Here is a 58,623-nt window from a genome sequence, read left to right on the forward strand (position 1 = left end):
ATAACAAAAACCTGGAAGGTAACTGAAATCAAAGATGGCTCAAACATCGTCACTATGAAGAGTGTTCCAGTGTACAAAGCTCAGACACCCTTGGTGTCATTTTTCCGCCTGGGTTCTCTGTCAGTGTCTAAATCTCAGCTGATGAACACTTTGATCAACGACCGTCACAACACCTTCTTCCACAGGAACTGTCCAGGAAGCACCAAGTCTCAATATCTGATGGATGGTGTGGCAGAGATTGCCTGGTACTGTCCTGCTGGAAAACCCAATGATGCCTTCAATGACTGCATTGCTTTTTGTAATCTTCATGGTGATGCTCTGTCGATTGAAAAACAGCGTGACATACTGATTGAAAAATCTTCCATCAATATTTTTCTTGTTGCTTCTCTGCAAAGACATGAAGAATGCCAGTCATTTATATCAGGTCTTTTTAAATCTCAGAAGCTCCTGATTGTTCTCACTGTTGATGGCAGTTGTAAATTAGTTAAGACAACAACTGGAAAATACATTGTGGGAATGAAAGACAGAAGCCAGTCGGATGTATCTGAAGAACTGAAACAGATTATTAGAGAAGTTTTATCTTCTCTAGATGATTCCAGCTTGAAACCATGGCTGAGCTCTCTGGAATCAGAGTGGATGAAAGTGACCCAGCCTGTGAAAGAGGGAAATCTGCTGCTATGAAAATCATGGATCTGCTTACAGAGGATGACATGGATGTCTCAAAGATCAAAGATGAATTCCTTCCTTATCAAGGCCATCTGTGGCATCAGTGGAGCAAAATACACAAAGAACTGTATAATCTGAAAGGAAACGCTGAAAAGGAGAAAAGTAAAAAGCAACAAGAACTGATGAACATTCGTCAGAAACAATATACTGTTTCCTGCAGTAAACTGATGGAGTTGTTCATTGAAAGCCTCTCATCACTGCCACCAAAAGACAAACAGTATTTCCTGAAATGGACTCAGATCTTAATGGATGATCTCTCCACAGTTGAACTTTCTTTAATTCTCCACAGTTATGATGAAAAGTGGTCTGAGGTCATGGCTTTGAAAGATACGGCTAGCAAATTAGATCTGTTATCAATAAAACAAACTGAGCTTGAAGAAATAACCAAAAAACTGCAGTCTGCAACTTTTGGTTTGGAGCACATTTTCAGAGAAATGGGACAGATCTATGAAGCTCATAGAACAATAGAAGGAGAGAGCAGACACACTGACTGGTCTAAATACCCTGAGCTGGCTGCACAGCTGATGATATCAGGACACCCAATGGAGCTGATGGATGGTGATGCAGGTCACGTGCCTTTAACATGGATCTCCAGTCTTTTAGAGGAAGTCATCAAGAAACTGGGGGACCAGAGAGTTTTTGTGTTGTCAGTTTTGGGCATACAAAGCAGTGGAAAATCAACAATGCTGAACACCATGTTTGGATTGCAGTTTGCAGTGAGTGCAGGCAGGTGCACCAAAGGTGTCTTCATGCAGCTGGTCAAAGTATCAGAGGAGATGAAGAAAGACTTGAAGTTTGACTATCTTCTAGTGGTGGACACTGAAGGACTGCGTGCTCTTGAGGTGGAAGGTAACACCACTCATCACCATGACAACGAACTGGCAACATTTGTTGTTGGTCTGGGAAACCTGACACTGATCAACATCTTTGGCGAGAATCCATCTGAGATGCAGGACATCCTGCAGATTGTTGTTCAGGCTTTCATGAGGATGAAGAAAGTTAAACTTTCTCCCAGTTGTGTGTTTGTTCACCAGAATGTTACAGATGTTGCAGCAGCAGAGAAAAACATGGAAGGAAAGAGACGCCTGCAAGAAAAACTGGACCAGATGGCCAAACTAGCAGCTGAAGAGGAGGTTTGCAGTGCAGAGTGCTTCAGTGATGTCATTAAGTTTGATGTCCGAAAAGATGTGAAATACTGTGCCCAGCTGTGGGAGGGCAGTCCACCCATGGCTCCTCCTAATCCAGGTTACAGTGAGAGCATCCAAGAAGTGAAGAACATCATCCTCTCTAAAGCTTCACAGTCTGCTGGGATCACTCTGTCACAGTTCAAATACAAAATTCAGGACCTGTGGAGTGCCCTCCTCAGTGAAAACTTTGTTTTCAGTTTTAAAAACACACTTGAAATCGCAGCATACAGAAAACTGGAGGTCCAATATGGAAACTGGACCTGGGACCTCAGGAGCAACATGTTGGCCATTGAAAATCAGCTTTATAACAGAATTGAAAATGGAAATCTTGACAAGGTGAAAGTGAGTAACCTTACAAAAAAAACAAGCAAGACATATGAAGAAATAAAAACAGCTATGAAAAAGTATTTTGAGGAAAACAGAGAAAAAGAATTTTTGGCTCAGTGGAGAGGCCGATTTGAAACCAAAATCAAAGAGTTTCATGATGAACAGGTGAGCACAGTGAAAAGAAAACTGGATGAAGTTATTCAACAAAAGAACGCTCGTAAAAAGCTTGATGATAAGAAGAAAGAGTTTGAGGACAAGCTGCTACAGAAGAGCAAAGAGCTCGCTCAGCAGCTGAAGGATAAGGCCAAAGATGAAGAAGAGCTTAAAAATGAGTTCAGCTCTGTTTGGAGTGACTTGGTCACTGAAATAACAGCAGATATAAAACCTGTTGAAGACATCAACCTGAAAGAAGATCAGTTTAAAATCCTTCATGAACTTGGTTTTGAACATATTCTTATAAATGAATCCAAAACAAGTGGCAGTTACAAGAAAATATCCAGTGTTGGTGATTATTCAGATTATGTCATCCTTCAAAAAAAAAAGGACACAAGTGAAAGTGAACCAACTCAAGATATTGTGCCGGATGACAGTCACACAAGTAAACTCGGCACATATGTTACAAAACCTGTCTCAAACCTTTGGAAGTATACCAAAACATTTTTTAGATCCAATTCAAACACAAAACAAATACAAGATCAATCACAGAGTGCTTTACCATTTCATGAACAGCAGCAGATCAGACTGCTCATTGACAAAGCTGTAAAACTGTCCCTTTATTCAATCAGAAGCAAACCTGTGGCTACAAGAGGCTACACATCAGCTTACTTGCAGGAAGCGGCAAAAATAGTAAAAGAAAAAGTGGAAAAATTTCAGTCAGAGAGTAAATATACTTTGAAGAAGGACTTTACAGTCGATCTCTTACTGTATGTTTTCTGTAAAGCAGAGGTTTTGCTTCTAGACTCCCAGGAGAAATTCAAAATGAAGCATGATGCACTCACTTATTTACAAAGCAAGAAAACACAGTATTACAATGTTTTTAGAAGCTTTTGCAAAGGAAACTTATCTGCTGTTGTGCTCGCAGAACTGATCTGTGAAAAGCTGAAAGCTTCCACTGTTGAGGCTGTCTGTAACAAGACTGCCATTGGTCTGGCTGGAGTGATGAGGTGTAATTTCCCAGCATTCAATGGGAACAGGCTGAACTTGGAGAAACATGTGCTGAAGGCACTCGCTGAGAAAGAAGACTTTGATGATTTCATCACCTACATCAGAAATCCAAGGAAACAAACAAAAGCTTTTATAAAAGCAGAAGTAGAGAAATACATTTTCACAGATTGCACACATGAAACTGTGAATATACTAAAAAAAAATGTTCATGACATTAACATGATGGTGAGTCAAGCTTTATCTACTGCAACACAGAAAGTCCAAACTCAGAGAGGAGACATAAACATGTGGCTGAAAGAATTTTCTAGTTTGCTAAAAGATGAGTTAACTTTTGATACCATTTCTTCTCAAAACTTCAGTGACATCAATAATTTTGATTTCTTTATGGAAGCAATAAAGAAAGAATTTACATGTGTAAGTGATGAGATGAGAAGCTTCTCATTGAATAAACTGAAGGAATTCAGGCTGAAGCCTGATGAAATCCTCATTGATCAGCTGTGTAATTGTTGCTGGGTAAAATGTCCCTTCTGTGCAGCTGTTTGTACTAACACCATTGAAGGTCACAGTCCTGATGACCATAGTGTCCCTTTTCATCGACCTGAAGGAATCAAAGGATGGCACTATAGAGGCACAGTGGAATTCAGCATTGATTTCTGCACAACAAACGTTGCAAGTGATCAGAGTTTTTATCCTCGTCATGATTCAGAGGAAACTGTTTCCTATAAACTGTACAGAACTGCTGGTCCAAAGTATGCTGACTGGAGAATCATCCCTGATGAGTCTAAACTGGTGTACTGGAAATGGTTTGTGTGTCGTTTTCAAAAGAAACTGGAAGAGCACTACAATTATAAATTCCAGGGCAGAGGAGAGATTCCCAGTGAGTGGAAAACAATCTCTAAATACAAAGCCATTAGAAGTCTGGACGAAATGTGCGAATGAGTCAAAGAAACAACGTTCTTCGGTTTACATATCTTACATAATGACAGAAAGAAAGATTTAGAAATTCAAGTAAAATAGCAGAATGTTTTTAGAAATGACAGGATTATTACAACATAGTTACACATAATTCTAACAATTAAAGAGAATCACCGCATGTGAGATTAGACTCTTACTATGTAATAATGATTGAACATTTAAAAGTAACTCTTATTGAAATGTAGCTTTTGTAATAAAACCTTTTTGTGTGTATTTTGCGCTTACATTGAACAAATACATTCATTTTACTTTATCTTTCTTTTGCTGAAAGTTGTTGTAGATAAAGTTAAATTAAAATTATTTAATCAATTGTGTCCAGTAATATAATCTGAATCATCTGAATTTGTCTCATGTGTTAATATTCTGTATATTTTGTAATTTTATTTTATTGTCTTCTGTTGAACAACTTCCAGTTTATCACCTTTGTATATTAATCAAGTTTTCTAATTACAGTTTAAAGGAAATGAGAGAGATGACACATGAATATCCACTGACAGATTTAGGGCTCATGAGATTTGTTTACTTGGTTACAATAAATTTAGAAAAATTTAGAAATTTAGAATTTTTGTTTTGAACATTGTCTAACTTTTGTTTTCATGATGATATCTTTTTAGACCATTTATTTAGTATCAAAATAAAAAAAAATATTTGAGATGAAGATTGCTGTTATCAGTGTGCAAATGTATTTTTATAAAATAAATATATGGTGACTACTATAACCTCAGTTCTTTGAAAAGCATAACTATGGGAAGTCCCCTTTGGCGTAAAAGACAGATCAGTCACTCCAGTCTGCAGCTTTACTTCCTCAGCGCTCCTGCTCAGGCCAGGGCCAGGTACCAGTTACAGCTTTCCTTTCAAAAACCATTTCTAATAATAACTGTACCCAAGAGGACACCAACAATGAACACTTTGGGGTCTCTCCAGTGACAGAAAGCCAGCAGTTAAAGAATGTTGCAGCAGCAGAGAATGGAGAACACCATCTTTGTCCAAAAACCTTTTATGTTTTTATTTTTAGCAGTCTCTTTTTTTTCTGCAAAATGATAACCAAGTTAGCCTTTTCTGTTGTTACAACATACCTCCTTTGGTTGGAATCGGTGCTTAAACAATAGGAAACACAAACTTTGTACTAAAACCTCTCATGTTTATCTGGGGGTTTTTGTGAAAAGAGAACAATGTTAGCCTTTTCTGCAGCTATAGGCATATATGGTATCATTCTATCAAATAAGAACACAGCCACATGTGACTACAAGGGTGTTTGCTTGTTCACCTTATGTGCATTAATTTAATTACGTGGTTAGCCTACTCAACGTAAATTACACAGAAACAACATTAAGCTACTCGCCCAGAGAAGAACGGCTCCTGCTGCCATCATCATCCGTCATCACTTCTGCTACACTGGCAGGGCTAGGGGCCAGGACTCTACTCTTCGGGTTCTTGGGGGATGTTGCTAAATCCGGGTCTTGCAGCAAACTATCAAATACGGTGCATTTCTCGGCTTTTAAAAAGCAGAGAAGGCTTTTTTAAAAGCCTTCAGTGATACTGTGCAAAGGAAGTGTTACCTCCTTTGCACAGTATCACCTTAAAACACCTGTTGCAGGCTGCTGAGTTTTCATCTTTTGCTGTGAAGTACAGCCAGACTTTTGACTGCTTCGCCTTGGGAATTTTTATCCCTGGAAAGGTAAAATTGGCTAGAATCCAAAGTGTATGACATCTCAAGAAAACATGTACCGAAATAAAGCACCGAAATGTGCGCTGCATTTCAGTCTGGTTACTACCGTGTATATCGGCACCCATCCCTACCTATGATTGTCTGTGCTCTGATCTATCGGCCAACCGAATACAATAAGTCTTTTATTTCTGAATGATGGCCAAACTAGCAGCTGAAGAAGAGTTTTGCGATGCAGAGTGCTTCAGTGATGTCATCGAGTTTGATGTCCGAAAAGATGTGAAATACTGTGCCCAGCTATGGGAGGGCAGTCCACCCATGGCTCCTCCTAATCCAGGTTACAGTGAGAGCATCCAAGAAGTGAAGAACACCATCCTCTCTAAAGCTTCACAGTCTGCTGGGATCACTCTGTCACAGTTCAAATACAAAATTCAGGACCTGTGGCGTGCCCTCCTCAGTGAAAACTTTGTTTTCAGTTTTAAAAACACACTTGAAATCGCAGCATACAGAAAACTGGAGGTCCAATATGGAAACTGGACCTGGGACCTCAGGAGCAACATGTTGACCATTGAAAATCAACTTTATAACAGAATTGAAAATGGAAATCTTGACAAGGTGGAGCTGAGTTATCTTAATAAAGAATCAAACAAAACATATGAAACTATAGCAAAAGATATGACAACATACTTTGAAGATAAAAGAGAGAAAGAAATCTTGGCTCAGTGGAGAGGCCGATTTGAAACCAAAATCAAAGAGTTTCATGATGATCAGGTGAGCACGGTGAAAAGAAAACTGGATGAAGTTATTCAACAAAAGGAGGTCCGTAAAAAGCTGGATAATAATAAGAAGGAGTTTGAGGACAAGCTCCTACAGAAGAGCAAAGAGCTCGCTCAGCAGCTGAAGGATAAGGCCAAAGATGAAGAAGAGCTTCAAAAACGGTTCAACTGTGTTTGGAGTGAATTGACAACCTGTTGAAGACATCAACCTGAAAGAAGATCAGTTTATTATTCTTAAAGAAATTGGTTTTGAGGAGACTCTCATAATTGAACGCAAACAAAATGGCAGATACAACAACATGTCAATGCTTGGTGATTATTCAGATTATGCCATCCTTTAAAGAAGTGGAGACATTTCCGTCAGAGAGTAAATGTACTTTGAAGACGGACTTTACAGTTGATCTCTTACTGCATTGTTTACTACAAAGCAGAGGTTTTGCTTCTAGACTCCCAGAAGACATTCAAAATGAAGCATGATCCACTAATTTATTTAAAAAGCAAGAGAACACAGTATTACAGTGTTTTTAGAAGCTTTTGTAAAGTAAGCTTACCTGTTGTTGTGCTCGCAGAACTGATCTGTGAAAAGCTGAAAGCTTCCACTGTTGAGGCTGTCTGTAACAAGACTGCCATTGGTCTGGCTGGAGAGATGAAGTGTAATTTCCCAGCATTCAATGGTAACAGGCTGAACTTGGAGACACATGTGCTGAAGTCACTCGGTGAGAAAGAAGACTTTGATGATTTCATCACCTATATCAGAAATCCAAGGAGACAAAAGCTTTTATAAAAGCAGAAGTAGAGAAATACGTCTCCACAGATCACAAAGATGAAACTGTGAAGGAAGTCCAAAATCAGAGAGGAGACATAAACATGTGGCTGAAGGAATTTTCTAGTTTGCTAAAAGATGAGCTAACATTTGAGACTTTTTCTCGTCAAAATTTTAGTGACATAAATTATTTTGAGTTTCTGAAGGACGAGGTGATAAAAATCTATCATTGATCAGATGAGCAGCCTCTCATTGGAAAAACCTAAGGAATCCAGTCTGAAGCCTGATGAAATTCTCATTGATCATCTGTGTAATTGTTGCTTGCTCCACTGCAAGTTGCATCCAGCCATTAGCTATGGCCATTGAAAGTTTGCTGGTTGAGGAATTGTCCAGACATCTCCTTTGAAAGCTTCCCAGCATGGTCTGCCATTGGCGAGTGGGAGGAGGCCTCTCTGTATAAGCTGTGTGATTGGCTAGCAAGTGGTGTTTGAGACTGGACGTGCTAAAGTGGTAACTCAGTTCACTTCGACAGTAAATACAAATCATTTTGGTCTTGAGAGGGCATCTGGCAGAGATGTAAAATTCTTCTTCTACTTCTTCATTGTCCCATAATGCACGACGTTAGGTGCCACATAGAAATAATGATTCATTATTTTAGAATGTAGTTAATGGTTGAAATATTCCTTTCTTTACCGTTTTTGACATTGTCAATTAATAAACAGTTCCAGGTTTAACTTAATATTTGCTCATTTCTTAATTTTAGACTAGTCTGTTGGTCTATTTTATTTTTTAGTCAACTAAGAATTTCATTCCATTCACAGCCCAGTACCAAAAAGCACTGGGTTGCTGATAGTGTCTTGTTTCGGTCTTGTTTTTAAGGGTGGACTCCATTCATTTTCTTTTGGTACATCTATTAGCTACAGGATTAGGAACCCACAATCTATGTGGGTTATATGTGTGAGCAACAAGGTTTTTTCAACAAAACATTACACCGTAAAGAGATGATCAGTGTTTTTCACTTTGCTTTTAGGTAGCTTAAATGTTGCGGTTGATCACTGTATGTTTAAATATGGAAGTTTGCTGTCTTTGGGACAATCTTTTCCATGCTCTGTTTGTATATCTAATATTTAATTTCAAAATAAAAAGGATAAAGATAAATCTTTAGTCAGAAGATCCCAAATCAAGAGGGTCTAGAGAAGCCAACAGCTCATACCGTAGCTCCTCTCAGAAACCACTGACCCACTGCAACCAGTAGAGGGCAGCAATATCAAGGAAGTACAGAACAGTAATGGCAAAAGACTCACAGATGATGATGATGATGATGAAGAATCAAAGAATTCTTTCCTGTTTTGTGTATTTAAGTGATTTTCTTTTGTTTTTAAGCATTTTGTTGCCAAGCATCTCAAAGATCACTCTTGCCATGGTTTGATCATTTGGTTGGTTTCGGTGATGGTCGCAGGGATTTTCTGTAATGCTGTGTTCAGATCTTATAGTAGACTTTCAGATGGCACTTCACATAATCTTGGTAATCAGCCACAGAGGGTCCAGGTTTATTGATAAATCAATATAAATCAATAGAAGAATTTCATAATAATGTTTCTGAATATAAAATTATAAAGGTTTTAGAGAAATCTGGAGAAATCTTTGTATGCATGGGACAAAGACAAAAATAAAATTTGGATGCATGTGATTTTCAGGCCCTTCAGGATGCACTTTATTAGAAACAAGCATATTTCTGTCATGAAAATCACTACATGGCCTCAGGCTCAGACTGGATGTACCACATACTTTGTACACAGCTTCGTTTGACATCAGAGTTCATCATACGCAGACGTGCCACCCCCAGAATACTAGTGTGCTGCGAACACCTATGCCTGCTGTCAGCTGTATGTAACTTTACAGAAGTAAAGATTTAACCTCAGTGTTGACTCTGTACGATGAATCCTTTCAAATGTTCTTGGTGGTTGATTAAAAACAGAGAGAGAGAAAATGCAGTTTTACTGATACTCAACACAATTGCCAGGAAAAAAGGGGAAAACAAGGCTTTTTTTCTGATGGCAGCATTTTTTAAGACATATTGCTGCCATCATACTTAAAATGACCTTTTTTTCTTAAAATGTTACATTTCCCAGGTTAAAACATTTCATAGGTTTTCTATATTTTATTGTTAATAAGATATTTAGTTGAATTCTGTTTTTATTTACATCTTACACAGTGTGTCAACTTTTTTAAGAATTGGAGTTGATGATCTCCACTCTATAATGAATGAATAAAAACCCCTTCACCACTGTTTCATAGGGTTTTCAAACATGTTTTTAACCCCGTTAACCAGAGTATACAAACCTAAATATTAATACCTTTTTATATTCTGTCCAGAGTAAAGCCTCATATTCTATAAAATCACATGTTTGTAGTTGCTGTCTTGTGACACCAACACTAGATGAGCTCAGGAAAAAAGGACTACAACTAGCAAAGTAAGTTCGATAAGATAGTAGTAAAATAAAAAAAATAGTTTGAAACTTAAATATTCCTCTTTGTTTCTCGACAGCAACAAACTTTCTGGACCATTTGTCTTTATGCATTTACTCCACTGGGACTGACTTGCAACTGAGAAAGAAAGCAAATAATAAACAAGAGATGGCAGCAAACATACGCACAGACGTTTCATAAATAAAATGAGATGTGCATCTAACTACAAATGAGAAAAGTGGTTGAAAATAACTTTATTTATGTAAATAAGATTACTCAACACAAAGTTTAAAAAATAGTAGTGCAAAAATATAGTTTTTGATTCTCTTAGATCATTTTTTCAATTTTAGTTTTCTTTATTGACGACCTTGTTGTTTGACTATTTTGGATCAAAATGGTACTTAATCTATGTCTGATTGGACCTGATCTCAGAGCAGTGAAAGCAGAGCCAAGGCAGAGCTAATCTAGATCAGTGGTTGCCCATCTGTCTCTCATCAACAGAAACATATACTATATACACTTACCAGCCATTTTGTTAGGTACACCTTATTAGTACTGGGTTAAATTTTTCCTTCAGAATTGTTTTAGTTCTTCATGGCATAGATTCATTAAGGTGCTAGAAACAGTCCTCTGAGATTTTGGTCATACTGACATAACAGCATCACACAGTTGCTGAAGATTTGTCATCTGTGATGTGAATCTCTTGTTCCACCACATCCTTGAGATCTGAGATCTGTCGCTTCATACTGGAAAGGGCAAAATAATCCCAGGTGGGGGGTTTTTTCATCTTCCTCGGCAGCAGCAGTAAGCTTGCTGTCCTTGGGCCACATAGTATACATTAGGCTGGGTCTTTAGATTAAAAAACAAAGAAGATAGAAAAGAAAAACAAATTAAGCAAAAAGAAATTTTAAAAAGGCCAAACACTGATATTAACCTAGAATTTAACAGTCAGTGCATCCCCAGTTTTATCACTGAAGTGTCCAAGTTATTTACAAAGTTCATGCAGTTCATGCATTGTCTAAAGTAGAACATTATTCTCATGAACAGTGTGAGATCTTTAAAATGCTGTATACAGAATTACCATCAAAGTAACGTCCATATGTGTTACTTATGTATTATTTTTTAATCTGTGGAAAAAAAGAGATGGTCTCCTCTGTTACTTTTTACATTTCAGTTGATGTTAAACAGTTACCACCGAGCCGTCCCATCTCATGTTTCCTCAGCAGTCCGAATGCAGCTGCCTATAGTAGATTTTGTTATGTTTTGTTATATGCAGAGAACTGATTCAAGTGTTGCCCTATGTCAAGCTCACAAAGGCTATAGAGCAGGGTCTCAAATTCAAATGAGCTGGGGGCCACTGCTGGCACTGTCATCTCATTGGAGCGCCACTATAGTATTTGAGTAAAAACAAACAAACAAACAAAACACAAACAAAAATATTTCCAAAAATGTAGTGTTTCTAAAACCACTCTGACATAGTGTTTGCCGACAGAGCAACGTTGCTGAATAAGCTTTTATTTTTTCAGGACATTTTTCACAACATGCAATCCTTCAGAAACAGTGGACTAGTCACCGATTATTTTTGCGATTAGTCGACTAATCAGATTATGCATCCATTGGATGTAAAACATACAGCTTATTGCACCAGCATGCATCTGCTCTTATATAACTAGAACGAGATTCCCGAATTTCAGTGCCCCTCCCGAAAATCTCCTGGAGCCACCATTCTCCCGAATTTCTCCCGATTTCGACCCAGACAACAAAATTGCTAAACAATCCTTAACTGGGCTGCCGCCATTTCCAGCTGGACAATAGTAACGGTGACATTTAACTTATTTTGTCCGATAAATAAACACTGTAAAATTCAAGTTTTTTGTATGTATATGTTTATATTCCTGCGTTTTTCAGGAGCTTACAAAGCTTTAAACAACACGCCGACTATTAAATTAGTCGTTGACGATTTTGATAGTCAACATAATCGTGACTAGTCGACTAATCATGGCAGCCCTACTCTGGATAACTGTTTATGTCATGTAATTGGATTGCACTCTGTCAGGCCTCTACCCTAAGACCTGACCAACTTGGGTGTCCCACCTGAAGGCTAAGCTTCTGCTGGTCTAGCTTTTATGGTCACGAAGGCACAAACCCCCGACCACACTAAGGTGGCAATCCCTCAGAGGGAAAACAGAAAAGCAAAAAAACAAAAAATAAAATAAAATATTGCTCATCAGATTCTAACAACTAAAAAAAAGACATTTACCTTAATTGGATAGCCTATATCGAATATATTTAAAACCAACAATAGCACTTCACACTTTGCCAGTATTAACAAAAATAAAAAGGGTAGGCCCAGTTACAAAAAAGAGAAAGAATTCACAAAGTCTTGAAAAATAAAAGTGAAAAATAGAAATAAAGACTAAAATAAAATATCCATCCAGATCTTTACAACCAACAACATAAAATCTATCTTGGATTGGACTGGATGGCCTAATTCAAATAAATTTGCAAAACGAAGTAAGAATAAAATAAGACCTCTCAATATAGCCAATACTTACAAAACTAAAAAGGGTTGGCATAGTAATAAAAAAAACACAAGACAAAAACACCTTTATTTATTATAAATAAATAAATAAATACCTGTTTATCGCGGTTTCATGGAAACTCAAATTAACAGACAGACATTAAACGCACCTCAATGCCTGCCGTAGCCAAACCGGAGAAAGTACGTTCTTCGCGGCTGCACTTCATCTCAGAGGTAGGTTAATAAATTGGATTTAACTTAACCACAATACTTTGACATGGGTTCTTTATAGACTTGAGTCCAACTTGAAGGTGGTGGCAAGATGTGTAAGGCAGATGTTCAGCTGGGGGGAGGGGGAGTTCTCTGCCGAGTGCTGTGTGGGCATGCGCACAAACAGTGGTAAAGCACGAACGAGAAGTGAAACTTATCATCTCATTTGTGCCTTTTCGAGCGGATTTTTCAGCTACTGTAGTGAATCTTGTCCAACAAAAAGGTTTGCAAGCTGTAGTTCAGAACGGTGGTATTTGAAAGTACCCACAGGATGCAAGGCAGCTAAATTTTATTTTCCTGTTTATTGTCCTAAAATATTTGTAGTATGACATTTTAATGTATTTGATAAAGCTTGTTTGCTTTAGAAATTATAATATTACTGTAAAAATACTATAAAAAAAAAGTATAGCTTCACTGGGTTTTTACAGTTTTGCCCTGTAGAAAATACAGTATTCTTCTGTTAAACAAAAATGTAAAATAAATTACAGTATGGTGGCGGTAAATTGTCAGTGTTCAGTCCATACTAGGCAGTGTCTTCTCAGGAAAATGAAACTTTTTCTAAGTCACATGGTTTCTGAGAAATAATGTGGTGTAGCCGTTCAATTTTGGCTTGTCCTTTTGATATTACCCAACTGAAACTCATGTACACTCCTCTAATATGACATGCCATTTCTTGAGAGCAGCTGGGAGGAGTTTGTTAGGGCCAGACCTATCATTAAATAGTACTGATGTCTCTATATAAAGAACAGTATCTGGTAGGATTCATAAGAAGGCAGCAGCATCTACTCAAAGCAGACAGAAATATTGAAAAAAACACAACAAGCAAAGGTGAGTTGATTATTAATTTCTGAAGTGTGTGTGTGTGTCTGCAAATACCTGGTAAATTCTGTGCCTGTGTGAGTATGATGGGTAGCAAATTAAAGGAAAAACTTAACAGCTGATCCCTAAAGTGAAGGTCTGGGTCTGGGTTACCTTGTCAAGGGAAATTTAAAATTTACCATAAAGAGGATGAAAATGATGTTTCAGCACTAATGATAAATGTTGAATGAATATATTAGATGTTAATCTCCACCTTCAAGGACAAGGAGCACTGAAGTTGTTATACCAGCACATAGTGTTGCAGTACTTAGCTAGGACAGAAACCTGTTGGTTTTTTCTTGTCTGTAATTTTGCTGTACCGTTACACACCCATACTCGCTTCATTTGTTTTCAGCGAGGGTTCATCAGCACTTTCTCTGCAAGAAAGATATATTCCAGTTAATAATTATACTGTTGTTCACCCTGCAACAATATCACTTTCAGGTACTTGTTGCACCAGGTACAATATGCTATTTTATAACTTTATAAGTTGCAGATTTGTACTCTTAGGTTCCATTTCTGGAACAGAACCAAAACAGAGTCTTAGGAGTCCAATGTTTGTCAAGTTTGTTGAGCCCGTGTCACAAGCAGCCTCAGTTTCCTGTTCTTAGTTGAAAGGGGTGGCACCTGGGTGTCGTCTTCTGCTTCTGCTTCTGCTGCTAAAAGCCCATCTGTTTCACAGTTGGAAGTGTTGTGCATTCAGAGATGCACTTCAGCATATCTTCATTGCAACAATCGGTTGAGATAAATATTTTGAGTTGAGCCTTCCTATCAGCTTGAAGCAGTCTACCCATTTTCCTCTGACATCAGAAATTATCACCCAGAGAAATGTTGCTATGATATTTTTTATTTTTTAGACCATAAGCAGTTTCAGTCAACTGCTGTTGTGATTTTGCACTATGTAAATAAAATTGAACTGAATTGAATTCTCTGTAAATACTGGAGAAAATCATGGAAAATCCCAGTAGATCATACCACATTCGAAATGAAATAAATGACTTTTCTTATCAATTCTGAGGCTCAGTTTGAACTTCAGCCAGTCATTCTGACCATGTCTAAATGGCTAAATATTTTTAGTTGCTGTCATGTCATTAATGAGCAGGTCCATGTTTGTACCTGATAAAGTGTAGTGATTTTATGCTGCACACAGAGGGGAAATAAATAGCTCTGTCTTTTTGTACTTTCATCTCTGAATGCATATGTGAAATGAGAAGCTGATGAGATGGACGATCAAGATAACACAGCGGCAGAACAAAACAAGGACAGCACAGGAGGAGAATCTGAAAACACGTCTGAAACACCTCCCATCAATGAGAGAAGTAATGTGATCATATTTACTGTTATAATCAGACCTACTTAGAGTATGCATCTAATTTGAGTTTAAACATAGTGAAAAATTATTGGACTAGTTAAATGTAACTTTAATTTCTTTGTATATTTAGTTACTGTTCAGTAAAATCATACTCAGACTGTGATTTTAATGGTTTCTGTATTGTAACATGTTCATGTTGTTCTTTTTCTTCAGTGGCTCCTGATCTCACACTTGTACTGATTGGTGACCCAGCTTCCACTGACATCGGACCAAAGAACATTTTACTTGACCATGACGACCAAACAAATGTGGAACAGTTTTCACCCAATCTGTATAATCTGTGTGGTCGACACGTCTGTGTCATTAACATGCTGGGTCTACAAACAAAGGAAATCCCTTTAAATCAGGGAGTTCATGCCTTTGTCTTACTATTACCCAACACTCTGCATAGCAGCCATTACAGCTCAGGAGTGCAGTGGTTAGAGAAAGTTTTTGGGAGAGGAGCACTTTCTTATTTAATCACAGTGGTGACTCATGAACCAGGTGAAACATGTGAAAGTGCATTAAAAGAGCTGAAAACTAACATAGATTTCAATGAAAAAAGGTTCCACACATGTACAAGAAGTATGATGGATGAAAATCAGGTAGCAAATTTGTTAGAAAAAATAAACGTCATGGTCTCTGAAAATGATCCCCAAAGCTACACTGGACTGGTGTGTGCTGAAGATAAAGACCAAGAAGGACACCTTGAGGACAAATACCACGAAGAAGAAAGGAAAGACTCAGAGTTAAAGACAAATAAAACAGGTAAATGGCGAAATAAAAAGCCGAACAACTTTGTGGACCTCCGTAAGTGTGGCTCAATTTTGAATACAATTTGGGTGCTATTTGCAGTTAAGAAATACATTCAATTTCTCTCTTTACTCTTGCACAACAGGCTTGTTTGCACAACCAGGCTAAATAGTTATATAAGCTTTTCTAAATCTAAATAGTGTACTTTGGTAGAATTAAAAAATAAGTGTAGTGTAGGTCTATGATGATTTTCAGTGTTTTGATTCTGGTTCTGTCTTGGTTAAGTCCTAAAGTAGTCCAGATTTTGAACTGTTGTGGGTCTGGTTGAATCGGGGTTTAGTCCCAGTGTCTTGATACAGCCCTGATTTTGTTTTGCCTTGCTGCTTAATTAAATAAACTAGTTTAAAGTGTCCTGCATATGTGATATATGTTTTCTTCCTATAAGAAGTTATTCTTATAGCCTAATAAATCTTTCAGTCATTTCTGAATGAATCCCGGCCTTGCCGTATTGGTCCATTTGATTGACCTTTGTTTTTATTGTTTATTTCATTTTATTTTCAGTTGTTACATACGGGACAGACATGACTGGGGGAAGAAAGAGAGGAAGGGAAAGAAAAACAGCGGGAAAGAGGAACGGTGATAAGGGGCACAAAACAAAAAAAACGTGGCGGGGGGGCAAAAAATACATATATATATCAATCACCTGGATCCCCTGTTGAGAAAGAAAAATGAGAAAACAAGCAAAAAAAGAGAGCAATATAACATTATCGCGATAATCTATGTGTATATAACAGTAAATACTAAATATTGAATATTGTGCAGCAAGTAAGATCGACAGCGCACAGTGTGCTTTGAGGTAGCAGCCATAAAAGGTGTAGTTTGTGTCTGTGAGCAACCGTGTGTACATCTGTGAGCATGAGCGCGCTTGTATTCAAAAGGTTCCTTCATGTAACGATTTGCTAGAGCAGAGCTTCCCAAAGTGTGGGGCCTGCCCCCTGTCGGGGGGGGGGGGCGCAGAGCCATTGCAGGGGGGGCGGTATGAAAAGCGGGGGGGGAAAAAGAACGTTTGGACACTGCTAGCATAATGGACAGGTTTTTGACGGGGCTCCCACACAAACGCAAAGCAGGAGATGAAGTATTGCCAAATATGTTTCCAAACCAACTTCCTTCCAAGCCAAAGACTAGAAAATATGGTGAAGCATATCTTCCCTTTGGCTTCACCTGCACAAGTGCCAAGGTAGGTCTCCCCTGGAAAATTGGTTTTCCCTGCGTCGGGAGCACGCGCTGGGCTCTTCAAATCACGGACAAACAGTATCCCACATTCTTGATTTTTAGTTCACAAACACTTGTTGTAGTAACTAACTACTCCTGACATTTTGGAGATGTTACTTCTTTATACAGTAAAGTTACAGTGGGATACAAATAACATCAGGCCGTTCCTGCCACGATTTGTTCCCCCGGTTCAAATCACGGACAAACAGTATCCCACAGCTGTTTATGTTTTTGAACCCATTTTGCACAGAGAGGCATTTTTTTAAAAATGTATTGATAGCAATGTTGAATATTATTACACGGGGAAAAAAAACAACTACATGTAAAATAATCACACTGTGACGCCTCTGCCTTTCTAAATGGAGGGACAGTAACTATGTGTGTATATGTAAGAGTGTAAAACCTGCAGATAGTCAGATTAACAGTAACAGTATTTTGTCTCTATCTGCCATTCTGCAATTCATCTCATGTAAACAATAACGTGCACACAGCGTGACGTGAAAAAAGGCACATACCTTTGACGTTGCGTGACGAACTCTGTATTCCTCGTCCACACGTAAACGCAAAAAAGGAGTTTTAAAAAATCTCAGTTTTCGGTGATTTGAAACGCCATTTACGTGTGGACGAAAGGCCCAAACGCACAGAAACAGCTGCGTTTTCAAAAATACCCGTGTAGGTGTGGACGTGGCGTAAAAGAGTCAGTAGTGTATTTTATTACTACCTGTAACTACCAGGTCAGTAACCCACGTCCGTCAGCAGAGACCCTCCCCGAGCCCCGCTGCACACAGCCACTAGGAAACCATCATCTAAGAGCCACCAGAGCCCGTAACAGGTCATGACCACAACCCCGGGTTGAGCCCTCCAAGAAAGACGCTCCTAGGGAATCCCCCGACGCCCCAAGCCTGTCCCTATCCCCACACCAATCACAAAAGCGAAGGTGGGACTAAACTACGACCCCCCCACCCCAACTAGGTGATGGAGCTGATAAAAGGAGCCCAGAGTGATTGATCTGATGTGGTGGCAGAGGCTGTATCAAGACTCATGTAATCTGTTGGTTAGAATTAAGATTATTTTTATTTTTCCAGTTCATGAGGACTGTTTTCTTGGCTATGCATAGGGGAGTGAAAACCATATGGGCTATATTCTTTTCCATAGTGACATAATCTAAGCTGCCCAACAAACACACTAAAGGGGAAGTTGGAATGTTACATTTCAGACACTTTGATAAGTCTTCACATATCTCACGCCAAAACTTCTGAACTGGTGGACAGAACCAAAGAGCGTGGATATAATTGTCCGGTGTATTGGCTTGACAGTGTGAGCAGTTGTTGGTAGACGTGAAGCCCATCTTGAACATCCGATGACCTGTATAGTGCACTCTATGTAGTATTTTGTATTGAATTAATTGAAGACCGGGATTTCTAATTAAATGAAAGGTTTTTAAGCATATCTGAGACCAGAAGTTTTGGTCTAAGTTAACTGATAAATCCGCTTCCCATTTTGCAATAGGAAGTGATATTGATTCATCTGTTTTAGAAGGCACTTTGTATATTTTGGACAGTAATTTGGGGGTTTTAAGAGTAAGAACTTGTACCACACTTGATGGTGTTTGTAGTTCAACTTGACCGGGTTTAAATGTCTTTTTTACTATGGATTTAATTTGTTGATATTCTAAAAATCGTTTCTTGTTGATCCCATATTGTGTAACTAGTCTGTCAAATGGAATAAAATCTGTTCCTTCTAATATATGTTCTAAGTATTTGATTCCTTTACAACTGCAATCTGGAAAGTTTATCATATTATTGTTTTGTAATATGTCAGGGTTGTTCCAGATAGGTGTACGTTTGCATGGGATTAATGAAGACTCCGTCAATTTTAGAAACTCCCACCATGCTGTCAGAGAAGAGCTGATGTTGACGCTTTTAAAGCATTCATGTCGTTGGATGTTTGAGCTGATAAATGGTAGGTCGGAAATCTCTGGATTATTGCAAAGTGCTTGTTCTACATCTAACCAAGGTTCATCTAAGAAAGTATGTTTTAGCCATCCTGAGATAAACTGAAGCCTGTTGGCTAAGAAGTAGTGTTGAAAGTTAGGTAGTTCTAATCCTCCTTTATCCTTGGTCTTTTGTAGTGTTTTTAAGCTTATACGTGGGGGGTTGTCTTTCCAAAGGAATTTAGACATATACATATCTAGAGATCTGAACCAGTCTTGTGGCGGTTTAGTTGGGATCATTGAGAATAAATAATTTATTTTTGGTAAGACCAACATTTTTATAGCAGCAACCCTTCCCATGAGTGATATGGGTAGACATTTCCATCTAGCCAGATCACCTTCTACTTTCTTTAAAAGTGGGATAAGGCTTAATTTAGTTAAATCTGCAAGCTTGGGAGAAACATCAATACCTAAATATTTTATATTTCCAGATTGCAGTGGTGTAGAAGAAGAATTATGGAAGGAGCAATTAATCGGAAGGACTGTAGATTTTGACCAGTTAATTGAATAATCTGATACTCTTGCAAAAGAGTTTATCAATGCAATTACCCCAGAGAGATTGGTTTGTGAGTTTTGGAGAAAAAGTAACACATCATCCGCATAAAGGCTGATTTTATGTTCCACGTTCTTGCATTTTATGTCCTTAATTGCTGTATTCTGTCTAATTGCTGCTGCTAGTGGTTCAATAAAAATTGCAAACAGTGAAGGGGAGAGTGGGCATCCCTGATGTTGGATGATAGCTTGAGGGATATACAGGGTCTTTGCCTGGTTTTAGCAGGAGATTAATGTTTGCAGAATTCATATTTGATGAAAGTCTGCCCTTTTCTTTGATTTCCAACAACGTTCTGTAAAAAATTGGTGCTAGAATCGTCCAGAATTCTTTGTAGAATTCTGCAGGATAGCCGTCTGGACCTGGAGCCTTATTATTGGGCATACTTATCAGGGCTTCCTGGAGTTCACCTGGCGTCAGTGGCAAATCCAGTGCCATTGCTTGAGTGTCTAGTAATTTTGGAAGAGTTATGTTGTCCAAAAACTGATCAATTTCGTTTTTAGATGGGTTTATTTGTGGTGAATATAAGGTGTTATAGAACTCCCTGAAAATGTTGTTTATTTTTTTCGGGTCATATATTGTGTTCCCAGATAAATCTTGAACAGCACATATAGTTGTTTTTTCTTTATTTATTTTTAGCTGGTTAGCTAGAAATTGACCGGATTTATTACCATGTTCAAAATTTTGTAAGCGTAGTCTTTGTATGAAGAATTTAGTTGTTTTTTTTTTATCAATGATCTCATTTAATTCTAGTTTTGTTTTGGGTATTTTGTTCAATATTTCCTGATCTTGGTGGGACACGTAGGCTTCTTCTAGGGATTTGATGGTTTTTTCTAATTCCTGAATATTTTTGTTTTCTTCTTTCTTTTTATCTGATGAGAAAGACATTATTTTACCTCTCATCACAGCTTTTCCTGCTTCCCATAGAACAGATGCTGATGTTCCAGGCGTGTCATTATAGTCTAAATACAGAGTCCACTCTTTTTTAAAATATTTAATAAAGTCTTCATCTTTAAGCAGTGATGTATTAAATCTCCAGTTTTTACTTCACGTAACGTTCGTTTTATGTATTAGTGTTAAAGATACAGGAGCATGATCACTGACAGCTATAGGGTGAATCTCAGTGTCTGAAATGTTACATTTAAGCTCCTCTCCTCAGAGAGTAGCTTAATGTTAACATCAACCTCCAGATTCAACACGCACACAGAGCGTTAACCCCGAAACCGACAGCGGGTCTCCCCCCGAGGTCAGTCGTTGTCAATTTCCAACAATTCACAACCAAAGAGATGATACTTAAAAGGCATGGGAAAAGAAAATAGTCACTCTGGACGGAAGTGGGGTTTATTTTGACAACGACTACTCGGCAAGAATGGTGCAAGAACGCAAAGCGTATGTGAACATCAAAAAGACATTAAAGAAAGAAGGCTTCCATCTACTGGCCAAATGTGTCACGGTCCTGGGTCTTTTGACCCAGCGTCTTGGAGTTTTAGGTCATGTTCATGTTTATGTTTAAGCCCTCTAGGTTTTCAGTTCATTTTTCATCATGCCTAGGTTGTTATAGTTCTTCGTTATTAGATTCCCCTTGTGTCTTCCAACCCCTGTTTATTCTCCCTTGCCCTTCATGTGTTTCATGTCTGTTTTGTTGTCAAGTTCATGTAGTCATGTCTGCGTTTCATTATGTTTCCTATTTTATTTTCTAAGAGGTTCTGTTTTGTTTTACTCTTTCCCTGTGGCGTTATGTCCGTGTTGTGTCTACTGTGCCTTTCTGTCCCATGTTTCAGGTCCCTATGTTCTGTCTCCTCGGTTGCTGTTAAGTTTGCATGTCTAGACTTCAGTCAGTGTTTCCTGTTTTACTTTGAAGGTCCGTGTCTCATGTGAGTGATTCTAGTTTAGCTTCCCTTGTCTCGTCCAGCCTGATTACTCCCAGCTGTGCTCTCCTTCTGTGTCTAATTCCCTCGTTATCCCTCTGTGTATTTAAGCCCTGTGTTTTCTCTTTGTCAGTGTCGTAGTCTCCCTCATGGCTGTGTTTTCCTGTGTGTTAGTGATCCATGTCCCAGTTTAGTTTTGTTATATTTTTTGTGCTAGCCTGCAATAAAGCAGTGTTTTGAGTTCACTTTTGTCTCGGTGAGTTTTGCGTTTGGGTCCTTCTCCTGCCTGCACACAGCCGAAACATGACAAAATGTCTGTCAACCGGAGCAGCGACATGGAAACCGATCTGGCCCATGTATGCTGGGGTGGCTAGCAGGCGAGCTCAAGAGAGACTTCAAGAATTTCAGCATAGGGATAACAAAGCATGAGAGGCGTATATGGAGACGTACGACAACAAGATGGATCTAAGGTGTGTCTGGTAGGATTATATGGAAACACAAAGTTGGCTAGGGATGGACTGTACATAATAACAAGGACTAATATGATTGTGATAATCTTTCGTGAGTCATATCTCATTACTGGAGCGGGGCCCTTTCAATACGAGAGACATACCCCCTAAAAACAAAAAGAGGAACAACAGGCGAGGAAGGTAGCTGGTACCTCTTTATTGAAGTCCTCTTATTTGTACATAGTTAAACTAAGTTGCAGTTTGTTAATGAAAATGTTTTCTTTAAACAAGGGTTCAATGCGGTGCCTGTGGGGGTCTCAAAAGACAGCCAGTAAATCACAAAAGTACCCGGTACACATGAAGAAATAAAGTGTATGTCCTTAAATGTTAATGGCATTGGTAACCCAGCTAAAAGAACCAAGATTATGACTAAACTCAAAAAGGAGAAGACAGATAATTTTCCTACAAGAAACTCATTTATCAAACATAGAACACGAAAAATTAAGGACATTTAGGTTCAAAAACACCTTCTATAGCTCTCATACAAATTCTAGAAAAAGAGGGGCTGTAATTCTGATACCTAATTCCCTTAAGTTTGAATCTCGCAAAGAAATAAAGGATAAGGAAGGTAGATATGTTATAGTGAAAGGAGTAATTAATCAAACAATGGTCACATTAAGGAATGTGTATGCTCCCCCCTGAAAGTAATAGGGAATTTTTCAAATTAATTTTTGATATTCTTACACTAGAAGCAGAAGGTGTATGCATATGTGGAGGAGACTTCAATGTGATATTAGATAGTGATTTGGACAAAACCAGGCAGAAGAGAAATAAAAATTCAATTCCAAAATTGGAAGATATTAACTTTTTTAATGTGTGGAGAGCTTTGCATCCGCTACGGAGGAATTATAGTCGTTATTCAGCAACACATTATGTATATTCAAGAATAGATTACTTCTTTATGCAAAAAGGGAATAGAGATATAATAACAGATTGTTGGATTGGAGTGGCAGATGTGTCAGATCATAGTGCTATCTACTTAAAAATTTATTTGGAAGGTAGACCAAAAAACACAATATGGAGAGTAAATGTGGGGCTATTAAAAAAAATTCTGTGGTAGGACAAATACAGAAAGATGTCAAAACATATTTAGAAGAAAACGACAACGGTGAAACCGATCCAGTTATTCTATGGGATTGTTTGAAGGCAGTTATACGTAATTGTATACAGCAATTGTGGAGGACATGATGGCGATGGAGAACTTTACATATAAATTGAAATTAAAGGAAGAACAGTTTTTGAAGGACTGGGGAAAATGGTTAACGTACAACAAAAAAGAAAAAGATAAATGAAGGTGGACATACAAAAAAAAATTGAAATGGTTTGACACCTCAGGCATGTTTCTTTTTTCTTTTACTTTGCTTTATTTTATTTTTTCTCCCCCCGCCCTTTTTTTTCTGATTGTTATCATATTTTTTATATATCTTTTGTTCTTTTTTCCTTCTAGTTCCTATGTTTGTTCCTTAAGTCTGTGACTCTCTCAGTATTCTAATTCTCTGAAGTAACTGTATTTGTATTAGATAAGAGAGTTGTTCAAATAAATAAAATAAAAACTTGGGCGAAAAAAAAGTAGGAGAGGTGTAGTGCTTTTTTTTAAAATGGTGGTTACCCATCTGCCTATGTCTAAACACAAATTAGTTATTTGTTTCTAAGGCTGTTTCACCCCAGTGACAAATTCACATTGTTGTAGTTATGCATTAACTGAGCATAAAGTCGTTTGTCAGACCATCTTCATACATACCGCTTACAGTTCTCTTTTCTCTCTTCTTTTCATTCTTTCATTTGGGATACTTGTCTCCTCTCTACATCCAGATGCATTCGGAAGAACATAATGATTCTTCGTCAGCCTCCTCTCATGTCTCTTAACTGCCACATTTGACGTTTAAAAACTGTTTATCTTGCCTTGTTTGGTATTATTCTTTTCAGCAAAACCTCACGTTTGAATTTACTATTATTTTTTTCATTTTGATATACTGTATTAACACAAGTAACACACAATCTAAAATCAGACAAAAAACATAAAATCCGAGTAGAAAAAAGTTGTATTTTTTACTGTAACAAACACAGACATGTTTAACGAATAATTTTCATGACATGAAATGCAAATATATATTGTAAATTTTAAAAAGCTATGCGCAAGTTGTGCAATAAACGTTATATACAGCTATTTACCTAAAAATGCAGCCAAGGCAGGGTTTTTTTTATAAGCATTTCAAACCATTTACAGAAAAATCAGGTGCTCTGCATCAAATAAGATGCCACACAAATTATTTGTTCCACTCCAAAAAATTATTTCTGTCCACCGTAAGATAAAGGAGAACAGAACTACCCTGATACTTACAGGCCTGAAAGGTGTATCACACGTCCTGTTTTCCACCTGAAGACTGCATTTACACTGCAGTCTGCCTTTGGTGGCTTTTTGGCAGGACCTGTGACATCCAGCAGTCGCCTCATTGTTCTGATATACAAAAAAAAAACAAAAAACTATCGACTACACAACACACTAACTACACACTCCAAACACGCTAAACATTGACTTAAATTACTCTAATTTTGGTTTATTGTAAACTGCAGTACATAAATATCAAATTATGAAATTCAGTTCATTTGTTTGTGTGTTTGATATTGAACTTTTCAAACAAATTTAAACTAAAATAACATACAAGTATTGGGACTAAACATAATTATGGCATTTCCTGTATGATGCCTCTGTGCTGTTTGCTTGGCCAATTTCTAGTTTCTAAAACAATATATCACCCCTTTACCACTGAAAATGTGCAAATGAAATAAGCAGTGAGTGGTTACCTTGATCTTGGATTGTAAAATAATTATTTCAGTAATAATTTTATTTATTAGTAATTATTATAATTATGTTCACTTGTACTCTGATCAACCGTGTGAAATTTTTGGCAGCTCAGGAAATGTATAATTGAGTTGTAATCGCTTCTTGTGCTGTGGCAAAGGATTGAAATTCACTCTCGCCCAATAAACATGCCCTTTAATCGATGCTCAAAAGCTTTGAAATTTAGCACTACCAGGGTCTTTGTGTCATCAATGCTCAGGTCCTCCACAACCATCTGCAACCACTAAGGGGTAAAATTTTAATGACATTTGGATTTTATATTAATAGGAATAAGCCAAAAATGGAAATATAGTCGAACCCCGACTTACGAAATTAATTCGTTCCCGAGGGTCTTTCGTAAGTCGAAAATTTTCGTAAGTCGAAGCACCCATCGCGCCTTTGGAGTGAGGCGATGCTGAACGATAGGCTATAGGCTAATTGCTAACAAGAACAACAATACGTCGTTCAAGGGGTTGTCACATGATTCGGAAGGCATTGTGGGCATTGTAGGCTCAGCCAATCAGAGCCAGCAGATTTCGTTACACGGGCATTTTGCCATAACACGGGCAGAAATATTGCCGTTCAGTGCCTTCGTAACTTGAATTTTTCGTTAAATGGGGTATTCGTAAGTCAGGGTTCCACTGTAGTGACAAAATGACTATGTCAGCTGCTCCCTTATTTACAAGTGGTCACCACAGCAGATGGATTCATATATTTGATTTGACACAAATTTCACACTCAGTGCCCTTCTGACACAATCCCACCCAGGGTTTTATGTCTCCTCCCTGTCCTGTTTGTGTGTTAGGAAAATGTGTTGACCACTACACTACGAAGTCTCAAAGAACAAGTTTGAAAGGTTTGCAGCAAAACCTAGAGAATTGTATTACTTTCATTACACATTGATTTGACTTTTTGGTTCCACTTTAAACTCTAGGAACCGCAGATGAGGAGGTGAGTGTAAAGGAGAACATCAGTGGAAACAAGGAGGTAAGAAAGTGACCATTTTTCCTATAAGACATTTTACTTTACCACACTATATAACACTATAATTTCTTTACACAGAGTACATGTTTATTTGCTTATTTTCAGCAACCAGTGAAGGTTTCTGAAGAAATCAAAAAGAAGAGGTCATGTCAAAAACAAACTGAGACACTGCTTGGCAGACTTCACCTTCAAGACAAATTTCAACATAAGTTTCCACCAGCAGATTTTCTTCAGATACATCTACGTGTGAAACAGCACCATGTTACATCTGAGAAAGATCTAGCTCAGACATTTCTCCACAGGCTGATGATGTTAGACTACAGAGTCAGATACATTCCTGTAAAATCAGATAGTCAGACAGAGGGGAACCATCCAAAACCTGTTCAGGTGATTGACATAACTGAGGAAGATTTCAGTAATCTGGGGGCTTTATTAAGAATGGGTGCAGGCACACATCAGTCAGAACAGACTCATTTGCATCCAATGGACGTTCAGATGGCAGTATTTCACTGCTCAGACAGCTTCCTTAAACAGATGATGATTACAAAGCTCTCTCAGTGTCAGTATGCCTTACCTTTGCTTGTTCCCGACCCAGTCACTATGGAGATCGAGTGTCCTCTGTGGACTTTCAGACAAATAACAAAAACCTGGAAGGTAACTGAAATCAAAGATGGCTCAAACATCGTCACTATGAAGAGTGTTCCAGTGTACAAAGCTCAGACACCCTTGGTGTCATTTTTCCGCCTGGGTTCTCTGTCAGTGTCTAAATCTCAGCTGATCAACACTTTGATCAACGACCGTCACAACACCTTCTTCCACAGGAACTGTCCAGGAAGCACCAAGTCTCGATATCTGATGGATGGTGTGGCAGAGATTGCCTGGTACTGTCCTGCTGGAAAACCCAATGATATCTTCAATGACTGCATTGCTTTTTGTAATCTTCATGGTGATGCTCTATTGACTGAAAGACAGTGCAACATACTGATTGAAAAATCTTCCATCAATATTATTCTTTTTCCTTCTCTGCAGAAACATGAAGAAAGTCAATCACTTATATCAGCTCTTTTTAAATCTCGCAAACCTCTCATTTGTCTCTGTGTTGATGACTGTGATGTTGTAAAGACAACAACTGGACAATACATCATAGGTCTCAAGGACAGAAGCCAGTCAGAGGTATCTGAAGAACTGAAACAAATCATTAGAGAATTTTTATCTGTAGATGGTTCCAGTTTGAAACCATGCTTCCAGCTTGAAACCATGGCTGAGCTCTCTGGAATCAGAGTGGATGAAAGTGACCCAGCCTGTCAAAGAGGGAAATCTGCTGCTATGATAATAATGGATTTGATTAAAAAGAATAACATGGATGTCTCAAAGCTCAAAGATGAATTCCTTCCTTATCGAGGTGATCTGTGGCATCAGTGGAGCAAAATACACAAAGAACTGTATAATCTCAGAGGAGACATTGAAAATGAGAAAAGTAAAAAGCAACAACAACTGATGAACATACGTCAGAAGCAATGTGATGCTTCCTGCAGTAAACTGATGGAGTTGTTCATTGAAAGCCTCTCATCATTGCCACTGACAGACAAACAGTATTTTCTTAAATGGATTCAGATATTAATAGATGATCTCTCCACAGATGAGCTTTCCTCAGTTCTCCAAAGTTATGATAAAAAATGGTCTGAGGTCTTGGCTCTGAAGAACAAATGCAATAAATCAGATCTGTTGTTAATAAAACAAACTGAGCTTGAAGACATTTCTAGGAAACTGCAGTCTGCAACTTTTGGTTTGGAGCACATCTTCAGAGAAATGGGACAGATCTATGAAGCTCATAGAGCAATAGAAGGAGAGAGCAGACACACTGACTGGTCTAAATACCCTGAGCTGGCTGCACAGCTGATGATATCAGGACACCCGATGGAGCTGATGGATGGTGATGCAGGTCACGTGCCTTTAACATGGATCTCCAGCCTTTTAGAGGAAGTCATCAAGAAGCTGGGGGACCAGAGAGTTTTTGTGTTGTCAGTTTTGGGCATACAAAGCAGTGGAAAATCAACAATGCTGAACACCATGTTTGGATTGCAGTTTGCAGTGAGTGCAGGCAGGTGCACCAAAGGTGCCTTCATGCAGCTGCTCAAAGTATCAGAGGAGATGAAGAAAGACTTGAAGTTTGACTATCTTCTAGTGGTGGACACTGAAGGACTGCGTGCTCTTGAGCTGGAAGGTAACATCACACTTCACCATGACAATGAACTGGCAACATTTGTTGTTGGTCTGGGAAACATGACACTGATCAACATCTTTGGAGAGAATCCATCTGAGATGCAGGACATCCTGCAGATTGTTGTTCAGGCTTTCATGAGGATGAAGAAAGTTCAACTTTCTCCCAGTTGTGTGTTTGTTCACCAGAATGTTACAGATGTTGCAGCAGCAGAGAAAAACATGGATGGAAAGAGACGCCTGCAGGAAAAACTGGACCAGATGGCCAAACTAGCAGCTGAAGAAGAGTTTTGCGATGCAGAGTGCTTCAGTGATGTCATCGAGTTTGATGTCCGAAAAGATGTGAAATACTGTGCCCAGCTATGGGAGGGCAGTCCACCCATGGCTCCTCCTAATCCAGGTTACAGTGAGAGCATCCAAGAAGTGAAGAACACCATCCTCTCTAAAGCTTCACAGTCTGCTGGGATCACTCTCACACAATTCAAATACAAAATTCAGGACCTGTGGAGTGCCCTCCTCAATGAAAACTTTGTTTTCAGTTTTAAAAACACACTTGAAATTGCAGCGTACAGAAAACTGGAGTCCCAATATGGAAACTGGACCTGGGACCTCAGGAGCAACATGTTGACCATTGAAAATCAGCTTTATAACAGAATTGAAAATGGAAATCTTGACAAGGTGGAGCTGAGTTATCTTAATAAAGAATCAAACAAAACATATGAAACTATAGCAAAAGAAATGACAACATACTTTGAAGATAAAAGAGAGAAAGAAATCTTGGCTCAGTGGAGAGGCCGATTTGAAACCAAAATCAAAGAGTTTCATGATGATCAGGTGAGCACGGTGAAAAGAAAACTGGATGAAGTTATTCAACAGAAGAAGGCTTGTGAAAAGCTGGATGATAAGAAGAAAGAGTTTGAGGACAAGCTGCTTCAAAGGAGCAAAGAGCTCGCTCAGCAGCTGAAGGATAAGGCCAAAGATGAAGAAGAGCTTAACAAACAGTTCCGCTCTGTTTGGAGTGACTTGGTCACTGAAATAACAGCAGATACTAAACCTATTGAAGACATCGACCTGGAAGAGGATATGTTTGCTATTCTTCAGGAACTTGGTTTTGAGTGGCCTCTGATAAATGAATGCAAACAAAATGGCAGATACAAGAAAATATCAAGGCTTGGAGATTATTCGGATTATGTCATCCTTCCAAAGAAAGGAAATCTCTCTGACACAAGTGAACCAGGTCCAGCTATTAAGGAGGATGACAATGCTTCAAGACGTGTCACAAAGTTTTGGCAATGTATTAAAAAATCTTTTGGACACAATTCAAAAACAAAACAAAGAAAACATAAATCACACAGTGCTTTATCTTATGGTGAACAGCAACAGATCAGACTGCTTATTGACAAAGCTGACAAACAGTCACTTGGTGCAATTAAAGACAAACCTGTAGCTACAAGAGGCTACACACAAACTCACTTGCATGAAGTGGCCAAAAATGTAAAAGAGGAAGTGAAGAATTTTTCAAGGACATATACTTTGAAGAAGGAGTTTACAGTGGATCTCATACTGTATGTGTTTGACAGAGCAGAGAGTTGGCTTCTAGACTCCCAGGAGAAATTTAAAATGAACACAGATGCACTCACTTATTTAGAAAGCAAGAAAACACAGTTTCACACAGTCTTTAGAAGCTTTTGTAAAGGAAACTCATCTGCTGTTGTGCTCGCAGAATTGATCTGTGAAAAGCTGAAAGCTTCCACTGTTGAGGCTGTCTGTAACAGGACTGCCATTGGTCTGGCTGGAGAGATGAGGTGTAATTTCCCAGCATTCAATGGGAACAGGCTGAACTTGGAGAAACATGTGCTGAAGTCACTCGCTGAGAATGAAAACTTTAATGATTTCATCAACTACATCAGAAATCCAAGGAAACAAACAGAAGCTTTTATAAAAGCACAAGTAAAGAAATACATCTTCAGAGATCACAAAGATGAAACTGTGAATGTACTCAAGAATAATGTTGATGATGTCAACTCACTTGTGAGTCGAGCTTTATCTACAGCAACACAGAAAGTTCAAACTCAGAGAGGAAACATAAACATGTGGCTGAAGGAATTTTCTAGTTTGCTAAAAGATGAGTTAACTCTTGACATAATTTCTTCTCAAAACTTCAGTGACATCAATGATTTTGAGTTTCTGAAGGACGAGATAAAGGAAATATTTACATCCATCATTGATCAGATGAGCAGCTTCTCACTGGACAAACTGAATAAATCCAGGCTGAAGCCTGATGAAATCCTCATTGATCAGCTGTGTAAGTGTTGCTGGGTAAAATGTCCCTTCTGTGCAGCTGTTTGTACTAACACCATTGAAGATCACAGTCCTAATGACCACAACGTCCCTTTTCATCGACCCTCTGCAATCAATGGATGGCACTACCGAGGCACAGTGGAATTCAGCATCAATTTCTGCACAACAAATGTTGCAAGTGATCGCAGTTTTTATCCTCGTCATGATTCAGAGGAAACTGTTCCCTATAAACGGTACAGAACTGCTGGTCCAGAGTATGCTAACTGGAGAATCACCCCTGATGAGTCTAAACTGGCATACTGGAAATGGTTTGTGTGTCGATTTCAAAAGAATCTGGAAAAGCACTACAATTTAAAATTCCAGGGCAGAGGAGAGATTCCCAGTGAGTGGAAAACAATCTCTAAAAATGAAGCCATTAAAAGTCTGGATGAAATGTGTGTCTAAGTCAAAGAATCAAAACCCTTCAGTTTTGATTTCACATCATAACTCATTACTCAAATGCTAACAGAATGGATTTTAGTGACATAAACAAAACTGCAAGACCTGCAGAAATGACAGCATTACTACCTGAAAAGAGAAACAGTGTGTGAGATTAGACTGTTTTTCTATGTAATAATGTCTTAAATTTAAAATTAACTCTTATTGAAATGTTATTTTACAATACAAAAAACTTTCTGTGGAGATTACACTGAAACAAATCAAGTTATTACACACACACACACACACACACATACATATATATATATATATATATATATATATGTATATATTTTGTTCAAAGTTGCTATAGGATATATAAATGATATTTCTTCATTCTTTTTTAGTCTTTCATATAGTCAAGTAGTATATTACCAGTCATCTGAATTTGCCTCATATTGATTTTTCTGTAATGTATTTTTGTCGTTTTCTTATATTATGTTGAAATTATGATAGCTGCCAGTTCATCAGTTTATTACAGTTTATAAACTTATATACATGAGAATTCATTCAGATATTTAAAAGTCGTTTGTTTTGTTTACTTGGTTCTAATACATTTTTAAACAGTTATCCAGATTGAGTTTAATTTGATTAGACTTTTATTCAGAATTTTACACTGTTTTACCCCATTTTATCCTGAATAGTGTCCTAACTATTGTTTTCAGTAACAAAATTTTAGTCTATTGATGAACATTGGTTTTATTAGTAGTCAGATGTGTTACATTAAAATAAAATCTTTGTTTTTCTTTCTGACATGCAGTGCAAATTGTGTGATATTTATATACTTAGAACTGTATCTTTTTAAAATTTGTCCGATATATTTCCTTCTTGCTCCCTTTGGCCTCTGGACTCCGAGTCCAGTATTAAGTACAGATGTTCCTTATTTAAAAATTATATATATATATTTTTTTTTTAAGTTATTACAATCGAAATGGACAGGACCAGGGGATAGGAAAGAGAAAAGAGAATTTGCAAAGAGGCTCAGCAGGAGAAGAGAGAAAGAGAAAAGACACCAAAAAATCTGTTTCATCACCTGGTGGAGAAAAATCGGGGGGTCAGGCAAAAGAAAACAATGCTGTAGTGAAACCACAGCAACAACTAACATAAGCATATGTAATAGTAAATAATAAATCTCAAATGTTGAGATCGTGAGGGGCAGGTAATATTGGCCGGAGATTTCAACCAGGTGATGGATGGGATAATTGATAAGAGCAAACCCAGGGGTAGGTCCACACCCATGGACAGAGAGGCTATTCAATTACTGACGGAGGATCTTTGCCTAGTAGACATTTGGAGGTTAGTTAATCCTAGTTCAAAGGAATATACATTTTACTCCAATTGTCATAAAACGTATTCAAGGATAGATTTCGCCTTAATATCAAAGTCTTTGGTAGATTCAGTTGTAGATTGTGAGACTGGTGCCATTGCCATTAGTGATCATGCCACGGTGGAGTTGCAAATTGATTTAAACACAGATAGAATAAAGAGGGGTCGCTGGAGGCTTAACACGATGTTGTTGCAAAACAAAAGTTTTAGTGAGGAGTTAACAAAGGATCTTAAAATTTTCTTCAAAATCAATATGGGTTCCACAGATAAAGTAGCCACAATTTGTGAAGCATCTAAAGCATATATAAAAGGAAAGATAATTGCATATACGACAAAAGTTAAGAAAAGTGATTTAGAACGGAAAAAAACTTTAGATAAAGAAATATGTGAATTGGAGAAGGATTTAGCGAGACAATACTCAAATGATAAATACCAGACTATCTGTAAATTAAAATACCAGCTGAATGACATTTACAACAAAAAGGCGGAATATGCCTTATTTAGGCTTAAAACAAGATTTTATGAAGGTGGTGAAAAGAATGGTAGACTATTAGCGAGGCAACTGAAGCAACAAGATAAATTAAATAATATATCTATGATTAAGAAAGACAGCCAAGTGGTAACCTCATCAAAAGAAATAAATTAAATTTTCAAACATTTTATCAAGATTTGTATACTTCTGCTGGTGCACTTAATGAGGAGGAGGTGAAGCCATTTTTTTCAGGTCTACAATTACCTACTCTTTCTGATGAACAAAAAACAAGACTGGATGCGCCTATAACTGAAGAAGAGGTCAGAGCTGCGATCTCATCAATGAAAAATGGGAAATCGCCAGGCTTGGATGGCTTCCCGATTGAGCATTATAAGAAATATATTGATATTTTAGCTCCAGTTTTGCATAAACTTTTTGAGGCACTAGAAATAGGCTCCTTACTGAGTACATTTAATGATGCACTAATCTCCCTTATTCCTAAAAAGGATAGGGATATATCAGACCCAGCAAATTACCGGCCAGTAAGCCTTTTAGGAGTCGACTGCAAAATTTTGACAAAGGTTTTGGCCTTCCGCTTAGATCAAATATTACCAGATATCATCAATCAGGTTGGTTTTATTAAGAATAGGTCTTCAGGTGATAACATTAGAAGACTTCTTCATCTCATGCACAAAAGCAAATCTAGTCTAGCCCCGGTTGCAGCCTTCTCGCTTGATGCTGAGAAGGCTTTTGACCGGGTAGAATGGGGCTTCCTTATGACAACCCTTGCAAGGTTTGGGTTTGGGCTGGATTTTGTAACTGGGTCAAAACTGCATATTCAAGTCCAGCCTTGCCGTAATGGTCTATTTGATTCACCTTTTATTGTTTATTTTATTTTGTTTTCACTAGCTAAATATGGGACAGACTTGACTGGGGAAAAGAACGGGGAGAAAGAAAGAGGGAAAGAAAAACAGTGGGGAAGATGGACGGGGGAAAAGGGCAAAAAACAAAAACCAACAAAATAAGCAGACAAAAAAATACATATATCAATCACCTGGATCACCTGTTGAGAAAGAATAAAGAGAAAACAAGCAGAAGAAAAAAAAAGAGCAACATAATAAACAACATCACAATGATCTATGGGAATATAACAGTAAATACTAAATATTAAACATTATTGTGCAGCACGTAAGATCGACAGCGCACAGTGTGCTTTGAGGTAGGAGCCAAAAAGGGTGTAGTTTGTGTGTGTGAGAACCCGTGTGTACACCTGTGAGCATGAACGCGCTTGTATTTAAAAGGTTCCTTCATGTAATGATCTGCTAGAGGATGTGGGGAGCCACAGCCCCGTCCTCCAGGGCATGACGCAGGTATGGAGGAGATCAAAACTCCAGACATCCAGAGGCCCCCAGAACACAAGAGACCAAGGAAGACCAACAGAGGGGCAGCTGCGCCACTATCCCAGAAATAACTGAGGAGAGCCCCAGATGAGGGGTCACTCAGCAGCCGCGGAGCAGAAGCCGGGGGGGTTGCAGTGACGTGCCCGTGAGCTCCGCTAGCAGCCAGCTGTGCCAGAGTGACCGAGCCCTAGGCCGAGAGGCTGAGGGCACCCCACCCCCGAAGTGGCCCGAGCGAGCCCCAGGCCCCAGACCCTGACAAGCAGCCACCAGGAGTGAGCCGGTGTGTACCTGGACACCCATCCCCGGACACAAAGAACCACCAATGCACTGATGTCTGAGGGCGTCTGCCACTGGCAGGGGAAGTGGTTGGGGGAGATAGGCCTCCATACCTTGGAGGGCCTGAGATGTCCCTAGAGAGGTGGCGTCTGATACCCAACCTGACATATAGACAAAGACATACAGGCACACATAGATACAAACATCCATTCCCACCCTCATGCTCTCATATGCAATTACTCAACACTCACCCCCAACGTGGAGACAGACATAAAGAGACACTGTACACACAATCACACTCCCCAGGCGTACTCTAAGCCCCAGGTCTAGGTACCCTTGCCCCTGGAGGGGGAAACTGCACCCAGACCCAGGTAGTGTTACCCTTTTCCCTGGGGTGGAGAGAAGCAGACTGCCCCGACTCGGCAGCAGCAGGGAGGCCCCACATTCCAGACCCCAATCGGACGGCCAACTCCTCCTCCTAGCCCCCCCGCTCCAACAGGCCGCAGAGAACGGGGGTGTGTGAAGACTCCAAACCGCCCTCCGCCCGCTCATATGTAGTGTTGATGCATGCGTGTTCTAAGGTGCATTTAAAACCCAGGAGGGCATGGAGCTACCTGCCAGAGAGCAGCAGGTAAGCACATAGCCCCTCCTGCTAGCCCTCAATGTCTACGTCTATTTAAAATTGAGAGGTGGGCAACGACGCCAGGGGTGAGGTTGTACAGTCTGATGGTCTTTTGGCTACCGTGTAGCGTGCCCACCCCCAAGATCCTATATGTATGTGTTATAAGAGTGTGAGTAATGTGAATGTCTAAGTTGTGGGATAAAATTGAGGCACAGGCCTCAAGGGGACAGAAGGGGGGGATGCCTCCCCTGCACCCTGGTGATACCATGTGTGGGCGATTGTGTCTCTCTCTCTCCTTCCTCACTCGGCACTCCCACTCTCTCCTCCTTTCCTCCTCTTGCTCTCCTTCCAGCATCACCATCAGGGCCTTCTCCTCTGCCGAGTAAACTACAGTCCTCCTCTTTATCACCATTCTCAGCTGCTCCAGAGACGGAGCACCCCCAGAACCTCACGCCCGTCCCAGACCCACCCTGGGGCAGCCAGGCTACCAGGTCAGTAACCCACGTCCGTCAGCACAGACCCTCCCCTAGCCCCGCTGCACGCAGCTACGAGGAAACCATCACCTAAGAGCCAACAGAGCCCTTAAAAGGCCATGACCGCAACCCCGGGTTGAGCCCTCCAAGGAAGATGCTCCTGGGGAATCCCCCGACGCCCCAAGCCTGTCCCTATCCCCACACCAATCACAACAGCGAAGGTGAGACCAAACTATGACCCCCCCACCCCACTAGGTGATGGAGCTGATCAAAGGAGCCCAGAGCAATTGATCTGATGTGGTGGCAGAGGCTGTATCAAGACTAATGTAATCTAATAGATCATTTCTATATTGGTTAGAATTAAGATTATTTTTATTTTTCCAGTTCATGAGGACTGTTTTCTTGGCTATGCATAGGGCAGTGAAAACCATATGGGCTATATTCTTTTCCGTAGTGACATTATCTAAGCTGCCCAACAAACACACGAAAGGGGAAGTTGGAATGTTACATTTCAGACACTTTGATAAGTCTTCACATATCTCGCGCCCAAACTTCTGAACTGGTGGACAGAACCAAAGAGCGTGGATGTAATTGTCCGGTGTATTGGCTTGACAGTGTGAACAGTTGTTGGTAGACGTGAAGCCCATCTTGAACATCCGATGACCTGTGTAGTGTACTCTGTGTACTATTTTGTATTGAATTAATTGAAGACTGGGATTTCTAATTAAATGAAAGGTTTTTAAGCATATCTGAGACCAGAAGTTTTGGTCTAAGTTAACTGATAAATCCGCTTCCCATTTTGCAATAGGAAGTGATATTGATTCATCTGTTTTAGAAAGCACTTTGTATATTTTGGACAGTAATTTGGGGGTTTTAAGAGTAAGAAATTGTACCACACTTGATGGTGTTTGTAGTTCAACTTGACCGGGTTTAAATGTCTTTTTTACTATGGATTTAATTTGTTGATATTCTAAAACTCTTTTCTTGTTGATCCCATATTGTGTAACTAGTCTGTCAAATGGAATAAATTCTGTTCCTTCTAATATATGTTCTAAGTATTTGATTCCTTTACAACTCCAATCTGGAAAGTTTATCATATTATTGTTTTGTAATATGTCAGGGTTGTTCCAGATAGGTGTACATGCATGGGATTAATGAAGACTCCGTCAATTTTAGAAACTCCCACCATGCTGTCAGAGAAGAGCTGATGTTGACGCTTTTGAAGCATTCATGTCGTTGGATGTTTGAGCTGATAAATGGTAGGTCTGAAATCTCTAGATTATTGCAAAGTGCTTGTTCTACATCTAGCCAAGGTTCGTCTAAGAAGGTATGTTTTAGCCATCCTGAGATAAATTGAAGCCTGTTGGCTAAGAAATAGTGTTGAAAGTTAGGTAGTTCTAATCCTCCTTTATCCTTGGTCTTTTGTAGTGTTTTTAAGCTTATACGTCGGGGTTTATTTTTCCAAAGGAGTTTGGATATATATGAATCTGAACCAGTCTTGTGGCGGTTTAGTTGGGATCATTGAGAATAAATAATTTATTTTTGGTAAGACCATTATTTTTATAGCGGCAACCCTTCCCATGAGTGATATGGGTAGACATTTCCATCTAGCCAGATTGCCTTCTACTTTCTTTAAAAGTGGGATATGGTTTAATTTAGTTAAATCTGCAAGCTTGGGAGAAACATTAATACCTAAATATTTTATATTTCCTGATTGCAGTGGTGTAGACGAAGAATTATGGAAGGAGCAATTAATCGGAAGGACTGTAGATTTTGACCAGTTAATTGAGTAATCTGACTTTCTTGCAAAAGAGTTTATCAATTCAATCACCCCAGAGATATTGGTTTGTGAATTTTGGAGAAAAAGTAACACATCATCTTGGGTCCTTAATAATTCACACACGGTTTGCCCCGGCAACCCGTGACAAAAGTAGTGTACGTTTTTTCTGATCAATCACCTCTTCACGGTAAATTTAACATTTACCGTGAAGAGGGTGAAAATAATATAAGACGTAAGCTATAGTCTTTACAGCCCTAAGAACTCAGTACATCTCAACACCAATGAGAAATGTTGAATGAACATATTAGAGCAGGGGTCTCAAACTTAAATGAGCTGTGGGCCACTGCTGGCACTGTCATTTCATGTGAGGCCGTTTTTGATACGGGCGACACGGGCGGTTGCCCGGGGCGGCATCGTGGTGGGGGGCGGCATCACGGGCATCGTACTCATGCTGCCCCGACATCAGCCAGCGCATATTGGGAATGGCATAGGCACCGATCAGTTTTCTATCGCCCATTTGCTGGGAGTAAGGGCGCCCTCCGTTTGCGAGGTGCGCCTGCTGCTTGCGGCAAAGGGAGAAGAGGGCGGGGCGGCGGGGGATTCTCTGGCTGGCTGGAACGGCATCTAATAACCAACTCGCAAAATAAAACAAAATAAAAACAAAACAACAAACACGAAAGACATTATGATACAGACTTATAATTTGCACCAATGATTCTATACGCCAAAGTGAGCGCGAGAGCCCTCGGTGCGCCTGCTCGCTGCTGAAGTCAAAGTAAACTTTATTGGCATCTCCGCTACATACAGTCCAGTATATATCTGTGAAGGTTCTCAGTCATCCAGGTCATCGTAGTCAAAGGAGTTTGCAAAGAAAAGCGTCTGGACTTCTTTGAGTTGCTTGAAGACGTTTCACCTCTCATCCGAGAAGCTTCTTCAGTTCTAAGGTCAAATGGCCGAGAGTCCCAGATTTAAACCCAGTGGGAGTATCCCCCCAAAGAGGGACAAAGGACCCCCTGGTGATCCGCTAATCACATGAGCCAAGGTGTGAAAGCGGGTGTGGTACCTAATCAGCCAGGGTTTCGGGTGAGCTCATTGTGAAACCTGGCCCCACCTTGTCATGTGAATTCCTGAGGTCAGATGGCCCGGGATGTGAGTGGGCGTTAAGGCGTCTGGGGAGGGAACTCAAAACTGAATTATAGATGGCAGACAGTTGGTGTCGTAAACACCAACTGTCGTACGACACCAACTGTCTGCCATCTATAATCCAGTTTTGAGTATTATATTTGAGTATAATATTGCCTTTGTATTAAATATTTTTTTTGCTTTTTAAAGAACTTATTTTAACATTGCACTCAACAACAAACAAATCCTAACAAAGAAAAGTAACTTCAAGGGCCAAATTGCATTATATTTCTTCACATCAGTATACGGGCTGCAAACTCACAGTCTGGGGGCCAGAAGTGGCCCCCAGACTGTGAGTTTGAGACCCCTGTATTAGAAAGTGATCTTGAGCTTCACTAATAAGGAGCACTGAAGTTGTTATACCAGCACATAGTTTTGCAGCACTTTACTAGGACACATCCTGTTGGCATTTCCTTGTCTGTATTTTACAGTTACACATACTCAGGAGATCCAGTGAGATGAATTCTAGGTAATAATTATACTGTAGTTCACCCTGCAGCAATATCACTTTCAGTTACCTGGTACACCAGGTACAATAAAATATGCTATTTTATAACTTAATCACAGATTTGTACTCTTATGTGGCCTTCCCAAGTTTTACAGCTTCATTAGCAACATCTCACTATCATGACAATCCTTTAACCACTAAATGACAATGAGGAGTGATCAGGAATTGTTTACTGTAGGTGTTTTATGAAAGTACCTACAATATTTACTATATTATATTACAAATAAACTGCACAATTTTTAAAATGTATTAAAAAAATCCAATTTAAATTTTCAAAATTAAAAGTATTCATTCAAGTGAAAAATCCCCCGCCAATGTTATTCTGCATTATCATGGGCTCAGCTGAAATACTATGTTTTTGTAAATCCAGCTCATTAAATATGGGCCTCACAGACAGCAACTAAAAACATATTTTATAGAATATGAAGAACAGGCAACAATTTTCTTCTTATCTTTTATTGTTGAATTTTGGTGAGCCTATGTCACCTGCAGCCTCATGTAACCGAGGACAAGGTATGAATAAACGGGGCAAAGAAATAAATTGATAATTTATTTATTACATTAATTAGACATACAAATTCCCAGTTATTTCCAGACAGGACTTACAACACATCCTGCTGATATCCCAGCTGCACATGAGACCTACCACACAAATGGTGCGAAAATAACAACACTGCAAACCGTCACACCCCGCTTAGCGACACTGCAATCGATTTACCTGTGGCACACACTGCAAACAATTCGGGTCTCATCGCAGCTGGGAATCAGCGCTATGCATGACCTGCGATCTGGGAGATAAAGGGAAGTGGCACAAACAATTAAACAAAAACAAAAAGGGAGGTTAGTCCGCCCTTACACAACTCACTCCCAATCAATAACCGCCTTTACGGCTGGACGGACTAACCAAAACAAAATTACAAATCAATCAAAAGAACGAAAAAGGACAGCAGAGACAGTACAGAATAAACAGTCGATCTAGGACTTGATCAATTCTTCTATTAAAATTCGTGGTTACATGACAGTATACCCACTCGCACCCGAGTGAATTAATCGCCTCTGGTTTTTTCCACAGAAGAGCGCCGACTTCACCCCACACACCCACTACCTTTTCACAGCTCTTCAGCCAATCACCTGGCAGAGAGCAACAAACTGCCGGGTGACACTTGTTACACTCAATTTCCAGTTCTTAGCTGAAACGAGTAGGACCTGGTGCGGTCTTCTCCTGCCTTAGCCCATCTGCTACACAGTCGGAAGCGTTGTGCATTCAGAGATGTTCTTCTGCATAACTTCATTGTAACGAATGGTTGTTGAGTTAAATGGTTTGAGTTGAGCCTTCCTATCAGCTTGAAGCAGTCTGCCTGTTCTCCTCTGAACTTTGACATCAGGAATTATCACCCACCCACAAAGCTGGACTGGTGGGTCGATGGTGATTTTTCGTTTTTATGGGCCAATGTTTTTTTGTTTTTTTTTTTGTAACGGTATAAACAATAAAAGGTGGTGGATTGGCCAATTGGTCATGATCGACTGTGGGCTCGACCAATTACAAGGAGGAGGTCGGATGCACCCTCCCCCTTGCTTGGGTAACGGCTCTGAAAGCAATCTTATTACAGAGAAACTGAAGAAAATAGCATCGAGGTGAAAAGGAACACGATTTGTCGCGCCGCTAGAATGAAAAAAAACCCCCCACAAAGTTATTCTGTCTTTACGCTGTTATCTGGCTCTTCTTCTCTCCCCCTCCCTCTCTCGTTGCTACTTCAATCATGAAATTAAACAATGATCAGCTGATCGACTTTTCTGTCGCAAGTCCCGTCTCTCTTGTTTGTTTATCACCCACTTTGCGCCAGAAAGAGGAAACCAGCTGATGCCGCGCTAAACAACAGCAGCAGGTTTAAGCTTGATAAGCTTGTTTTATAATTTCTTTAATGTTACTTTCTAGTAATATTAAAGCTGATGTTTGCTGGTGTAAAAGCTGCTGGTCATGATATCGTTCGGATATCTGGGGAGAGGAGACAATTTATCCAAAACCTCAGTAATATAAAAATGAAACGGGATCTTATTGATTTATTGCAAAAGGAATCTGGAAGTAAAAGTTATCAGGCCTTATTTCAGTTTTTAAAAGAGGAAAATGTTGGGTTTATCTAGGCTCAAACCCTGCTGGAACACAAGCCCAAACTGCACCACAAAACAAAACAAGACAGAGCTCTTTGTCTTTGTGGCTCACGAGGGAAGTCAGCCCAGGCCTTCACCTGTCCATAGCCAACTTTGACTGATTCCTTTGCTACAGCCCTTTTTATTGTCAGCAAGCAATCATTCATGAATATGCAATTACAAATGCATGTGACATTCTTAAGCAGGCCATACATAGACATACGACCTGCACACAGAATCCAATCAGACCTATCAGATAGCAAGGAAACATTGAAACAATGTTGAGTCAATATCAGGCGACGTCATTGAAGCAACGTTGAAGTGTGACGTTGACCCAACGTCACTCTTGCACCCATTTTTAACGTTGAAACAACGTCAGGTTTTGATGTTGAATCAATGTTGAAACCTGACATTGATTCGACGTTATATTTTCTAATGCTGTTGACATTGAAACAATGTCAGATTCTGATATTGAAACACTGTTGAGCTACGGTGTTGATTTTCCACCTCTTTCGCACAGTTGTTTTTTATTAAAACAACAGTTAAATCATGACTGGAAATCTACCTTTCTTTATAGCTATTTTAACCAATACTAAACTACTGCATGTTTCCATCAATACTTAAACCACCTAAACACATAATTGCACTTATTCCTCAAACTGGACACTCTTTATAAAAATCAAATGTCTCACAATGTAACATGTCAATATTAATATCCTAAAATAAGAAAGCATTGCATGTGATGTAACAGAGAAAAAAAAAAAACTAAACAAAAAAAGGTCAATAGACATGTTTTCGTTTGCTAAATACTTTATTAAAACACAGTTTTCTACATTTCTACATTATTTACATTTATATTTTAACATAACTTTGTAGTTTTTACTCCGGGATGGGGACGGATGATGTGCGTCCTGCGCCACCCAAACGGTCTGGGGCGTATCGGAGCCATTTCTGCACTGCCTGTGCAAAGACAAACTGGGACATAGAGTTTGCCCCTAACTGCTGCGTCAGGCCATCTAGGACAAAAACACACACACAAACAAAAAAAAGTGAATTAGAGCACATGAATAAGCTCTTGTTATCCGTCTTCAGCAGGGAGAAAGTATGTAAACTCCTAGGCTGATAAACATGAAAGTCACCAGGCGTAAATCTGCAAACTGCCGCATTTGATTCCCAAAGAGCTATGAGTGGAAAAAAGGAGGAAAAAAGGGAAAAAAGGGAGTACCCCAGCATCTACCGATTCATTGGAGCCAGTATTGCGGATGGCTCTGACCTCCTCACGGAGTTCGTTAACTGCTCTGGTCAGCTCTGACAGCATCGTTAACATCTTTTGTGAGGTCGCATCTGTTTCAAAGAACAATTCCAGAAAGATTAATGGCTTAAGCAGTGAGAGGCGAAAAACTAATATATCCATAAGTGATGGTGTAACATTCTGCATTCAAGTATTAGTTGTTTTAACTGCTAAAAGTGTTTGCTAGTTTTTGCCTGTCACATATATATGATATTTGTATATGTAGCTTGCCATCACCAGTGCGTGAATGTGTGTGTGAATGGGTGGATGACTGAATGTGTAAAGCGCTTTTGGGACTAGTTAAAGCACTGTACAAATATAGGCCATTTACCATTTATACCATGTAAAATCTGAAATTCCAAAATGTTCGAACTTGCCTTGTAATAGTGGCCTCACAGAGTCTCTGGAATCTACAGAAAAACAAATCACAACAAGATGACATTCAGGAGTATAAACTGGTGTTTTGAAGATAAGTGCACAATGACATTGTGATTCAGCTTTAAAACAATTTTAAAAGCATACCATCTATAGGGAAGGCCTCGACATCAGACTCTGCATGCTGGGGAGATTGCAAAGCTGTGTCGTTTGGAGTGTTCTGCCGGAGTGGCGAAAGGTGCCGGAAGCTGGGAGGGGCATTATGATGCCTGCTGTCAGTGGGCTGGGGAGAAGACTGCGGAGTGGTGAGGGCTGTTTAGAAAAAGATAAATTTTTTAAAGTATTTAAGAATACAGACAACTTGTCCAAAAAGTTTCCGTGTGTCACACACAGATATGTACACAGACACTAGACATTATTTTATTACCTGGTATTTTCACTCGAGGTGCCTGGGGAAACCGTGTTTTTTGTGGGCTGCTCATCCTCTGAGTCACTATATGTGTACAGGGGATTTGGTCTAAAGAAATAAGTAGAAAAAGTTCATAAGTAATTACAAATGTGCTTTTGGCATATTTTTTCCTACAGTTACAGTTTGATTTATAATAACACACACACAGGAAACGGAGATGTGCAAGAAGGTACAGTATACAATGAATTTTTGAAGTGCACAAGTGTACATGGCTTTGCATTTTTAAAAAGTTTACAAACGTACACTTTTTGGACTATATTATGTGGTTATATTGCAGTATTCAAGCATCACAGATATGTACAAAAGACAGGATTATAAATTCTTAACAATCAAAGATATGTTTGTGAATAAAGTTTTACTTGTGCTTTCTTTTATGACTGGTCTGAGTTTCAGCTTCGGACTGAAGGTCAGACGTATCACAGTGTTCACTTAGATATTTCTGAAGACTGCGTTCGGCTTCTTGAAATGTGTCTGGAAGTACAAACACAATGTATGGCCAGACAAAAATTGTTACATTTATACAACACTAATCTAGATGATACCCACCATGGCTTATGAGAAGCCGGACTGGTGCATAGGTGAGCCTAGTCTAGCCATTGTAGGAATTCATGGCACTGAGACAAAAACGTGGCGCACAGTGTGACGTCAAAATTGGCGCAGACCTTTGACGCTGCGTTTTCTCCGTTTTTCTCGTCCACACATAAATGCAAAAAGGAGTTTTCGAAAATATCCACCCTGGCAGGCGTTTTTAGAAATCTCCATTTTCAGTGACCAAAAACGCTGTTTACGTGTGGACGAAAGGTGCAAACGCAATTGGTAGGCGAGCGTGCAACGTAAAGTTTGAATTGAGTGCGAATTGAAGCGGGTGCTCTCCAATCATTAAAAGTAACAAAGTCCTTGAACGCATTTATAAAGTTACCATTGCGTTTATCAATCATATATCACAGATTTAGAATTTTTTGTAGTACTAAGCAACTACAGAGCGAAAGTCTGGGTCAAGCGCCGAGGCGACGGCAAGAACAAAGGAAACCTCGAGCGTTAAAGCTAGCTTTGTAAGGAATATAACGAAGAAATTATGAAACGAAAATGTTTTCTTTGTTGATATACTTTGTTCGCAGTGCAATTTATTTGTTGCGGATTGTAAGAAGTAGACACAATTTCGGGCTCCCACATTTTGTGGGAGTTAACGTAAATAACAGTAAAAAACTTGTTAATGTACAACATTAACGAGTTTTTTACTGTTATTCAAATGCAAACATGGAAATAACGAGTAGAAAAAAAATTATTCATTCTTACCTTATACTAATCGTGGTGCAGGCCAGTGCAGTACATGAACTGATGCCTTCTCCGGTCAATTCCGCTGAGAGTAAATCAAATGTCCCGCTCTACTGTAGAAGACAATGAATACCTGGGGGGGATGTACCAATGTGAGAGGGGTGCTGCGGAATAGTCCAAGTGATCGCTGCTTTAATTTCCCGGTCAACTATACATAAATTGCACGTAGACACGATTTTCAACTGCCAATAAAAATATAAAAAGAAGAAAAGAACTTAGGGGCCTCATGGAAAATTCCAGCCACACAGACCAGTTATACTTTCACTTTTCCTTTTGACATCACTGGCTTGAAAGTCATGCAACGATTCAAAGCTTCTTTTGCCTCTCACCAAAGCAGACAAGTTTATTAGGAGCAGACTCAGCATAACGTTTCTCTCTATAAAAAACAACATCTGTTAGGGTTCATAAAAAGGAAGCTGCGTTGACAAAAACCAGATCGAAAAAAAGCAAAGGTGAGTTGATTTTTAACTTGTAACATTTTTGTAGTGCGTGTGTGTGCTGCAGCGATCATTAGTTTTGCTTATAAAGATTACTAACGAAAAAAATGTTCTGGTAATATATAGCACCATACGAAGGAGAATGAGGGCCACATTAAGAAAAAAATATTGTTGATCATTTTGAGAATACAGTCGAAATTTTGGGATTAAAGTAAAAATTATATTTTAACAAAAAAGTCAAATTGTGGAGATTGTGGTGGACCACCAGATGGCTCCACTCACACCCAAGTTGAAGGGAAGAGCTGGGTGGAGATTTTGGCGCTTACTGTATCTTAAGTTCTGAGAGACAGTGTGTGAATAAACAGTTGGAGTGAGACACAGGAACCTCTCGTGTCGTTATTTCTTACCTCCACATTGGTGACCCCAGTAGCGAACATGCTAAGGCTCGACGACGAAGCCAGCTCCGGCCTGGAAGCATCGGCTGCCGCCGGATTTGCACCTCCGCCGATGGCTGCGTTTGCTGTGGCGCTTAAATTGCCGGATTTTTGGCTTCACGATCCCCTTCATGGTTCGTGCGTAGAAGCTCAGTTTGCTCTTCGTGGAGTTTCAGCCGACGATACTAAATACCACCATGTGGTGGCTTCTCTTGACCCGCTGTCAACCCGCCGCGTGATGACTCTCCTCCGGGACCCTCCAGCCCAAAACAAGTACACCGCTCTCAAGGCGCTGCTGCTGCGGCGTTACTCCTCTCTGATGCTGAGCGAGCCGAGAAACCTTTCCCTCGCGGGCCTGGGCGACGTCACCGCCCTCGAGCTCATGGAGAGCATGCTGTCCTTGCTGGGCGCGGATGATGGAGGATTTCTCTTCACCCACCTCTTTCTCCGACAGTTGCCGGCTCCAGTGCGCGCTGGCCTTGCCAACTCCCGCTATTGGCCACGAAGGATTACCGCTCTCTGGCGGAAGAGGCAGATCGCATCCTCCTTGCTACCAGGAGTTTCGGCGTCCAGGCGGTTGTTCAGGACTCACCAGCGTTTTCCCCTGCCTCCTCACCGATGCTCCAGGGACCCTCCGACTCGTCCACGGTGGCGGAATCGCTGCGCAGCAGCACCGCGGAAAAAGGGCTTTGCTTTTATCACCAGCGTTTTGGGCGAAGGCCCGGCGCTGTCTCCCGCCTTGCAGTTTCCAGACCCAGGAAGCGGGCATGTCAGCGCTTCGGTAGCAGCCGCGACCGCTGGCAACAAGGAAAGGCTGCTTTTCTTAGAGGACTCACGCTCGGGGAGGCGTTTCCTGGTGGACTCCGGCTCACAGAAGAGCCTTCTTCCCCCGGCTGGCTCGGACGGGCTAGCTGAGGGCTGCGGGCCATTGCTAACAGCGGCTAATGGCTCTCCCATCAAAACCTTCGGTGAAAGGTTGGTGACTGTTTGCTTTCATGACCGTGACTTTCAGTGGAACTTTGTTGTTGCTGCTAGCTCTGTGCCTATAATAGGCGCTGATTTTCTTTGTGCTCACGGACTGCTGGTTGATGTTGCTAACAGACGTTTAATTGATGCTGTGTCATTTTCCTCATTACCCTGTTTTACTCGGGGTGCTCAGCCCGTGGTGCATGCTAACTCAGTGGATTCGGGTGACGTTTTTCAATGTTTGCTTTCTGAGTTTCCCTCACTCACTGTCCCCACTTTCTCGAGCACTGTGACGAAGCATGGGGTGGAGCATTACATAACTACAGTAGGGCCCCCGGTTTTCGCGCGCACGCGCGCGTCGCCTCGACCCTGCTAAACTGGCTGTCGCTCGGGAAGAATTTGCCACCATGGAGCGCCTGGGCATCGTGCAGCGTTCGAATAGTGCCTGGGCTTCTCCTTTACACATGGTGCCTAAATCTGATGGTCGGTGGCGACCTTGTGGGGATTTCCGCCGTCTTAATAACGTCACGGAGAACGACCGTTATCCCATTCCCCACATCCAAGATTTTTCCGCCCATCTTGCAGGGACCTCTGTTTTTTCGAAGATCGATTTGGTACGGGGATATCATCAGGTTCCCGTGCGCGCGGAGGACGTCCCCAAAACCGCCGTTATTACACCTTTCGGCCTTTTCGAGTTTCTGCGCATGCCGTTTGGCCTGAAAGGTGCCGCCCAAACCTTCCAGCGGTTGATGGACTCTGTCTTGCGCGGGCTGCCCTTTGTTTTTGTATATCTTGATGATATACTGGTAGCCAGCAGCTCGAATGAGCAGCACCTGTTCCATCTGCGTCCAGGTTTTCAGCGTTTGACGGAGCATGGACTGATTATTAATCCGTCTAAATGCCAGTTTGGGTTGCCCGTTCTCGATTTTCTTGGGCACCGCATTTCCGCTGAGGGCGCGGTTCCGTTGCCTGACAAAGTCCGAGCTGTTTCGGAATTTCCGCGTCCTGCAAACGTTAAAGCACTGCAGGAATTTTTGGGGATGGTGAATTTTTACAATCGTTTTCTCCCCAGGGCGGCACATCTGCTGAAGCCCCTTTACGGGGCGTTAAAAGGTAAGAAGGCTAATGACGCCGTCGACTGGTGTCCAGAAAGCATCCAAGCGTTTTCTGATGCTAAGTCAGCGTTAGCTAATGCTGCCCTTCTGGCCCACCCGTCCCCTCAGCGCCGATTGCGTTGACCACCGATCGTCCGGACATAGCGGTGGGTGCGGTGCTGGAACAGCGAATCTCGGTGTCTGGCAACCGCTGCGCCTTTTTCAGCCGTGCGCTGCGTGACAGCGAACGCAATTACAGCGTTTTTGACGAGGGAGCTACTCGCGCTCCACCTGGCGACTCGCCATTTCCGTTTTTTTTCTCGAGGGTCGTCACTTTACCGCATCGTGGACCACAAACCCTTGACGTTTGCCATGTCCAAGGTTTCTGATCCATGGAGTGCACGCCAGCAGCGCCAGTTGGCAGCCATTTCTGAGTTCACAACAGACATTCGACGCGTGGCTGGTAAATCCAATCATGTGGCTGACTGTTTGTCCCGTGCGCTGGTTTCTCCTGTCTTTCTCGGCATAGACTACTCCGCCATGGCTGCCGATCAGAGCGGTGACCGGACATCCTCGAGCTTAAATCCACCCAGACGGGCCTCATACTGGAGGACAGACCCATGCAGGACGGTGGTCCTTTCCTGGTCTGTGACGTTTCCACCGCCGCCCTCGCCCAGTGGTTCCCGTTTCCTGGCGTCGTCGGGTTTTTGACTCGGTACATGCTCTCTCTCATCCGGGGTCCGGGCCTCTGTTAAACTGGTCAGCTCTAAATTTGTTTGGCCAGGCCTTCGCCAAATCAGTTAAGGAATGGGCGTCGGCGTGCATTCCCTGCCAGCGTGCGAAGGTTCATAAACACATCAAGGCGCCTCTGGAGCAGTTCTTTATACCCGCAAACGTTTCGATCATGTGCATGTCGATCTGGTGGGTCCTCTGCCGCCGTCACAAGGTTTTACGCACCTTTGACAGTTGTTGACCGGACCACCAGGTGGCGGAGGCAGTCCCCTGGCATCCACTACTGCAGCAGTGGTGGCCAGGGCATTTTGTCAACCTGGGTCTCGCGTTTCGCCCGCCCGCGGACATTACGTCAGACAGAGGCCCCAGTTCATTTCCGAGCTTTGGTCGGCCATGGCTGATGGACTGGGGCTAAAGTCCACCGCACAACCGCATACAACCCGCAAGCTAATGGGATGTGTGAGCGGTTCCACCGGTCGCTTAAGGCTGCTTTTCGTGCCTCCTTACAAGGTGGCAATTGGGTTGACCGCCTCCGTGGGTTTTGCTTGGGCTGCGCTGTGCGGTTAAGGAGGATCTCGGCGCTTCCCCAGCTGAGCTCGTGTTTGGTCAGCCCCTCCGCGTGCCTGGAGAATTCTTGCGGAGAACCCTCCCCTGCTTCGATCCATCAGTGCTATCGCTCAACCCACTTTTTGCGCTCGCTTGGGTTCCTGGTCCTGTGCACCATTGCGTGCCTGACACTTTTGTTCCAAAGACTTTAGAGACTGCTAAGTTTGTTTTTGTCAGGCACGATGCCCACAAGACACCGCTGCGTGCCGCTGTATGACGACCCATTCAGGGTTATCGAACCGGGCCAGAAACATTTTGTTTTGGATTTTGGGGGTCGAAGGGAGACTGTGTGTGTTGACAGACTTAAGCCTGCACATGTTCTTCCGGACAGTAATGTAGTGCCGGCCCAGGCCCCTCGCCGTGGCCGCCCTCCTTCAATGGGGTTGACAGACTCTGGTTTCCCCAGGACTACCCCGGACCACCAACGTTTGAGCCTCCTTCTGCCTTTCCTGCTCGCCTTCACCAGCCTCGTTCACAGGATGGACCTTCCTCTGCCTGTTCTCTCCCCCCAGGTTCAGTCGTTCGGGTCGTTTGCTTAGGCCCAGGGTCCTGGACTGAATAGAGACCTAACTGTGTGTTCAAGGGGGGGTATGTGTGGTGGACCACCAGATGACTCCACTCACACCCAAGTTGAAGGGAAGAGCTGGGTGGAGATTTTGGCGCTTACTGTATCTTAAGTTCTGAGAGACAGTGTGTGAATAAACAGTTGGAGTGAGACACAGGAACCTCTCGTGTCGTTATTTCTTACCTCCACATGATTACAATTGTTGTTGTGAGTTAGAGAAACAAATTGATCAACACCGTTTTATCGTGTCTTGTGAAACAGCATGTCCGAGGGTGTAACCACTGATATCTTTACATCTATCCACCGATAGCATTTTTATTTTGTAGAAATATGCAGTAGCGGTTTTAGATACGGGCGACACGGGCGGTTGCCCGGGGCGGCATCGTGATGGGGGGCGGCATCACGGGCATCGGCACAAAAAAAAAAAAAAAAAAAAAAAATATGCTCGTACTCATGCTGCCCCGACGGCAGCCAGCGCATATTGGGAATGTCATAGGCACCAATCGGTTTTCTATCGCCCATTTGCTGGGAGTAAGGGCGCCCTCCGTTTGCGAGGTGCGCCTGCTGCTTGCGGCACAGGGAGGAGAGGGCGGGGCGGCGGGGGATTCTCTGGCTGGCTGGAGCACAGTGGCGGTCCTAGCCTGTTTGGCGCCGTGGGCGAACACTCCCTTTCCTTAGGGATTAATAAAGTATTCTGATTCTGATTGTTTCAGGATGACCTGCCATTATCCAATGACACATCTGTTTACCTGTATCATTTGTTCGTTTCTTCTCCTCTTCTTTTCTCTTTTTTCTAAACTGAGCACCTGATGGCTTTGAACTTTTCTTGTCCATCTTCCATTGGTTTTAATTTTGCACTCAAGTATGAACACCCATCCCTCAACCAGAGGATCACCACAACATAACCTAATAGACCTACACCTTAGTTCACAGATTAACTTTGTCTAGGGTGTATTTCTGGGATTTCACACAACCCAGGATTCAAATCATGAATACATAATGGGCTTGGATTTACAACATTATAAATGAAATGTGCTCTATTTGGAAGCAGCGGGTCTCCCTCCCCTTTCAACGGGTTATGTGTGAGACTTTTTGTCAGGAAAAATCAACAATTGACACTGACTAATTAATATTAAAATCTGTAACATAATGTATTGTTTGGAGTTTAGTCTGTTACTGTTACTATTTTTCCCATTTCTTCTTGGAGGAACATAACCCACATAATTTTCTTAGGGATTAATAAAGTATTCTGATTATGATTGTTTCAGGATGACCTGCAATTATCCAATGACACATCTGCTTACCTGTATCTTTTGCTCGTTTCTCCTTGTAGGAGCCATAATTAAATGTATTGAATTTTAATGATCACCGGGTTTTCATTTGTTTGGTTGCTATGGTGATGTGTAACGGGAATCACGTGGGTACTAGCGGTGACATTAAGAGGGCGTTGTCAGTCTGTCTTTCACTGGTTTGATTTTGACAGAGTAGGGCTGGGTAGCCGTAGTTTTTGTTGACCGCAGCACAACGAGTTTCCCCTTGTTGCATTAGAGCCTGTGATGTTTTAAGAGTTTGAATCGCGAGCCGATCACATTGCTCTGTAAACTTTTCAAGCACTTTAATAAACAAGCAAGCACCTCTGGCATTATTGCGTAAAGTTGACAGCGCGTCAGACAAATAGGCAGGCTCAATCCCCGGCCTCTAGCGACTCTGGAAGTCACTACACTCCTCTTCTTTTCTCTTTTTTTTAAACTTTAAAAACGGGTTGTGTGTGAGACTTTAAATCATCAAGCAAATGGGCGATAGAAAACCGATCGGTGCCTATGCCATTCCCAATATGCGCTGGCTGCCGTCGGGGCAGCAAGAGTACGAGCAATTTTTTTTTTTGCCGATGCCCGTGATGCCGCCCCCCCCACCACGATGCCGCCCCGGGCAACCGCCCGTGTCGCCCGTATCTAAAACCGCTATTGCAGGGGTCCCCAATCTCAGTCCACGAGGGCCGGTGTCCCTGCAGGTTTTAGATGTGTCCTTGATCCATTACAGCTGATTTAAATGGATAAATTACCTCCTCAACATGTCTTGAAGTTCTCCAGAGGCTGGTAATGAGCTAATCATGTGATTCAGGTGTGTGGACCCAGGGTGAGATCTAAAACCTGCAGGGACACCGGCCCTCGTGGACTGAGATTGGGGACCCCTGCGCTACTGGGTTCTGTTACAAACTTTAATCTCAAAATTTCTACTTTATTCTCAAAAAGATCAATAATATTTTTTCTTAATACTCTTTTTCTTAATACTACATAGATTTCTAACATGTGATGCAAAATCTTACAGTTAATGCAGCGTTGTAGGAGACAAATGCCCAATCCATTCTAGGCAGTTTCTGAGTGATGTTACTAGTAAGCTCAAACTCATCTCTTTCTTCTAAGTCACATGATGTGTTGGAAATCGTGAAATGCAACCATTATGCTTTCACTTATGCTTTTGACATCACTGCCTTGAAACTCATGCAAAGATCCAAAGCTTCATTTGCCTCTTAGCAATGCAGAGGAGTTCGTTAGGAACAGACTTGGCATAAATTGTCTCTCTTAACAAAAAAAAAAAAAAAAGAAAAGTTAAAATTCTATTTTGAGAAAAAGTCAAAATGTGGAGATTAAAATTGTTGTGAGTTAGAGGAACAAATCAGCCATTTCATCTTGTGTCATGCGCCACGGCGCGTGTGCACAAAAGGATCCAAGTGCAGACTCAGCGCTAACAGAAAAGGCACTTTATTACAATAACGAAAGGCGACCCGGGAAACCTAGAGAGCAAACGAGGAACTGAAAACCCGGGAGGAAACGACACGAGGAAGCGGAATCGGGACCGTGGGAGGGATAGGCGGGACCGTGGGAGCTCGGGAGGGTAGAGTGGCAGTCCGTGTGCAGGAAGTCCTGTGGAGCTAGTGGAAGAGCCAGGTGATGTACTGAGAGATCTAGTCGAGCAGGAGGACAGGCAGGTGACAGATGCTGAACGCCGAATCGAAACCTGGACATAAGTAGGCAGATTAGACACAGTTCCAACCAGAAATGATACGCGCTTTCATGGGAGCCTAGTTACCACTTGTGATGTGATTACGGACTGGCATGGAGCATCCGTCAGCGCTGGGTGAAGTAGCTTCTCCTGTAATCACAGCGATGGAGAGCAGGTGTGCCGAGAATGGCCTAGCCCGGAGGGTGTGGCTATCCGCACATTCCACAGACACAGGACCACGGACCGTGACATCTTGTCTTGTGAAACAACATACATGAGGGTGTAAACATTGATATCTTTGCATCTATCCACTGACAGCATTTTGATTCGGTACAAATCTGGCCAACTCTTGCAAAGTTATTTTTTCTTTCCTTCTGACCAGATGCAACTTTCTTTCTTTCTTTTTAGCATCCTTATATGTATCACTACACTGTGATTATGTGTTAAAAGAGAAATAATTTCTGATGATTTCACTTACTCATCTACGCAGGGCATTTGAGGGTAAAGCCGCCGTGACAGTTTTTCTTGATCTAGCTTCAATTTTACAAATTGAAAATTTGTAAAATTTCTGCAATGTGTGTTTGTGTGTGAGAGTTGTAAAGAAGGATTACAAATTAAGAGAAAAACGGAACTTTTGACTTCTAAAGTGAGGGGGTCTGGTGGTGCTATGGATGTTGTCAAGTAGTCTCTGAGTGCTTGGCTTGGGTCCATTTGTTCTCTTACAGGGAGGGGTCATTTTTACAGTATAGTATAAAGTTTTTCAGAATGATCATCTTTTTACCCTCAACAACATTTAACATTTAGCATGAAGATGATTGTCATTTGTGCTTAGAAACATATAATCAGTAATGCTTAGAGATGTATAATCGATTGCATATTGATAGAATGTCTCATCCTTAGTAGTCTGCAAAGACTCTGTGTGCGTTCCAGAGTGCTGTGGCATACACGCATATCTTAAGGTCATGAGAGAGGTCGTACCTTCTCTTTCTGATATATAGTATAGGAGGACACCTACTCTGTATCTGTTTAAGTATAAGTAGGGATGGGTATCGAAAACCGGTTCTTGTTGAGAACCGGTTCCCACTGTTTCAATTCCTTGGAATCGTTTGCCATTTTTGCAAACGATTCCCTTATCGATTCCAGTCGCCCCGAATGACGTCACCACGTTGCGGAGCGTCGGAGCGTACCTGGCAGGCCGCCTAAGCGGCTCAAACGCTTAAAAGTTTGTTTATACTTTACGAGAACGGATGACAACAGGGCAACTTGCAATACTTGCAAAGTAGATATTTCATATTTCAGATATTTAGAGGAAACACTACGAATATGCAAAAGCATTTGCTCACAAAACACGCGATAACCTTAAATGAATGTCTTTAATTCCGCTCCGGACTCGTGAATCTCAACCCAGCAGCAGCAGCGGTTTGCACGTCCTCTCCCGTTAATGCGGCAGGTAAATAATCAACTAACAGTGCATATTATGTTAGCGCGATCTGCTTTATTACAAAACCTGCCATTGTGCATTTAGGTGACCATGATGAGAGAGACAGACAGAGTCTGGCTGGGGCTCGCTGGCAGTTGTCGCTGCAGTCTACCGGTAGCGTCTCTTTTCAGGCCTGAATGTCACCGAGCAGTGACTAAGTTTGTGGTAAAAACCTTGCACCCGTTTGCCACAGCAGATGGTAAGTGAATGTGTTTAATTGTAGGCAGGGACATTACTGGATATTCTTGTGTAAGTGCTACAGAATAATTTATGTTATACTTTGTTATTGCTACAGAAGAATATTTATTTTATTATTTTACGTTTACAATTTCCCCCGGGGACCCTGTGACACCCCATTGAAGAGCCGTAGGCTGTGGATCTCTTAAGATCTCACTGTTGGGTTTGTAAGGCCATGCTACTCCTAAATTTCTATCTTGTTCAAAGAGAAGATATAAAACAAAATTCTAAGCTAATCGACCTTAGTGTTCTCCTTTTTAAAAACAAGAGTCGATAAGAGAATCGATAAAGAATCGAATCGTTAAACAGAATCGAAAATGGAATCGGAATCGTTAAAATCTTATCAATACCCATCCCTAAGTATAAGTGCCTTTTGTTTAGGTGGTCCGCTGGGCTCCTAGCACCAGCTTTGGGGAGTCGTTTGCAGGGTCAGATTTTTACCCACATACACACACACACATCCATGTACACACGTACACACACACACACACACACACACACACACACACATACCCATAGAGTGACTGGGGTTCGAGCGGCAGGAACAGCTCTCATCTCGGTCACCTCCCTCATGCACAAGATCACACAAAGAGCTCTGGTGACTTGCGTCTTGCTTTTGCTAGTTGCAGTAAATTGCCTCGGCTGTTCCAGCAATAGGTTTGTGCCTAGACAGACCTATCAATCTCCAGCTTTACTGCCAAGGAGCACTGAAACTGCACTGCCTCGACATGCTGTTGCAGCACTTTACTGAGACACATCATGGTGGTTCCTTTAACTTGACACATGTTTGTATGTTTGCTGTACTGTTATACACCCAGATGTAATACATTTTCAGTGAAATGAAATCTATTCTGGTTGTTAATTATACCATGGTTCACTGTGCAGTCATCTGTCTATCAGTTTTCTCACCTCGGTACAGCTGCTGTGGAAAATAAAATATGCCATTTTATTACTAGTGTCTTGTTATATCAGTGGCTGGAGCTTGTCACAAACTACTTTTTCTGGTTGTTTGTGTGATGTCTGTGTAATGTCGTCTCAGGTTCGGGTTACTCTGAGAATTACCCACAATTCTTTTCTCTTACTGTATACATTTACATTCTGATGAATACATTGGCAGTGTGATTGTATTGTGGTTAAAGTTTATGCCAACAAAGAAAAGAACCTTAACAGAACTAATCTGCATCTCAAATTTTCAGTATGAATCTTATTTTTTTAAGAAAATGGAAAAATAATTTACATTTCAAAATGATACAAAAAGGTATTTTAAACAGAAAAAGAATTGGGTGAACAACTTAAAGCTGTTCTGCACCAATGGAGGTTGATCAAACCTACAAAGTTGGTGCTACAAATTCCTACAGGCGTCCAAACATTTCTTCATTACTTAATACCACTCCCTCCACAAACAGAGGTAGTTTTAAAAGTCACACTGTGATGAGCATTTTTAAAAAAGGCATTTAACATTGCAAGAGAGACAGGCCATCACAATTAAGTGTAGGTCCATCCTGCAGAGAAATTGTAAAGAAAGTCAAAGTGTCAGTGGGTACAGTTTCCTTCATTCCACAAGGGAAAAATAAATACTATCTCTGATACACAGACCTACAGTGAAGATGAGAAGCTGATGACATGGAGGATCACGATAATGCAGCAGGAGCAGGAGGAAGAGAAGAAATCAAATCATTGAAAAAAGGTCAGCTGAAACCAAAAATGTAAATATTTATGATTTAAATATGGTTAGCACACCAAGCATTGTTTGTATACTGATCTGGTACATTTGTTTGTTTTTTTGTGTGTGTTTGTTGTTGTTTTTTCTTTTTTTTTTCTTTTTTTAGATGACCTGGCGGTAGATGAAACTACAGCAATGGTAAATACAATTGTGAAATGTATTTGGTTTCTACCAGTTCTTTATTTATTTATTTTTTAAAGAAAACAATGTGAGCATCTCTGTAAGAGAAACCTTTCTTAAAACTAAGAATTTTTTGATGTTCAGTGTCTATACAAAGAGCACTTTATTTGTTTGACTTCCTGTTTGATAGTGAATTAAATAAAACTTGACAGAGCTTGAGAAAATATATGCAAAATCCTATAGCACAACTCTATAAGTTGCTGATTTTTTACTTATTTTTTTTAGATGCATGTTTGTTCCTTTGCTTGAGGGTGAGGGCTGGGGGCCAACAATTCTCAGTAAAGATTGCTGATTTCAGTGAGTCTAAACTGGAGAGCTGTATGTTATATAAAAATCACTTGTTTTCTTAGTCTGGTCCAGTAAATAAATCTGGCGAAACTCAACCTTCAGAGAATATCAATCAAAGCACAGGAGGAGAGTCTGAAAACGCATCTGAACCATCTGACACCATTGACAGAGGTAATAAAAAAATGAAAAAAACTGACTTAACATTTTAGAATGTGTGTGTTTTAAGTTTAACTTGTGTGAAAAATCATCAAATTACTAGAAAACACCAGTTTGCAGAAGATGGTGAGAAGCTGAAGGACAGAAATCTGATATCTTTAAGAATTTCTACAGGCATAAACTAAAAACATAGAAATTACTTTAATTTCTTCTTACATCTAATTACTGTCAAGAAAAAAAATTATTCAGACTGTGGTTTCAATGATGTCTGTATTGTAACATGCTAATATTGTTCTTTTTCTTCAGTGGCTCCTGATGTCACACTTGTACTAATTGGTGATCCAGCTTCCATTGAGATCGGACCAAAGAACATTTTACTTGACCATGACGAGCAAACAAATGTGGAACAGTTTTCACCAAACCTCTATAATCTGTGTGGTCGACACGTCTGTGTCATTAACATGCTCGGTCTACAAACAAAGGAAATCCCTTTAAATCAGGGAGTTCATGCCTTTGTTTTTCTATTACCCAACACTCTGCATAGCAGCCAGTACAGCTCAGGAGTGGAGTGGTTAGAGAAAGTTTTTGGGAGAGGAGCACTTTCTTATTTAATCACAGTGGTGACTCATGAAACAGGTGAAACATGTGAAAGTGCATTAAAAGAGCTGAAAACTAACACAGAGTTCAATGAAAAAAGGTTCCACACATGTAACAGAAGTATGATGGATGAAATAGAAGTAGCAGATTTGTTAGAAAAAATAAACGTCATGGTCTCTGAAAATGATCCACAAAGCTGCAGTGGACTGATGTGTGCTGAAGATAGAGAGGAGGAAGGACACCTGGAGCACAAATCCCATGAAGAAGAAGGGAAAGACTTAAAGACAAATGAAAGAGGTATCTGTCTGTCTGTCCGTCTGTCTTGTTTTAGGAATTTTTCAAACACTGCTGCAGTTCTTAAAACAATATTCACATGGCCAGCACAAAAATGAACTAAACTGTGAATCTTAATTTTATTATGTATAACGAATTTAGTGACTTATTTCTCAACAGTGAATTTAGAATCAGCTCCTGTGATATTTAACCACACCAGCTTTATTTATAAAGCACTTTAAAACAATCCAGAGTTTACAGTGCTGTACATATACAAATAGCATAAACAGAAAATAAACTCAGGCATTATTATCGTTGAAGCCATGAAAAATTTAACTGTCCTTGTTGGCAAAATCTGATTCATGTGATGGATCTGTGCTACAGTGCTATTTTTTTTCTTGTCCAAACAATATTAAAAGCAGAGGTGTAGATTCAAATTGATTTTAATTTCAATAATGCAATATTGATTCATTAGGTCCTGAATCTATTTTTAAATATAAATGTATTTTGCCAGAAATGCCAGAATCTCATGTTAAAGGTCACAAAATTTCAGCAACCGCCAAACAGCTAAAACAGTAAAATGAAAGCAGGTAAACGGATTAGGCAAAAAGATGTAAACACAAAGCACGGACCACTGTACTCATACATGCCATCGGGGCTGAAAGCCGACATCTCACAGATTCTAAAGCTGCAGGTCACTTTCTGACCAAAATTCACTGAACCAGCAGCAAAAGAAGATAAAAAAAAAAAAAAGCATTGATCTGAACTCCCTCTCATTTTTGCATTTATTTCCTGCACAGCTCTCTCTTAATACTTAGAGACCATTTCCCATAAAACATCTACATTTTCTGCATTATTTGCTTGCTTATTTTGTAATTATATATGACTCCCAGATAAACATAATCACCCTATTTGTAATACAGAATTTCCCAATTTGAAACACAACAACACAATGTCTTTCTATCATCTAAAGCCTCCTGAAGCTCTGTTTCTAATTCTGACAATACTCCAGTATCATCTGCACACAGAACGACGAAGTCTTAGACAGATCTTAACATCATAACTCATTTTCATTCTAAGAGCCCATTAGAATGTCTGTTTTGTTAAGGTTCAAAAATATAGGGAAGGAAACACAGGAGGAATGCAAGTAACCACACTGGTCCAAAGGGTAAAGACGATGATTTTAATGAAATGACACGCGTGGGAGAATGAGTGGACTCTGTAAGCAGACAGCCCCACAATCTCATCCTCCTAACATCAAAATACAGTTTTATATGCATCAGAGTATATTTAGTGACGCCCCCTCATTGCGTCATCACATACATCAGCTTCAAAACCACAAATGTTCTATTTGACAACTTAAGGCACAATTA

At 40.5% G+C, this 58,623-nt stretch overlaps 2 protein-coding genes and 2 pseudogenes across 2 annotated transcripts; all 4 read left to right on the top strand.

The window, feature by feature from the left end:
- Positions 1 to 422: 422 nt before the first annotated feature.
- LOC116324626 (interferon-induced very large GTPase 1-like) lies at positions 423 to 4,343 on the top strand. The gene has a single exon (XM_039622852.1). The coding sequence runs from the start codon at positions 609 to 611 to the stop codon at positions 4,341 to 4,343; it is 3,735 nt and encodes a 1,244-aa protein (XP_039478786.1). The 5' UTR covers positions 423 to 608.
- A 1,900-nt stretch (positions 4,344 to 6,243) lies between these two features.
- Positions 6,244 to 7,162, top strand: LOC120443662 (annotated as a pseudogene).
- Positions 7,163 to 7,199: 37 nt separating this feature from the next.
- Positions 7,200 to 7,950, top strand: LOC116324625 (annotated as a pseudogene).
- A 4,812-nt stretch (positions 7,951 to 12,762) lies between these two features.
- LOC120441734 (interferon-induced very large GTPase 1-like) lies at positions 12,763 to 31,562 on the top strand. Its single transcript, XM_039617102.1, has 5 exons — positions 12,763 to 12,808; positions 14,917 to 15,021; positions 15,228 to 15,821; positions 25,775 to 25,827; positions 25,930 to 31,562. Exons 2-5 carry the CDS (start codon positions 14,925 to 14,927, stop codon positions 30,787 to 30,789), a joined length of 5,604 nt encoding a protein of 1,867 aa, XP_039473036.1. The 5' UTR covers positions 12,763 to 12,808; positions 14,917 to 14,924; the 3' UTR covers positions 30,790 to 31,562.
- The last annotated feature ends 27,061 nt before the right edge of the window (positions 31,563 to 58,623 follow it).

The sequence above is a fragment of the Oreochromis aureus genome, linkage group 2 (assembly GCF_013358895.1).
Source record: "Oreochromis aureus strain Israel breed Guangdong linkage group 2, ZZ_aureus, whole genome shotgun sequence".
In the NCBI taxonomy this organism is placed as follows: Eukaryota; Metazoa; Chordata; class Actinopteri; order Cichliformes; family Cichlidae; genus Oreochromis; species Oreochromis aureus.

Excerpts from the sequence above, each read along its gene's own strand:
- LOC116324626 (XM_039622852.1), top strand. The coding sequence starts at position 609 with ATGGCTGAGCTCTCTGGAATCAGAGTGGATGAAAGTGACCCAGCCTGT.
- LOC120441734 (XM_039617102.1), top strand. The coding sequence starts at position 14,925 with ATGGACGATCAAGATAACACAGCGGCAGAACAAAACAAGGACAGCACA. Across the intron at positions 15,822-25,774 it reads GTTAAAGACAAATAAAACAG|GAACCGCAGATGAGGAGGTG; the intron begins GTAAATGGCGAA and ends TTTAAACTCTAG. Across the intron at positions 25,828-25,929 it reads ACATCAGTGGAAACAAGGAG|CAACCAGTGAAGGTTTCTGA; the intron begins GTAAGAAAGTGA and ends GCTTATTTTCAG.